The 72,089-nt window shown below is 39.7% G+C and overlaps 1 protein-coding gene across 6 annotated transcripts; it reads left to right on the top strand.

Annotated features, from left to right (window-relative positions):
- The first annotated feature begins 12,462 nt into the window (after window positions 1–12,462).
- Window positions 12,463–69,974, top strand: NLRP3 (NLR family pyrin domain containing 3). Of its 6 annotated transcripts, none has more exons than XM_060093740.1 (12): window positions 12,463–12,622; window positions 14,027–14,147; window positions 14,361–14,422; window positions 14,592–14,912; window positions 18,998–19,105; window positions 19,621–21,394; window positions 25,852–26,019; window positions 28,691–28,861; window positions 29,909–30,079; window positions 65,319–65,489; window positions 65,996–66,166; window positions 69,312–69,973. In XM_060093740.1, exons 4-12 carry the CDS (start codon window positions 14,630–14,632, stop codon window positions 69,409–69,411), a joined length of 3,117 nt encoding a protein of 1,038 aa, XP_059949723.1. In that variant the 5' UTR covers window positions 12,463–12,622; window positions 14,027–14,147; window positions 14,361–14,422; window positions 14,592–14,629; the 3' UTR covers window positions 69,412–69,973. The 6 variants fall into 6 exon arrangements, with proteins under 6 accessions (XP_059949723.1, XP_059949721.1, XP_059949725.1 ...); XM_060093739.1 differs by lacking the exon at window positions 12,463–12,622 and adding an exon at window positions 12,642–12,729; XM_060093738.1 differs by lacking the exon at window positions 14,027–14,147.
- The last annotated feature ends 2,115 nt before the right edge of the window (window positions 69,975–72,089 follow it).

The following is a 72,089-nucleotide window of genomic DNA, read 5'->3' as shown; positions in this document are numbered from 1 at the left end:
GTTGAGATGTGTGGGCTTCTCACTGCGGTGGCTTCTCTCGTTGCAAAGCACGGGCTCTAGGTGCGTGGTCTTCAGGAGTTGTGGCACATGGGCTCAGTAGTTGTGGCTTGTGGACTCTTGAGCGCAGGCTCAGTAGCTGTGGCACACGGGCTTAGTTGCTCGGTGGCATGTGGGATCTTCCAGGGCCAGGGCTTAAACCCGTGTCCCTTGCATTGGCAGGCAGATTCTTAACTACTGCACCACCAGGGAAGCCCTGGAAAAGATACTTTAAAAGTTCTTATCTGTTTAAAAATGTTACTCTTGGGACTTCCCTGGCCTTCCAATGTTTAAGACTTCACCTTCCAATGCAGGGGGTGTGGGTTTGATCCCTGATCGGGGAGCTAAGATCCCACATGTCTTGTAGCCAAAAAGCCAAAACGTAAAACAGAAGCAATATTGTAACAAATTCAACAAAGACTTTAAAAATGGTCCACGTCAGGGCTTCCCTGGTGGCACAGTGGTTAAGAATCCGCCTTCCAGCCACATAGCACAGGGAGATCAGCTCGGTGCTTTGTGACCACCTAGAGGTGTGGGATAGGGAGGGTGGGAGAGAGACACAAGAGGGAGGAGATATGGGGATACATGTATATGTATAGCTGATTCACTTTGTTATAAAGCAGAAATTAACACACCATTGCAAAGCAATTATACTCTAATAAAGGTGTTTAAAAAATGGAAAAAAAAAAAAAGAATCCGCCTACCAATGCAGGGGACACGGGGTCGAGCCCTGGTCCGGGAAGGTTCTACATACCGCAGAGCAACTAAGCCCGTACACTGCAACTACTGAGCCTGCACTCTAGAGCCCACTGTACCACAATTACTGAGCCTGCGTGCCACAACTACTGACGCCTGTGAGCCTAGAGCCCATGCTCAGCAACAAGAGAAGCCACCGCAATGAGAAGCCCGTGCACTTCAATGAACAGTAGCCCCCACTCAATGCAACTAAAGAAAGCCCACACACAGCAACAAAGACCCATTGCAGCCAAAAATAAATAAATAAATAAGTTTATAAAAAACCAAAAAAAATGGTCCATGTCAAAAAAATCTTTAAAAAATATGTTTCTCTTTATTATTTGCTTAAAAGAATGTTGGTGCTATATACAATTCTTAAGCCAAACTTTGCTTTAAGATTTTGATGAAACATTGCTGAGATTTTGATCAAAAGTTTGTGGGCAGCTTAATTGCTATTCTTAATAAATGCTTTTACCTGCTTATTTTTGTCCATAGGATTATTTTTTCAGTCTTTGAAAGGTATGCCCAAATGTTGCACATTCTAAATCAGTTTTCCCTGTGACACACTGTGCCTTTTCAATTAGTAAATTCAAGCATTTCTTTATTTTAGGAAGTTTTCTTTAAGTCTTTGATATTTTTTCCTATTTCATTTGCTCTTATCTTCAGGGACAAAATTTATGTATATGTTGGATCTCCTTTGTCTTATATACCGTTCCTTTGGCTTTAAAATTCTCTTAAACACTTTGTCCTTTCTTCTTTCTTTTTCTCAATTTCTCAAGCATGTTCTCCATGCTTGAATGATTTAGCAGATTCTATCTTTCTTTTCTGCTGCTATGGTGATCTTCATTTCTGCGAGGCTTTCCCCTTTCCATTTGACCTGAGTTTGTCGGCTCATCATTTTATCTCCCTTTCTTCATGTTGTCCAACGCTTTATGCCTGTTCTTCAGACCCTTATGTGTAATAGATACTGTTTTTGATAAATTAAATGATTTCATGGAGAACTAGGGGCTCTTGTTTTTTTAAAAAATTATTGAATTATAGTTGATTTACAATATTGTGTTAGTTTCAGGTGTACAGCAAAGTGATTCATTTATACATATATGTATATTCTTTTTCAGATTCTTTTTTTATTATAGGTTATTACAAGATATTGGATATAAGTCCCTGTGCTATGCAATAAATCCTTGTTGTTTATCTATTTTATACATAGTTGTGTGTATCTGTTAATCCCAAACTCTTAATTTATCCCTCTCCCCACTTTCCCCTTTGGTAACCATAATTTTGTTTTCTATGCCTATGAGTCCGTTTCTGTTATGTAAATAACTTTATTTATATTATTTTTTAGATTCCACATATAAATGATATCATATATTTGTCTTTTCTGTCTGGCTTACTTCACTTAGTATGATAATCTCTAGGTCCATCCATGTTGCTACAAATGGCATTATTTCATTTTATTTTATGGCTAATTTTCCATTGTATATATGTACCACATCTTTATCCACTCATCTGTTCATGGACACTTAGGTTGCTTCCATGCCTTGACTGTTATAAGTAGTACTGCTGTGAACATTGAGGTGCATGTATATTTTCGATTTAGAGTTTTCATTTTTTCTAAATATATGCCCAGGAGTAGGATTGCTGCTTCATATGCTAACTCTATTTTTATTTGTTTATTTATTTATTTGGCTGTGTTAGGTTTTCGTTGCTGCGTGTGGACTTTCTCTAGCTGTGGCGAGCAGGGGCTACTCTTCATTGTGGTGCTCAGGCTTCTCATTGTGGTGGCTTCTCTTGTTGCAGAGCATGGGCTATAGGTGTGTGGGCTTCAGTAGTTGCAGCGTGCAGCCTCAGTAGTTGCGGCACGTGGGCCCTAGAGTGCAGGCTCAGTAGCTGTAGCTCATGGGCTTAGTTGCTCTGCGGTATGTGGGATCTTCCTGCACCAGGGCTCGAACCCATGTCCCCTGCATTGGCAGGTGGATTCTTAACCAATGTACCACCAGGGAAGTCCTAGTTTTTTTTAAATTAATTTTTATTGGAGTATAGTTGCTTTACAATGTTGTGTTAGTTTCTACTGTACAGCAAAATGATTCAGCTATACATACACATATATTCCCTCTTTTTTGGATTTCCTTCCCATTTAGGTCACCACAGTGCATTAAGTAGAGCTGCCTGTGCTATACAATATGTTCTCATTACTTGTCTATTTTATACGTAGTATCAATAATGTATATGTGTCAATCCCAATTTCCCAGTTCCTCCCCCCACCCTTTCCCCCTTGGTATCCATACATTTGTTCTTTATGTCTGTGTCTCTATTTCTGTTTCACAAATAAGATCATCTATACCATTTTTCTAGATTCCATGTATATGCATTAATATACGATATTTGGTTTTCTCTTTCTGACTTGCTTCACTCTGTATGACACTCTCTAGGTCCATCCACGTCTCTACAAATGACCCAATTTTGTTCCTTTTAATGGCTGAGTAATATTCCATTGTATATATGTACCACATCTTTATCCATTCATCTGTTGATGGACATTTAGGTTGCTTCCATGTCCTGGCTATTATAAATAGTACTGCTATGAACATTGGGGTGCATATATATTTTCGATTTAGAGTTTTCATTGTTTCCAAATATATGCCCAGGAGTAGGATTACTGGTTCATATGGTAACTCTATATTTAGTTTTTTAAGGAACATCCATACTGTTCTCCAAAGTGGCTGCATCAATTTAAATTTCCACCAACAGTGTAGGAGGGTTCCCTTTTCTCTACACCCATTCTAGCATTTATTATTTCTAGATTTTTGATGATGGCCATTCTGACTGGCATGAGGTGATACCTCATTGTAGTTTTGATTTCCATTTCTCTAATAATTAGCCATGTTGAACATTTTTTTCATGTGCTTGTTGGCCATCTATTGTCTTTTTTGGAGAAAAGTCTATTTAGGCCTTCTGACCATTTTTTGATTATTTTTTTGTTGTTGTTGTTATTGAGTTGTGTGAGTTGTTTGTATATTTTGGAATTTAATCCCTTGTCAGTTGCATCATTTGCAAATGTTTTCTCTGTAGGTTGTCTTTTCATTTTGTTTATGGTTTCCTTTGCTGTGCAAAAGTTTATAATTTTGATTAGGTCCCATGTGTTTATTTTTGCTTTTATTTCTTTTTCCTTGGGAGATTGACCTAAGAAAATATTGCTATGATGTATGTCAGAGAATGTTTTGCCTATGTTCTTTTCTAGGAGTTTTATGGTGTCATGTCTTATATTTAAGTCTTTAAGCCATTTTGAGTTTATTTTTGTGCATGGTGTGAGGGTGTGTTCTAACTTCATTGATTTACATGCAGCTGTCCAACTTTCCCGGCACAGTTTGCTGAAGAAACTGTCTGTTTCCCATTTTATATTCTTGCCTCCTTTGTCGAAGATTAATTGACCACAGGTGTGTGGGTTTATTTCTGGACTCTCTATTCTGGGAGGACTAGGGCTTCTTAATTGTATTAGTTTTCCATGGGTGCCATAACAGATTGCCACAGACTTATTGGTTTGAAACAATAAAAAATGATTAACTTTTACTTCTGCAGGTCTGAAGTCAAATATGGGTCTCAGGGTGTTAAAATTATGGTGTCGGCAAGGCTGCATTCCATTCTGGAGGCTCTAGGGGAGACCCTGTTTCTTTGCCTTTTCCAGCTTCTAGAGGTATCTTTTCCTTGAGTCCTCACATCAAATCACTCTGAACTCTTCTACCTCCCTCTTCCACTTATAAGGACCCTTGTGATTATATCAGTCACACCTGGATGATCCAGGATACTCTCCCCAGTTTTGTCACCTCATTAGCAAACTTGATTCATGTGCTCCCTTAATTCCCTTTTGTCATATAAGTTTATATATTCGTGGTTTGTGGGGACTAGCATGTAGACATGCTGGGGGGTGCACTATTGTGCCTGCCCCACTAACTTCCACCTGCTTTGGAATGCTACTAACTTCCACCATGCTACTGTATTTAAGTGTTTTCCATTATCTTTTATTTGCCAGATGCCTTTTCTTCTTTTGTTTTTCCCACCTGCATTATCTTTACATAGTTTCCATGATAGTTCCTTTAAAAAATTTATCACTTTTCTTTGAAGTAATGGTGTTTTTCCTGTACAGCTCTTTCTGAAAAAGTAGTTGGAGGAAGAGGTAGCATATATCCCCAAGGCTTCTGTGGATATAATTCAGGGGGTCTGTTAACTTGGATGGGAAAATTTTTAATCTTGATTTTCTCTAATGAAGGCAGGCAACACAGCCCAGTAGTATACATAGATCCTATACATTTGTCACCAGTAGATATTAAAGATATTTTCTTTTTAAAAAAATAAATTTATTTATTTATTTACTTACTTACTGGCTGCATTGGGTCTTCGTTGCTGTGCACGGGCTTTCTCTAGTTGCAGCGAGCAGGAGTTACTCTTCGTTGTGGTGTGCAGGCTTCTCTTGTTGTGGAGTATGGGCTCTAGGAGCCTGGGCTTCAGTAGTTGTGGCACGTGGGCTCAGTAGTTGTGGCTCGTGGGCTTAGTTGCTCTGCGGCATGTGGGATCTTCGCAGACCAGGGCTTGAACCTGTGTCCCCTGCATTGGCAGGTGGATTTTTAACCACTGCGCTGCCAGGGTAGTCCCTAAAGATATTTTGATATCACTTTACAGATATACTGAAATACCAGTTACCCTCATCATTTCTTCCAGATTATAACAGTTATTAGGCCCACTGCTAGATCTCATTAATTGAGGCATAAATATCACAAACTTAAAAAAATATTTTGGTACCTGTATTTCAATATGTATCCCTTTGTAATCTTCTGTGCTTTATTTTATGCATTTGAAAATATTATTCTGAGAGGGACCCATGCACGTCAGCAGGTTGCAGTGTGGGTCCAGCCTTCCTGCCTTTTGCCCTGTTCTTGCTGTTCCTCTCTGCTGGGTGTGGTCCCCTTCCGAAAAACAGGAAGTCTCCTTGACTCATGTCAAAACCCTGCATGTCACAGTTTTTGGGTGATTTAGCTTGGACTTCTCCTTAGCTATCCAGTGTCAGAAAGGATCAGGCTCCTAGTGGTTCACTCACAGTTTCTCCCCACACTGGTAACAGTTAACCACCCACTCTCGAAAACGTATGTCCCTGTTTCATCCCAACATCCTTCCACTACTGTGGTCCACAGGGTTCAAAGATGTTTGGTGATTTGCCCATATACCCAGACCTTGCAATTCAAAGGAGGGTGAGGCTGGGATTGCTGTTTCCCACTAGTGTGTGTTCCCTACTCTGGAAAACCTTGGATTCTCTTTATTTGCCTGCAGACGGTCTCTCTCATTGTGTCCCTTCTCACTCCAGTCCCAGGCCCTAAGAGCATAGGGGCCCTCTCATGATTGGTGACTTCATAGAAGTGGAAGTTCTTCTTTTGCTTCTCTTTGTTGTTCTGGGTTGATTTCAGAGAAGACACAAGAGTTAGAGGTTTCTCTTCTGCTATCTTTAATAGGAAATCTTTTTAGCTTCTTTCTATAACTTTTAAAAAGTTGCCGAAATTCATTATAATAGAGACAATACAGAATTGCATGTAGTGGAAATGTCTCCTTCTTACCACATAGTGACCTCTTTTAGGGATGATATCAGAAGCAAAAATGTGATGTGTGTCTATTTTCCAGTCTTTTCTATATATTTATATAAACATTTAAAGTATCCAATCCATCCACAATTTATATAGATGTAGCTGGTAAAGTGAAATATAATTGCTTACTTTTAACTGAGTGCTAGGAGTAGCACTTGTACTACAGTTTTTCTTTACTCTCTTCTGGGTTAAATGAGAGAGAGGGAAAATCAGGGGTGGAAATGTATAAAACAACTGATTTTCTTCTTTTTTACTGTAGAAAATATATATAACATGCAATTTACCATTTTAATAATTTCTAAGTGTACCGTACAGCAGTGTAATGTACATTCACATTGCTGTGCACCATCCATCTCCAGAACTCTTCTTCTATTTGTTTGTTTTTGGTCATGCTGTGTGGCTTGCAGGATCTTAGTTCCCTGACCAGGGATCAAACCCATGCCCCCTGCAGTGGAAGCACAGAGTCCTAACCACTGGACCACCAGGGAATCCCAAGAACTCTTCATCTGGCAAAACTGAAACTTTGTACCCATCAAACAATGAGTCCCCATTTCCCCCTCCCCTGGGTCCCTGCCAACCACCATTCTTTCTGTTTCTGTGAATGTGACTATTCTGAGAATCTTACATAAGTGGAACAGTATTTGTTCTTTTGTGACTGGCTTATTTCACTTAGCATAATGTCATCATGGTCATGTTGTAGTATACTGAGGAATTGCTGATAAGGAGGGGGGACTCTAATTTATAGGCAAATTTTCAACTGTGCAGAAGGTCAGCATCCCTTAACCCCTGCCAGTTGTTTAAGGGTCAACTGTACTTCTGAGTAGTAGTTTATCTATTTTCCTCTCAAAACGTTTATCTGTTTTCCTTCTGGTTTTGAGTTTGCAGTAAAAGCTCCTAGATTTGCTTCAACTTGGAATGTGTCTTCCAGAAACACAATAGGGAGCACTGACGGGTGGGGGGGATCATTTAAAAGTAGATGAGGCAGTAAGCCATAGTTGGAACCCCATGACAAGGGTCTCTGACCCTAATGCTGTTTATAAAAAGTAATTCTAGAGAAAAGCTTATGAACACAGAAAAAGGGAAAGCTAAATGGGAACAAAGATACTGATTTCAAATATGATTCATGGGATGTTTGTGTGGAGGACTTGTCTCTTAAAAAGCAGGACTTGACAACTTTTTTCACAATTGTCAGCCAAATCTTCTTTAATCCATTACTCAGAAGGTATAGAGGTCCAAGAATTGGGGGTCTTTGAAACACTTGGGCTCATAAGCCCATGGAAACCCATCTCAACTGGGGATGGTGACTGCCAGGACAAGGGTGTGTTCCCAGCATTCTGAGCCCCAGGGAAATACACCTTGTGGGAAAGAGGGAAGAGCACAGTTGCAACATAAAGTGATTATGCCAGGCTTCTCCCTACAAAAGATCCCGAAGACTCAGTAATGCTAAATTGTAACTTTATTTTCAAAAATTGAATTTGTCTTTGTGAAAATTCAAATTGTGCATCACTGCCCCTTCCTGCCACATAATGTTTCCTGCCATGTGATTTGCCCAACAGTCACTTTCAGTTTAAAATGCAGTCTCTTTCTAAGAAAGCTCAGCTGCCTTGGGACTCTCTACCTCCTGTCTCTTCTCTTCTCCCTAGTAGGGGAAGGGTGTCTGGCTGCTGGGCTGATCTCTGTCCTTTCTGGGCCCCTCTGAAATCTCCCCTGGGTACCAGCGTCCTTCCCAGCTGCTTCTGGCACCACATCCTCATCCTAGTCTTAGGTGCCTTGGAATTTCTGGTTGTCCTAGAATGCATGCTCCCTCCTTGGGTCTGGGCCAGGTAGGGTTTTGTGAATATGTCATGGCCTGCCCACCTGGCATCTCAGGCACCATTTCCTTGTTTTAGAAGATAGACTTCTCTGGGAGGTGTGTACTCTCTCTGGGCTACATCTGGGACAGTGAGGCATGTTTTCCTCTATTCTCAGATCCCCTGCATCCACTAGTAGTTTCTGTAACTCCTCATCCTGGGGCTTGGGCTGCAGGTATGCTGTTGGGCTTTTGGTCCTTACCCAGGGACTGTGTTAGTCAGGGTTCTCCAGAGAAACAGATGTGTGTGTGTGTGTGTGTGTGTGTGTGTGTGTGTGTGTGTGTATAATATACTGAATGTTTGTGTCCCTTCAAAATCCATATGTTGAGACCTAATCCCCAGTGTGATTATTATTTAGAGGTGGGGCCCTTGGGAGGTGATTATGTCTGAGGGGGGAACCCTTATGAATGCAATTAGTGCTCTTCTTATAAAAGATCCCAGAGAGGTCCCTCACTCCTCCTGCAAAGTGAGGACAGAGTAAAAAGATGACCTTCGATGAATCAGGAAGCAGCCCTCATCACTCATTGAATCTGCTGGCACCTTGATCTTGAACTTCCCAGCCTTCATAACTATGAGAAATAAATATTTGTTGTTGAAGTCACCCATTTTTTTAGTATGGTATTTTTGTTATAGTAGCCTGAACACACTCAGACAATATATATGTACATATATATATATTGTGTGTATATGTATCACATTTATATATATGTAACTATGTCTATATTTATATCAACATCTATATCTATCTATCTATCTATCTATCTTGAGGGATTTTAAGTATTTGGCTCATGTGATTGTGCAGGCTGGCAAGTCTGAAATTTGCAGGGCAGGCTGGAGACTCAGGGGAGAAGTTGATGTTGCATTGTTGAGTCTGAAGGCAAATTGCAGGCAGAATTCCTTCTTTCTTGGGGGATCTCAGTCTTTTCTCTTAATACCTTCAACTGATTACGTGAGGCCTAACCACATTATGGTGGGTAACCTGTTTTACTCAAAATCTACTGATTTAAAAGTTAATCTCATCTAAAAAATACCTTCACAACAGCATCCAGACTGGTGTTTGGACAAATGTCTGGGTACCATGGCCTGGCCAAATTGACACATTAAATTAACCATTGCAGGGACTCTCCAGTCTCCTGTTGAAATGTTCATGTTCTTTGAAATTGTTCTCGTATCACCTTACAATCTTCCCTGTGCTATAGTTTATGAGATAAAATTTATTTTATGAATTCATGAATGCTCATGCTATTTGGAGCTCAACGAAGATTTTCTCTCTCAAAAAGCCTACATTCTTTCATAAAAGCCTTCCATTCAAGACCATTGTTCTACCTTGAAATTCAGAGCTGGCTGATAACTCCTTATTTTGTGGCCATGCTGCCACAGGGAAAAACTATGATGAGCAAATGGTGAGGAAATGGTAGCGGCTGACAGCTAGGGTCTTTTGTAGAACTATTTAACAATCCTCAGGACACTGATGCCCACCCGTTAGCCCAGGCACAAGTCGATAGCCATGCTACACCTGTACTGGTGAGTATTAGCTCAGTGTTGACCTCAGGGAAATCAAAACTCACAGAGAAGAATAGTCAATCATACCTCACCTCAACAATGGCATCTATGTATAAGTTGCCTTTGGATTTAAGGAACAGAGAAACCATATTAATTGGCTTAAACACCCGAGCATTTCATTCTTGGGCTGGTTGCTTCAGTGGACATGTTTCTTCCATCTCTGGCTCTGCCATCCTTAGAGTCTTTTATGTTCCCTTATAGTCATTAAATGGCCACAGCAGTTCCAGGCATCATAACCTGATGTGACCACATCTATTGGCAGTAAAGGACCAAACCTTATGGAAAGTCTTTCTTCAGAGCACAGACTGTTTTATATGAAGTCCTGGTCTTATAACCAGAACTTACTCACCAGCCCACTCCTTAAACAATCATTATTAGGAGAGCAGGATCCAATTATTGCATTATATAAACCCCCCTTAATTTGGAGAAAAGAATTAACTTTTCCCGAGTCCTGTAAGGAAAAAGTGAAATCTTGCACAAAATTGGGGTCCTTTTAGCAAGGAAGAAGGCAGAATAACAAGCAAAGCATGGTGATTTTTTCCCCTGATTAGTTATTATACATGATTAGAGTATATTTTCAAAATTCTGGAATGACATTTGAACATAGAGTATATTTTCAAAATTCTGGAATGACATTTGAACACTGCTTTCTACCTTACATTTCCCTCTCAGGTATTGTTTGATTGATCTGCTGTCTCTCTCTCTGGCCTCAGCATCTGGATTCCTCACTGCTCCTGCATGCAGCCTGGCCCTTAACAACATGCAGAGCTTTAGACTCAGGTCTTGCTATCCTGCCCTTACTTCAGTGGGAGTAGGTGCCTCTCTTTCATCTCTTGGAGCATTTTGCACATAATTCTGTAAAAATGGTAGTAACAGGAGCTACCCATGGATGCCAGCTTCTTTGATTCAGGCAGTGTTCCAACGGCCTCACATCTACCCATTTGCTCTGTCCTTATGACAACCATCTCCTACTGGTGCTATTGTCACCCCTATTTCACAGATGAGGAAACTGAGGCATGAAGTAGCATACCAGTGTCCCTCTGTTAGAATTGGATGCTTTTCCTTCTTGCTCCAAGTTTCCTGCACTCTCCTGGGGGTGCTGAGTGCTTCTCACTCACCATGCTCTATGGAACTCATGCCGCTGTTGGACTGTGGTCCTGCAGCCATACTGAGAGCTAGAAAAGCAGGTCTGGGTGTCTCTCTCTCCTCCAGCTCCTCTTAGGTAAGGCAAGGTGCTTTTCAGCTTTGTGTTCATGCCTGACACACACTAGGTACTCCATAAGTGTTAGTTGAACAAGTAAGTCAGTGAGTCAGAGAGCAGAGTTTGTGCCCATCCAAAGGAATTTAAATCAGGATCTTGAAGAGATATCTGCTCCCATGTTCATTGCGGCATTATTCACAATAGCCAAGATGTGGAAACAACCTTGTCCATAATAGAAGAATGGATAAAATGTCCATAAATAGAAGAATGGATAAGACAAACAAAGCGTCCATCAATAGATGAATGAATAAAGATGTGGTATATATATACAATGGAATGTTATTCAGGCATGACAAAGAAAGAAATCCTACCATTTGCAACAACATGGATGGATCTTGATGACATTAATAAATAAATGAGACAGGAAAGATAAATACTGAATGAAATCACTCATGTGGAATTTAAAATAGTCATTGAAACAGAGTAGAATGACAGTTGCCAGGGGCTAAGGAGAGGAAGAAAAGGGAAAATATTAGTCAGAGGGTGGGCAGTTTCTATTATGCAAGATGAAAAAGTCCTAGAGATCTGCTGTAGAACATAGAGCCTGTAGCTAATAATACTGCATTGTGGACTTCCCTGGTGGCACAGTGGTTAAGAATCCACCTGCCAATGCAGGGGACATGGGTTCGAGCCCTGGTCCAGGAAGATCCCACATGCCGTGGAGCAACAAAGCCTGTGTCCCACAACAACTGAGCCTGTGCTCTAGAGCCCACGAACCACAACTACTGAAGTCCGCGTGCCTAGAGCCCGTACTCTGCAACAAGAGAAACCACTGCAATGAGAAGCCCGTGCACCACAACGAAGGGTAGCCCACGCCTTGCTGCAACTAGAGAAAGCCTGCGCTCAGCAGTGAAGACCCAACACAGCCAAAGATAAATAAATAACTAAATAAATGTATATAAAAAATACTGTATTCTGTACTTAATATTTGGCAAAAGGGCAGACCTTATATTGTGTTCTCACAACACACAAAAAATCATAATCATAATAGGGTGGGGAGAAACTTTGGGAGGTGATAAATATGTTTATAGCCTTGATGGTGGTGATGGTTTCACAGGTATATACTTACCCTTAATAAAGTGGTCAAAAATATAACAGTCAATTGTTATTGTACTGTCTGCAGACTGCCTCCACGTGACGGCTTGAAAGTGCATGGGATTTGCAGTCTGATGGCCAGGTTACGCTCTCAATTCTGTATTTTCCAGCTCTGGTAGTATTCTCCAACGTACTTCCCTCTCTGTCAACAAAACACTCATGTGGCTGCTGTCAGAGTTACAGGGAACATCCACTGAGTAGCAGTTGAATTTCCTCCCATTCTCTACCCCAGTGGCCACGGAGGAGAGGCTGACATCTCTGGCTACAACCAGTCTCAGCTTTGAGAACTTCAGTTTGGAAAATCCAGTGATGTGAGTAATCGTTAGTCTCTGCCTTTGTCTGTGATGCAAGCCTGTTCACTCCATAGTGAGACCACATCCTTCCTGCTGGGCTGTGACTGCTATAAAATTCATCTAGTTTCCTCTCCGGCTATTCCTGAGGCTGGCATCTGGGTGAGTCCAGCTCTGTGGAGCGGGATGGCTGAAATGGTCTTGGGAAGAATGGGGAGATTGTGTCAAGGGCCAGAACTTGACTAGAGATTTCTTTTGCCAGCCTTCAGGTCTGTCCTTCAACAGTGCTTCTGGAATGTTCTTTTATGTTTATCAGTATTTGGGTGCTATGTGTGCGAGTGCGAGTGTGTGTGTGTGGGGGATGGGGAGTGAGGACAGGAGCAGCAACCACTGCTTACACCCATGACTCCAGCAGATTTGCCAAGCATTCCCCCAGGGAGAGGATAGATGGGATGCATAAAAGCAAATGAGTATTTTAGAAACCAAGGGACAGAGAAGGTAAAGGTCAGAGTGAGGTGCACTAGGGTTAGGGATAGGGGAGCACAGAGGAAAGGCAGAGTCCTGATGTGGATGGAAAGATCAATGGAATGGGACCTGGGAGGGTCTGCAGAGCTGGTGGATCTGTCTGGAGTGCCCCCTCCCCTCCTGCCACCTGCCAGATGCATAGGGAATGTATTTGGCATGGGGTGTATGAGGCCAGGAGTGGAGAGGCAAGAATGAAGATAGAAGGAGAGATGAACATATTTGAGATGTCTTGAACATTAAACTGTGTTCTTTATAAATTCCATTTTGGAGAGTTCCAAAGCTTCGTAGGCCCCCTCCCTTCCTTTAACATCACTTATGTCTTTGGGCTAATGTTGTGCTTTTCCAAATTCAGTAATATGAAGGGATAAATTCCAAACAAAACCAATGTGTTCATCCATCTAAAATCTAGGAGATGTGTATGATCAAAAGATATAGCAGCTTATTTCTAGTCTTTGTGGAGCTCAAACTCTAGTTAGGAAACTGAATTGTTGAACACTATAATGAAAGACTGTGTGATAAAACCTGGGAAAAGGTCTTTGCCTTTTAACCATTTATTTTTATCATCTTCGATAATTTTTCCTCCTATCTGACTGAGATACCTACTTAAGTGGTGGAAGAAACGGTCTCACACTTTTTAAGCTGAGAAAAATGCAACGTTAGGGGCATGACTCAGAAATCAATGACCCTGGTCTAAATCCTGGCTTTGTACCTCCTGGCTGTGAAACCCTGGGCAAGTCACTTAGCCTAAGACTCAGTCTCTACTTCCATACCATGGGACTAGGAATATAATCTTTGGGCTTTGTGCATCAGTGCAGCACCTAGCCCATGAGATGCTCTCAATAAATGTGAGTTCTAATAATTATTTTAATTGTGATTTTTGTAAAGAGACATTAAAGAAATATATGTGTTTATTATTCTCCCTTATCACCCCAAGTTCCATCCCATTTCAGTTTTTATCAATCAGTGGACTGATAAAAGGGCTATTGCAGACCATCCTCTCCTCTACATGCTTTTATGTTCTCTCTCCTTTTCTCTCTCTAGACATATGCTGCTCTGTTATCGCCATAATTACTCATTCCTGGCATCCCTCTTTTGTCCCTTACTCATCTTTCCTTGGTTCAAAACAGAAACAAGAAACCAGAGTCTTTCAGTTGGAAGGAAGGTAAAAAACATATTTTCCACTCTGTCATTTTATAGACGAGGAAACTGAAGTTGAAGAATAGTGAAGAATTTGTCCAAGGTCACACATAGCCAGTGATCAGTGGGACCAAAGTTCTCTTGGTGATACATCAAGGTGGCATCAGGGAGTGGTTTAAGATACACATTGCAATGTTAATGTGACTGTGTTTGTGGGTTTAATTGTTTCTCTCCACAGGGGCACTTTTTTTCCATGGCTCAGGACACACTCCTGGGTCAAGTCAATAGGAAAACTCTCTGGTAAGTATTTGACTCACTTTTCAAAACTAAAGACGGCAACTCGTTAGAGTCTGGTGATTTTTTTTTTTCCTTTCAATCTTCTGGGGTTTTGACAGATTAGTTCTCTCTGAGGGTAGACTTCTTAAAAGACTTCTTATCCATATGCTGTTTTCACCACCCGGTTCCCCAGTGTGGACCTATGCCCAAGGACTCTGACCAGGGCTGCAGATGAGCATGGCAAGCGTCCGCTGCAAGCTGGCTCGTTACCTGGAGGATCTGGAAGATGTAGACTTTAAGAAATTCAAGATGCACTTAGAAGACTATCCTAGTCAGAAGGGCTGCACGTCACTTCCTCGGGGTCAGACAGAGAAAGCAGATCACGTGGATCTAGCCACTCTGATGATTGATTTCAATGGAGAGGAGAAAGCATGGGCCATGGCCAAGTGGATTTTTGCTGCAATCAACAGGAGAGACCTTTACGAGAAAGCTAAGAGGGATGAGCCAGAATGGGGTGAGTGGAAGGAAGACAGTATATTTTTTTAAATTGTGATAAGATACATATAATATAAAACTTACTGTCAACCATTTTAAAGTGTATGATTCATTGGTGTTAAGCACATTCACACTTTTGTGCAATCAATCTCCAGAAATCTTTTCATCTTTTTTTTTTTTTTTTTTTTTGCGGTACGCGGGCCTCTCACTGTTGTGGCCTCTCCCGTTGCGGAGCACAGGCTCCCGACGCGCAGGCTCAGCAGCCATGGCTCACGGGCCCAGCTGCTCCGCGGCATGTGGGATCTTCCCAGACCGGGGCACGAACCCGCGTCCCCTGCATCGGCAGGCGGACTCTCAACCACTGCGCCACCAGGGAAGCCCCATCGTCTTGCAAAACTCTGTATCCATTAAACAACTATTCCTCATTCTACCCTTCCCTCAGCCCCTGGCAACCTCTTTCTGTCTCTATGAATTTGACTATTCCAGTACCTTTTATAAGTGGAATCATACAGTATTTGTCTCTTTGTGTCTGGCTTATTTCACTCAGCATAAACATCCTCAAGCTTCACCCATGTTGTCACATATGGCAGGATTTCATTCCTTTTTAAGGTGGAATAATATTTTGTGGTATGTATATACCACAGTTTGTTCATCCATTCATCCATCAGTGGACTTTCTGGTTGCTTCTAGCTTTTGATTATTGTGAATAATGCTGCTATGAACATGGCTGTACAAATCTCTTTGAGACCTTGATTTCAATTCTTTTGGGTATATGCCCAGAAGTGGAATTACTGGATTACATGGTAATTCTAGTTTAATTTTTTGAGGAATGTTTTCCGTAATGGCTGCATCATTTCACACTCCCACTAGCAGTGTACAATTGTTCTAATTTCTCCACATCCTTACCAACACTTATTTTATATATATACTTATATTTTTTTGATAGTAGCAGTCCTAATGGGTGTGAGATGGTATCTCATTGTGGTTTTGACTTGCGTTTCCCTATTGACGAGTGACATGAGCACCTTCTCATGTGCTTGTTAGTCATTTGTTTATCTTTGGAGAAATGCCTGTTCAAGTCCCTTTCCCATGTTTTAATTGGGTTGTTTGTCTTTTTTGTTGTTGACTTGTAGGAGTTCTTTATATATCCTGGATATTAACCTCTCATCAGATATATGATTTGCAAATGTTTTCTCCCATTCTATGGGTTGCCTTTTCACTCTGTTGATGGTATCCTTTGACAAATCAAAGTTAGTATGTTTGTTTGTTTGTTTTGTTTGTCTGTTTAAATTTATTTTATTTATTTATTTTTTGGCTGTGTTGGGTCTTTGTTGCAGTGCGTGGGCTTCTCACAGCGGTGGCTTCTCTTGTTGCGGAGCACAGGGTCTGGGTGCATTGGCTTCAGTAGTTGTAGCACTTGGGCTCAGTAGTTGTGGCTCGTGGGCTCTAGAGCGGAGGCTCAGTACTTGTAGTGCATGGGCTTAGTTGCTCTGCAGCATGTGGGATCTTCCTGGACCAGGGCTCGAACCCACGACCCCAGCATTAGCAGGCGGATTCTTAACCACTGTGCCACCAGGGAAGCCCAGTATGTTTGTTTTTTAATCACTTGTTTTATTATCTTGGTTTCATCTTCTTTTTTCTTCTCATGATAGTGCTATGAGAAGATGGAGGAAAGCAGTTTACTTTTTTCTAGCTCATTTAAAAACCTAAGTCAGGGCTCACATACCACTAGGAATCTTCTCTGATTAGTTACACTTTATCCAAATCTCCCCTGTGCCTGAAACTTCCTCCAGGTCTCCATCTAGCTCCTCATGTGTCTGCCTGCATAGTCAACAAACTTGAATCTCTGCTTCCCATGGCTCAGGGGGCAATCATCTCTCACCTTATAGAGCTATGTAATTTCTTGGGAAAAGCTTTTCCTATGGGCATTACTTTGGGTGTTGGAATGATCAAAGAAATACTCTTCATCCTTGTGGACATGCTGAGAGTGAGGTTCTTCCTTCTGGCTCTGGCTCTGAGCAAGGGAAGGGTACAGGGATGGGCTCAGAGGAATCTAGAAAATCACAGGATGATGATGTTGAGCTAGCGGAAAGGGGGAATAAAAATGAATCAGCGTTTCTGAAATGGTCAGATAAAAATGGTGGTGTGTATGTAGTATATCCATGTGATTTGAAGACAGTTTTATATATTTAAACTTCTGTTTTCTAATGAATGTTTACCCTGTTTACCCTGTTTTTTCTTCCAACCTGGTACTGTCCATATTGGCATGTCTAAAGTCAATTAAAATGTATTTATACTGGCAAAAAAAAATGAATCATCAGGTCAGAAGCACAGTGAACTGGGGAAGCAATATGGGTCTATTGAGGGAGATAAAAATAATATGGGGACATGAGGGCAAGGGCATACACCAGTGGGATGTTATAAACAAATTGCATATAATAACACAGTTATAAATGTGTCAGTACTTACATACTCAGTAACCTTTTTTTTTTTTTTTTTTTTTCTTTTCTTTTTGCGGTATGTGGGCCTCTCACTGTCGTGGCCCCTCCCGTTGCGGAGCACAGGCTCCGGATGCACAGGCCCAGCGGCCATGGCTCACGGGCCCAGCCGCTCCGCGGCATATGGGATCCTCCCAGACCGGGGCACGAACCCGCATCCCCTGCATCGGCAGGCGGACTCTTAACCACTGCGCCACCAGGGAGGCCCCTCAGTAACCTTTTTAAAGTATAATAATCATAGTGGCAGAAGTAGTTCACTAAGCAGTTTTTGTGGATTTTATTCATTCTTCACAAGAACCCCGGGAAGCCTGTGCTTTTTCAAATGAACTTTCAGTTTTATTATACTGAGTGAAATAAGCCAGTCACAACCCCTGGTGGTTGCCAGGGGCTGCAGGGAATAGGGAATGAGAATTGTTGTTAAATGGGTATAGAGTTTCATTTTTACAAGATGAAAAATAATTCTGGAGATTGGTTGCACAACCATGTGAAGTAAGCCTGGAAAAGGTTTTGGTTGTCCATGACTCTGTTCTAATCAGAGCAAAGACTGGGATTCAATGCCAAGTGTGTCTTTGGTGGAAGCCTGGCTCTTAACCACTGTGCCATTTGGCTTCTACATCTGGGTTTTGGGGTGGAGGAATTATAACTAGGGTTAGAAGTTTTTTGTTTTTATGGGGGGTGCTGGCTAGTGTTAGGTTTTAGGTAAGAATTAATTTTAGTCTTGGTTTGAGTTAATGTTTAGATTTTGTTTTGTGGTTTTGTGTGTGTTGGATTAACAGCATTGCCATTCAGAATAAGTAGACACCTATCAGGAATCCTTTATGTAGCTCTTCGGTTCCTGCCCACCTAGAGTTTTCTGTCCCATGTGTTTCCCTTGGTGCCTAGCTCTTGTTCTACTGTGTCTAATTTCTCCTATAAGATGCTTCTTTGGAATATGGTTTTCACTGATTGTTTAGATCTGTGATTCTCAACTGTGGATGCATGTTGGAGCTTTTAAAATATAGTGGTGCCTGGGCTCCACCTCAGAGAATTGACAAAGGATCACTGGGGGTGGAGTCCTGGAATCAGTGTTTTTAAAGCTTTCTAGGTGAATCTAAAGTCAGCCAGGATTCTGAATACTGAAATAGAGAAATAGACATAAGCCAGATTGGTTATTCTTACTCTTGAAGACTCAGGATATGGGTAAGATGAATTTCAGGTGTTTGGAGTCAAGGAAGGATGATATTGCTGGCCTTTAGCCATCTTGAGGATATTGGAAAGTGTGTGGGATGGCCTTAAAACCAGAGCACCAGGGAGGGAGTCTGCCAAAGACAAATGAGGATAAGAAACCTTGATGCCTCACATGTTTACTGTTTGATTTCCAGGCTTGGGAGACAGATTCCAAGACTGGATGCAGTGTGGACATAATTCTGGGTGGTATCCATTGCTTTGAAATTAGGAGTACAGGAATGCCCCCAACTGGACGTTCAACTGAGCTGTATTCTGGTTTAGGAGATGTTCAGGGCAGGTGCCTTTGACCTGTGCCAGGTGTTAGATATTGGATCTCAATGACCACTTTAATCAGGAGTCCTGGGTTTTGACACTGAATTTTTCTTCCTTTTACTCTCAGACAATGCAAATGTTTCTGTGATGAGCCAGGAGGAAAGCCTTGAAGAGGAGTGGATGGGTTTACTGGGGTACCTTTCCAGAATCTCTATTTGTAAAAAAAAAAAGAAAGGTAAGCAATGGGGGTGGCACTTCTAGTTGGGTTTGGAGACCTGGTTCTGTAGGTACTTGAAGCTAGGAAGGTGGATAACTTGGTGATCCTAACATGTTCCTGCCCCTTGGGGTGAAAAGTCCTGTCTCAGGAAATCCACTTCAGCTTAAGAAATAGATTCATGTTTGCATGGCTCCTTGGAGTCCCAGAACCAAGGGGAGGCAATTGAGTGTTTCAGGTTTTATCAGGCATGAGCTGTAGACTACCTAAAGGAGTAAGATTGAATAAAAAGGATCTTCTGGCCAGGGCCAGTTCATATGGTGCTTTGCTGTTCTTTTGTTTAACCGTGTCTAGGAAGATTTTGACACCCTAGATTTTCTGGGGCTGTTCATACCCAGGCAGTGGAGAGAAACTGCAACTCCCATTCCTCAATTCCAGTTACCATTCCTTATAGACCATCGGCCCTTGTTGATAGCTCATCTCTGGTGGATGTGCTCAGGCTTCTTCCAAAATCTAACTTTCTGTCTCTGCCACAGATTACTGTAAGAAGTACAGAAAATATGTGAAAAGTAGATTCCAGTGTATCAAAGACAGGAATGCCCGTCTGGGTGAGAGCGTGAACCTCAACAAACGCTTCACCAGGCTGCGTCTCATCAAGGAACACCAGAGCCAGCAGGAGAGAGAGCACGAGCTCCTGGCCATTGGTAGGACCTCAGCCAAGATGCGGGATGGCCCCGTGAGTTCCATGAACTTGGAATTGCTTTTTGATCCTGAGGACCCACACTCTGAGCCTGTGCACACGGTGGTATTCCAGGGAGCAGCGGGCATTGGGAAAACAATACTGGCCAGGAAGATCATGTTGGACTGGGCGTCAGAGGAACTTTACCAGGACAAATTTGACTATTTGTTTTACATTCACTGTCGGGAGGTGAGCCTTGGGATGCAGAGGAGCCTGGGGGACCTGATCGCCAGCTGCTGCCCTGGTCCAAACCCACCCATAGGCAAGATTGTGAGCAAGCCTTCCAGGATCCTCTTCCTTATGGATGGTTTTGATGAGCTTCAAGGTGCCTTTGATGAGCACACAGAAACACTCTGCACGAACTGGCAGAAGGTGGAGCGGGGAGACATTCTCCTGAGCAGCCTCATCAGAAAAAGTCTGCTTCCCGAGGCCTCTCTGATCATCACCACAAGACCTGTGGCCCTAGAGAAACTTCAGCACTTGCTGGGCCGGGCTCGTCATGTGGAGATCCTGGGTTTCTCAGAGGTCAAAAAGAAGGAATATTTCTTTAAGTATTTCTCGGATGAGCAGCAAGCAAGGGAAGCCTTCAGGCTGATTCAGGAGAATGAGATCCTCTTCACCATGTGCTTTATTCCCCTGGTCTGCTGGATTGTGTGCACTGGGCTGAAACAGCAGATGGACAGTGGCAAGAGTCTTGCTCGGACATCCAAGACCACCACTGCAGTGTATATATTCTTCCTCTCCAGTTTGTTGCAATCCCAAGGAGGGAGCCAGGGCCACCACAACTCTGCCACCCTCTGGGGTCTCTGTTCATTGGCTGCAGATGGAATCTGGAACCAGAAAATCCTGTTTGAGGAGTGTGATCTCAGGAATCATGGCCTGCAGAAGGCAGATGTGTCTGCTTTCTTGAGGATGAACCTATTCCAAAAGGAAGTGGACTGTGAGAAATTCTACAGCTTCATCCACATGACTTTCCAGGAGTTCTTTGCTGCCATGTACTATCTGCTGGAAGAGGAGAATCAGGGGGAGATGAGGAACATGCAGCGGAGTAGTTTGAAGCTTCCCAACCGAGATGTGAGGGTCCTTCTCGAAAACTATGGCAAGTTTGAAAAAGGGTATCTGATTTTTGTTGTCCGTTTTCTCTTTGGCCTTATAAACCAGGAGAGAACCTCCTACTTGGAGAAAAAACTGAGTTGCAAGATCTCTCAGAAAATCAGACTGGAGTTGCTAAAATGGATTGAAACAAAAGCCAAAGGCAAGATGCTACAGATTGAGCCCAGCCAGCTGGAATTGTTCTATTGTTTGTATGAGATGCAGGAGGAGGACTTTGTGCAAAGGGCCATGGTCTATTTCCCCAAAATTGAGATCAAGCTCTCCACCAGAATGGACCATGTGGTTTCTTCTTTTTGTATTGAGAACTGTCGCCACATGGAATCACTTTCCCTGAGATTGCTCCGTAACTCATCCAAGGAGGAGGAGGAGGAAGAGGAGGAGGAGGAAGAGGAGGAAGTTCAACACTCTGATGTGAACCACTGTGTCCTCTCTGATCCTCATGTTGCATATCCTCAGCGGTAAGGAGATTCTGCTTCAGGCAGGTGGTAGTATATGTCTTCTATTTTCTAACCACCTATCTCTTGGCACTTGCTCTCTCTCCTTCCTTCTCAACTGTCTTGCAAATGCAGTTGCCACAGCTACATAATAAGGCCACCACCACTCATTTCTACCAGACCCCTTCATTGGCATATATTGACTAGTAGAGAAAGGGTAGGTGGACAAACACCATGAGAAAAAAGCCAATGAAACAAAAAGCAAATGTTTGGTGGATGCCAATTTAGCACAAGGCATTCTGTGGGGGAAAGAATGGAATAAAAGTGTTCATAAACTCAAATTGCTTGTAAAGTACTTGGGGCTTTAGTGCATAATACCCTATCAGTACCTAAGGGGCAAAACAACCCCTTTGACTCTGCCCAGGAACACAGAGGACAGAGGGCCCTCAGTGTTGGATGCTTGGGGGAGGTTTCTTGGAGGAGTGAAGTTTGAGCCTTCTGTGAAGGACTGATAGGATGTGCGTGAGTGGAAGAGAAGGTAAAGGGATTTGTGCAATGGGTTCTTGTATGAAGAAAGCATGAATATGATCTGAGGAAGAGTACTTATGTTGGAGAAAATGGGGAGGGATATGGTTTCACTGGAAAAACCAATGAGGGGAAATCGAGGGAAATAGGGCTGGAAAGGAGAGAGTGCTCCAAGGCCCCCACCTTGTGTTTGCAGCCAGGCATTCATCAACAGCACCCCCTTCAGGGTCTGTTCACCCACTTGCTAGGGGGTTGGACGCCAGTTGCTGTGTGTGTACAGTGAAGGGATTGAGTTCCTTGACTTCTAAGTCCTTGCACAGAAACTGCCACTGCTACAGTGGCTGTGGGGAGGTGGCTGCTCTGTGAATGCTTGGGTTTAACCGCTATAGAAGACACTTGACATAGGACAAAATTAAGGAGAAAGAGAGCTGACCCTTTCACTGGCAGCAATACATTTTCAGCTCCCTCTCTTTGCCTCAGCACCACTACCAGGATGACTTTTCTATTTACTGTCGGGTCATCAAGGACCACCTGCTGGGGTTTCAGTGGTGGCTAAGACCAAGGTCCTGCTCACAGCGACTTACAGTTGGGTTGTGGGGACAGGCAGAAAACAAGGGCAGTTGGTAGAGAGGATGGGCTTTGGCAAGAGCACTGGTGGAGTGCACCTGAAGCACATGGGTGGAGCCCTTGAATAGCCGGACCCTGAATGATGGGGCATGAGAGAGCCATGAATGTGCAAAGGGCAGCCCAGATTGAGGGAACAGTGGGTTCAAAGGGTGGGAGGTGGGAAAGCAGGGTACATTTTGACAATGGCAAATAGTTCAGAATAGCTAGAAAGAAGATGAGAGAGGGAGAGAAAGAGAGAGGGGGACTAAGAGAAAAGGATCTGCTCTCTAGGGCTCTAAAATTGAAGCTGAGTAAACAAGACATCTGACAAAGATCACACAGCTGTGAGGAAGGCTGGCGGAGACTCAGACTAAAACTCCTGATGAAAAGCCTGATGCCCATCTTGCTAGATGACAGCTACCTTCTTCTGAGGGCAGGAGCTTGCTTTGCGTGTTCTAGAGCCTTCGAAGGGCCAGCAGCATGGGCATCCACCTGGTGCCTGTTAGAAGTGCAGGACTGCAGGCCTAATCCTAGATCCATGGAGTCAGAATCTGCATTTTAACAAGAGCTGAACTTTGAAATCACCTAGAAGTCTTTTTTTTTTAACATTTTTATTGGAGTATAATTGCTGTACAATGGTGTGTTAGTTTCTGCTTTAGCCACTATGGAGAACAGTATGGAGGTTCCTTAAAAAACTACAAATAGAACTACCATATGGTCCAGCAATCCCACTACTGGGCATATACCCTGAGAAAACCATAATTCAAAAAGAGACATGTACCAAAATGTTCATTGCAGCTCTATTTACAGTAGCCAGGAGATGGAAGCAACCTAAGTGTCCATCATCGGATGAATGGATAAAGAAGATGTGGCACATATATACAATGGAATATTACTCAGCCATAAAAAGAAACGAAATTGAGTTATTTGTAGTGAGGTGCCTGGACCTAGAGTCTGTCATACAGAGTGAAGTAAGTCAGAAAGAGAAAGACAAATACCGTATGCTAACACATATATATGGAATCTAAGAAAAAAAATGTCATGAAGCACCTGGAAGTCTTAAAAATATCAATATGCTTGGTACCACCTCAGAGATTCTGACTTTATTCCTATGGCCTGGCCTAGGGATTTTCGAGAGCACTGCTCATGCTATTGTGCAGCCAATGTGAGAACTGGTCTCTGGGTCACTTAGCAGAGTGTCCAGGGCCATGGGCAGGAGAGCCGACTGTTGAGGGAGGAGAAGGATGCCTGAGGGAAGGGCCAGAGGGTATTCACAGTCAGCCAAAGCCACAGGCTCTTTCTTAATTGTTTTTTACTTTTAATTTTGTTATTATTATTTTTTATTGAGGTATAGTTGATGTACAATATTATATAAGTTTCAGGTGTATAGCATAGTGATTCACAATTTTTTTTTTTTTGTGGTACGCGGGCCTCTCACTGTTGTGGCCTCTCCCATTGCGGAGCACAGCCTCCGGACTCACAGGCTCAGCCGCTCCACGGCATGTGGGATCTTCCCGGACCGGGGCACGAACCCGCGTCCCCTGCATCAGCAGGCGGACTCTCAACCACTGCGCCACCAGGGAAGCCCGTGATTCACAATTTTTAAAGGTTACATTCCATTTATAGTTATTATAAAATATTGCCTATATTCCTTGTGTTGTACAATGTATTCTTTTTTTTTACATCTTTATTGGAGTATAATTGCTTTACGATGGTGTATTAGTTTCTGCTTTATAACAAAGTGAATCAGTTATACATATACATCTGTTCCCATATCACTTCCCTCTTGCGTCTCCCTCCCTCCCACCCTCCCTATCCCACCCCTCCAGGCGGTCACAAAGCACCCAGCTGATCTCCCTGTGCTATGCGGCTGCTTCCCACTAGCTATCTATTTTACGTTTGGTAGTGTATATATGTCCATGCCTCTCTCTTGCTTTGTCACAGCTTAACCTTCCCCCTCCCCATATCCTCAAGTCCATTCTCAAGTAGGTCTGTGTCTTTATTCCTGTTTTAGCCCTAGGTTCTTCATGACATTTTTTTCCTTAAATTCCATATATATGTGTTAGCATATGGTATTTGTCTTTCTCTTTCTGACTTACTTCACTCTGTATGACAGACTCTAGGTTTATCCATCTCATTACAAATAGCTCAATTTCATTTCTTTTTATGGCTGAGTAATATTCCATTGTATATATGTGCCACATCTTCTTTATCCATTCATCCGATGATGGACACTTAGGTTGTTTCCATCTCCTGGCTATTGTAAATAGAGCTGCAATGAACATTTTATAGTGTATTTATTTTACACATAGTAGTTTGTACCTCTTAATCCCCTACACCTATCTTGTTCCTCCCCCTTCCTTCTCCCTACTGGTAACCACTAGTTTGTTCTTTATATCTGTGAGTTTGTTTCTTTTCCATTGTACTCACTAGTTTGTTTTATTTTTTAGATTCCACATATAAGTGATATCATACAGTATTTGTCTTTCACTTATTTCACTTAGCATAATACCCTCTAAGCTCATCCATGTTGTTACAACAAAATTTCATTATTTTTAAATTTAATTTAGTTTTTAATTTTTATTTCTTTAATTAAAGTATAGGTAATTTATAGTGTCATGTTAGTTTCAGGTGTACAGTGCAGTGATTCAGATGAATATATATGTGTATATATATATATATATATATATATATATATATTCTTTTTCAGATTCTTTTCCCTTATAGGTTATTACAAAATATTGAATATAGTTCCCTGTGCTATACAGTAGGTCCTTGTTGGTTATCTATTTTATATATAGTAGAGTGTATATGTTAATCCCAACCTCCTAATTTATTCCTACCCCCCACTTTGTTAACCATAACTTTGTTTTCTATGTCTGTGAGTCTCTTTCTGTTTTGTAAATAACTTTATTTGTATTATTTTTTAGATTCCACATATAAGTGATATCATATAGCATTTGTCTTTCACTTATTTCACTTAGCATAATACCCTCAAGTCCATCCATGTTGTTGCAAATGACAAAATTTCATTATTTTTTTATGGCTGAGTAGTATTCCATTGTGGGGTGTGTGTGTGTGTGTGTGTGTGTGTGTGTGTGTGTGTGTATACATCGCATCTTCCTTATCCATTCATCACAGGCTCTTTGAATCATAGGTGTGTAGAACAGTCTTACCAAGGCTCCTCTAGCCTTTTTCATTCCTCAGTGCACAATCTTTGGTTCTGTGACTCATTTCTTAATTCCCAGGAGGCCTTTGAACTGATGTCAGCCACTCCTGGCCCCTAGATTCAGTTTGCTATTCTTAGAGACTGACTTTGTTTTCTGTCCTTCCTTCCTTCCAATTTCTAGATTGGTGAACTATCTCACTTCCAGCATTTGCAGGGGCATCTTCTCAGTCCTGAGCGATAACTGGAACCTCACTGAATTGAACCTCAGTGGCAATACCCTGGGAGACCCAGGGGTGAAGGTATTATGTGAAACACTCCAGCAACCTGGATGTAACATTCGCAGATTGTGGTAAGAACACGTATGTGTGTGTGTGTGTGTGTGTGTGTGTGTGTGTGTGTGTGTGAGAGAGAGAGAGAGAGAGAGAGAGAGAGTAAGGGAGAAGAAGGACCAGATTAGTGATTAGTTTTCTAAGGTTGTCATAACAAAGTACAACAGACTGGGAGGCTTAAACAATAGAAATTAATTTTCTCACAGTCCTGGGGGCTAGAAGTCCAAGACGAAGTTGTCAGAAGGGTTGGTTTCTTCTGCATCTTCTCTCCTTGGCTTGTAGTTGGCTGTCCTCTCCTTGTGTCTTCACATGGTCTCTGTGTGTGTCTGATTTCTTCTTCTTACAAGAACACAAGTCATGTTGGATTAGGGCCTACCCTAATGACCTATTTTAACTTAATTACTTTTTAAACACTGTCTCCAAATATAGTCACATTCTGAGGTCCTAAATGTTGAGACTTCAACATGAAGTATTTGGGGGGACGCAATTCAGCCCATAGCAAGTGGGAAGGCAAAATTGATTGGAGGACAGTTGTTTGGGAAGTTTAAGATGGGGAAGAATAAAGGGGAACTGAAAGTAGGTCATTTGTTGGTGTCATGAAAAGATGTGACTTTCAGTGTCTTCCATTTCTTCATTAGCCATGCTTACAGATGAGATTTGAAGAGTTTCATCAAATACGGCAATGGCTACCTGGGCTGGAACCCATCAAAATATTTTGCATAGATTAAATTGTCACAGGGAATCTCTTGCAGATTTATTAATAAAATGCTTGCTGTGAGCCCACACTGTGAATCAGACTCGCATGCCCTGAGTTGAGCACACAGTTGTATTGGCCATCCCTCCAGCCCTCTTCCATCACACATCTGCATTTCTGATGAGCTACAGCCAGTGTTAAAGCCCACCACTCCAGGACATTTTCATTCCTTCCTCTCTTGCTCATCATAACCACTCCATCACCAGTCTTATTTTACCTATTACACAAACCATTGTCCACTTTTCCTCATCCTCACTTTATTACTGACTAGAGTCCTTAGACTCCTTAATTAACAGAAAGTAACTAGAGGCCAGATGATGAATTCAGGTAAGGCTTTATTGGGGCTCGTGCTACAGCACAAGGGAAAAAAAACAAGTAACACGTGCCCTTGCTCACTCCCTGAGTGGGGGTGAGCTGGTCCCTTAAATGGGGTGAGGGTAGGGGCCAGAGGTGTGGCTTAGGTGGTCTGCCACCCCTTTGGTGGTGCTCTGTGCAGGGATCATGCGCAGTACCCTGCTTTTGCTCCTGGGACCTCAGAAATGGCAGTTGGGTTTTGACCTTTTTGTATCTTATTGTTCATAATTTGCCCCAACTGCACACATGAATGCAGTTATGTTTAGTCCCTTATAGTTTCTTTGTATTCTGTTGCTTGAGCAGATATTTGTCCAGGTGCAAGCACTGCAGTAAAGAGTCCCAGGTCCCAGCCTATCTCAACTCCACCAGCCCAGGTCCAACAACCACCATGATTTGCCTGGATAGTGCAATAGACTCTAAGACCATAAACTTCTCATGACAGGATTCATGTTTGTTCTGCAATTGTCTCTATAATGTCTGGAGACATTGTTCTTACCATGTGTTCATGCTCAAAAATACATATTGAATGAATGTTGGCTGTTTGGTCTCCCTGCATCTACTTTTGCCACTCACCAATCATTCTCTGTACAAAAGACAGAGTGTTATTTAGAAAATTATACTTTGGTCATGGCATTTCTATGCTTAAGTGCTTTTTCTTTGCTCTTTTGACAAATTATAAAATGTTCTTCTTGCCTTCAAGGCTCTGGCTGGTTTTGACATTTAACCTTCCTCTCCACCATCATCCCATGCCACCCTCCCCATCGCCCCTGTGGGTGCCCCTGTGTGATTCCAGAAAGTGAGACACAAATGGGGAGGCATGGGTGAGAATGAGATGTTTTGCAGATAAGATCTATCATCCATTCGCTTCTGGTTGGTGTGGAACTGGAGGCAGAAAAGATGATCCAACAAGCTCCAGGACATTTGAACTATTCGCCTGGAGATGAGCTGGAATATTGTTCTTGCTCCTCTGATAGGGACTAATTGTTGTTGTTGGTGGTGATGGTGGTGACGGAGTGTGTTTGTGTGTGTGTGTGTGTGTGTGTGTGTGTGTGTGTGTGTGTAAAGCAAATCAAGAATCAGAGCTGCTTGCTCCTTCAGTTTAGATGAAGGGCTGGGATTAAATCATCAAACAGTATAGCAGGGACAAGGTTGGCAAAGAGAAAAGGTAGAGGGGTACAACCCTAGAGAGAACAGTATCCATCCAAAGGAGTTTCAGCTGTTAGGAACATGTGGTAAAAAGGTGGAACCCATAGGTTCACCATTGTTTTCATTTACAAAACAGAAACTTGCCATTTACATACTCATATATATGCCCATTATTTATGGAGGGTGTTCACTGGCAGCTGTGGTCTCAGACTGTGAGCCAGTGAGCCCAACAGCTAACTTCCCAATATGTCTTAAGCTGTAGTCAGGAGTTCTGATAAGATGATACTTTCTTTCATAAAAATTTAGTTATAACTTTCTCTTTGTAACGTGAGAACACAGTGCCCCTTCCTGGCGCTAAAAACCAGCCTAGACCAGAAAGCAGTGACAGAAAAGCAGCCCAAGTTCTGATGTTTTCTGTTTCTGTGCTTGGCGTGAAGGTTGGGGCAGTGTTGCCTTTCCCATCAGTGCTGCTTCAACATCTCCTCGGTCTTGAGCAACAATCAGAAGCTGGTGGAACTGGATCTGAGCCACAATGCCCTAGGAGACTTTGGAATCAGACTTTTGTGTGTGGGACTGAGACATCTATTTTGCAATCTGAAGAAGCTCTGGTGAGTCTGAACTAATTTCCCTCAAGAAGTATGAGCTGGGGCTTCAGTGAGTCACGATGGTTAGAATTTTAGTGTGAGAATGGCCTTTGCTGCTCAGAGGAATCCCTCTGTTTATCTCTGGGTGTTTGTCAATAATTAATTCAGTTAGTGTTTGTTGTAGTAAAAGCCATATACTCAGCCCTGGAGGGGAACTTAAAAAATCAGAAATGTCATGCTTGCCTTTAAGGTATTTACAACCTAGCTGAGAAAATAAAACCAATGTACTGCATTGCTATAGAAGAGTTTTGGGACTTGATGACAGGGCCTTGGTCCACACAGAATAGGAAAAACAATACTAAAGCAATGCAAACACTTGACATTCTATGCAGCTCTTCATTAAATGCTTCTGGGAGACTTGAATTTTGAAGAAGACAAAAAAGCACTTGAAAATGGTAGGGCTGATTCACACCCATTAGGGTGGCTATTATAAAAAAGCAAAGCAAAACAAGACTACATATTCAGTAAAATAAGCCAGAAGAAAAAGGGCAAATATTGTATGATTTCACTTATATGAAGTACCTAGAACTGTCAAATTCATAGAGACAAGATGTAGAATGGTGGTTTCCAGGGGCTCAGGGGAGGTGAATTGGGAGTTATTGTTTAATGGGTACAAAATTTCAGCTTGGGAAGATGAAAAGAGTTCTGGAGATAAACAGCGGTAGTGTTGCACAATTATGTGAATGTACTTAAGTGCTACTGAATTGTAGCACTTATAGATGAACACTTATAAATGTTTACAATGGTAAATTTTATGTTATGCATATTTTACCACAATAAAAATACATGTAGAGATCTGGTAAGATGTTGTAACATTGCATGGGCTTGGAAGGTGTTTACATGCTATTATACCAACCAGAAAAAGAAGCAAAAAGTTAATAAAGAGCTTGGATGTACCCTTTCCATGTGTGGACTGGACTATAGGCAAAGGCAGGACAAGTGCTTTCTTGAGTCGCAGCAGAGTGGGGAGTGGGATGAGAGAGGTGTTGTGACATTCTGCCATTTCTGAAGGTTGGTCAGTTGCTGTCTCACATCGGTGTGTTGTGATGATCTCGCATCTGTCCTGAGCACCAACCATTCCCTGACCAGACTCTACTTGGGGGAAAATGCTCTGGGAGACTCAGGAGTTGGAATTTTATGTGAAAAAGCAAAGAATCCACAATGTAACCTGCAGAAACTGGGGTAAGTCTTCATGAGTGTCTCAGCAATAAAGCAACTTATATTTAGGGATACATTGCTTGGAAAATGTGAATGGGGGTTACTCTAAAAAAGATTAATCAGATGGAGTTGAGGTTAAAGAATGGAAGAGACAATATCTGAAGTAGTTTGAAGCACTAGATACTACCCACTGCTAGTAAGTTAGTTATGTCTATGCTACTGAATGCAAGTTCGTGTGCCCAGCACACAGTGAGGAAAACAAACTGAAACATTGCAGTTTGGAGTAGAGAAATGTTTATTGCAGGGCCATGCAAGGAGATGGGCAGCTCATGTACCCCAAAACCCTGCACTCCTTTAGGGGTTTCAGCAAACATTTTTAAAGGCAAGTTGAGGGAAGGGCGTGGGTGGTTTTTGCAGACTTCCTGGTGTCATAATCCTTTGTTCTTGCACTGTCCACGTAGGTCAGGTCACACTGTTCCCATAAACCTCCAGCAAGATAAATGTTACCCTCTGTTCTGCAACTTTTTATCTCCAAATGGATGACTCTTAAAAATCAGAGCCTTGAGAATAGCCTATTCTGGCTACAGGCAACATTCTTATACAAAGGGGCAAAGCATGACTCAGCACAGGCAACAGAGCACAAAGATTAAAGTAAAAGAACCAGATCTAATATGGAGTCAGATTTGTTCTTCTCTATTACATATAGAAGTGGAGATTCTCAGAGTTGAAAGAAAGTTTAGGAATTGTGCAGCCCAGTGAAGCAGCGAAACATTTGCTTCTAAGACGTTCACGTGGGTAGTCACCCGTTTTACGGGTAAAAATTTCTAGGCATGCTACTCATTGCTACACTGCATGCAGTTCTTATTTCTATGCAGCCCCTTCTTTGTTTTTTGTGCGTTGGTCCTTGTTCTGTTCCCCAGGGTCTGCTAAGAGATGCTGATCTCAATTCCTCAGAGACAACAGTCACACTCTAGGTCTTCTCATATTTTGCCTGGATGTCTCTAAACCCTTAACCCTTAACTTGGCTTAGCACCTTCACCTATTTAGTTATGTTGTCCTAGGTGAGGGTTGGTCTGTTAATGTCTCTATTCGAAGTACAATGCCCAGACCTGAACCTGATACTCCTAAAGATGTGTGGTGGATCTTTCACCTCCTGTGGCAGGGCACTATACTGTCACCAGTGAAGCCTGGGATTTCCTTATATTTCTGGCAATCACATTAGATCATGAGTTCTACGGGATGTCTGCAGTCAATAATAATACACATTTTGGGGGCGTTTCTAACACCAGTAACCAATTCTCTGCAGACACCAACTGGGTGTCTTACAAGTCAATTTGATTTTGACGCTAACTACCCAGAGTTATTACAGACCCTTCAGCTAAGGTCTCAGTCCAAAAAGACTGCCTCCACCAACCCCTGCCAACGTCAGACATCAATTTCAAGTAGTGGGTCCCCAGATTACTCACACTTCTTTCTGACTTGGCTACAAATTGAGGATTCACACGACCCCCTACTCAGGTGGGAAAATTTGCTAGAGTGACTCACAGAAATCAGGGAAATACTTTATTTACATTTACATTTTTTATAAAGGTTACAAATAATCAGATGAAGAGACACATAGGGTGAAGTACAGAAGGGTCTGGAGCCCAGGGGCTTCTATCCCCATGGAGTTGGGGTGCTTTACCCTCCTGGCATGTGGATATATTCACCAACCAACCCAGAAGGTCTCCAAATCTCATTGTTCGATAGATTTTATAGAGATTAATCTCCAGCCTTCCTCCCCTCTCCTTCCTGGAAGTTGGTGGATTCGGCTGAAAGTTCCAACTTTCTAATCGCTTGGGCTTTCTGATGATCAGCCCATCTGAGCCTATCTAGGGGCCCGAACTTAAGCTACCTCATTAGCATAAATTCAGGTGTGATCAAAAGGGGCTCCTTTGAATAACAAGAGACACTCTTATTACTCAGGAAATCCCCAGGGTTTTAGGACCTCTGAGCTGGGAATGGGGGACAAAGACCAAATGTATTTCTTGTTTTAAATTTTTTAAACATCTTTATTGGAGTATAATTGCTTTACAATGGCGTGTTAGTTTCTGCTTTATAACAAAGTGAATCAACTATACATATACATATATCCCCATATCTCCTCCCTCTTGCATCTCCGTCCCACCCTCCCTATCCCACCCCTCTAGGTGGTCATAAAGCACCGAGGTGATCTCGCTGTGCTATGCAGCTGCTTCCCACTAGCTATCTATTTTATATTTGGTAGTGTATATATTTCCATGCCACTCTTTCACTTCATCCCAGCTTACCCTTCCCCCTCCCCACGTCCTCAAGTCCATTCTCTATGTCTGCGTCTTTATTCCTGTCCTGCCCCTAGGTTCTTCAGAACATTTTTTTTTTAGATTCCATATATATGTGTTAGCATACAGTATTTGTTTTCCTCTTTCTGACTTACTTCACTGTGCATGACAGACTCTAGGTCCATCCACCTCATTACAAATAACTCAATTTTGTTTCTTTTTATGGCTGAGTAATATTCCATTGTATATATGTGCCTACCACAAAAATAACCACTGATACGTGCACTTTACCGTGTATCACTGCTCTTCCATGTTCTTTACATGGGTTATCTCAGTTGGCCTCACAAAAACTACACTGAGTAGATATCAGTGTCTCCAATTGGAAGATGAGAACGTGAGGCTTAAAGAGCTTAAAGGCAGTGGAACCCAATGCAGATGTAGTCCACTGTAACCCACCACCCACCCCTTAACTCCAGCACAACACTGCCTCATGATGAGTTGCTAGTAGGCTCTCTAGAAGGCTTCTACAATATATCCTGCCCTCTCCAACCTGTGTGGCACCTCACATTTAGGTCTGTTAAATTTCTTCATATCTTTCTTTTGACTCATTTTCTAGGCATTTTTAAAATTTAATTAAAAAATATACAGCAGGTTCTTATTAGTAATCTATTTTATACATATTAGTGTATACATGTCAATCCCAATCTCCCACTTCATCCCACCACCTCCTCCACCCCCCTGCTTTCCCCCCTTGGTGTCCATACATTTGTTCTCTACATCTGTGTCTCTATTTCTGCCTTGCAAACCGGTTCACCTGTATCATTTTTCTAGATTCCACATATATGCGTTAATATACGATATTTGTTTTTCTCTTTCTGAATGACTTCACTCTGTATGACATTCTCTAGGTCCATCCATGTCTTTACAAATGACCCAATTTCATCCCTTCTTTTGGCTCAATAATATTCCATTGTATATATGTACCACATCTTCTTTATCCCTACATCTGTCGATGGGCATTTAGGTTGCTTCCATGACCTAGCTATTGTAAATAGTGCTGCAGTGAACATTAGGGTGCATGTGTCTTTTTGAATTATGGTTTTCTCTGGGTATATGCCCAGTAGTGGGTCATAAGATAATTCTATTTTCAGTTTTTTAAGAAACCTCCATACTGTTCTCCATAGTGGCTGTACCAATTATATTCCCACCAACAGTGCAAGAGGGTTCCCTTTTCTCCACACACTCTCCAGCATTTGTTGTTTGTAGATTTTCTGATGATGCCATTCTAACCAGTGTGAGCTGATACCTCATTGTAGTTTTGATTTGCATTTCTCTAATAATTAGTGATGTTGAGCAACTTTTCATGTGCCTCTTGGCCATCTAGATGTATGTCTTCTTTGGAGAAATGTCTATTTAGGTCTTCTGCCCATTTTTTGATTGGGTTGTTTGTTTTTTTAATATTGAGTTGCACGAGCTGTTTATATATTTTGGAGATTAATCCTTTGTTCATTGACTCGTTTGCAAATATTTTCTCCCATTCTGAGGATTGTCTTTTTTATAGTTTCCTTTGCTATGCAAAAGCTTTTAAGTTTCATTAGGTCCCATTTGTTTATTTTTGTTTTAATTTCCAATACTCTGGGAGGTGGGTCAAAAAATGTGCTGCTGTGATTTATGTCAAAGTGTTTGTTCTTCCTATGTTTTCCTCTAAGAGTTTTATAGTGTCTGGTCTTACATTTAGGTCTTTCATCCATATTGAGTTTATTTTTGTGCATGGTGTTAGGGAGTGTTCTAATTTCATTCTTTTACATGTACTGTCCAGTTTTCCCAGCACCATTTATTGAAGAGACTATCTTTTCTCCATTGTATATCCCTGCCTCCTTTATCGTAGATTAGTTGACCATAGGTGCATGGGTTTATCTCTGGGCTTTCTATCCTGTTCCACTCATCTATATTTCTGTTTTTGTGCCAGTACCATATTGTCTTGATTACTGTAGCTTTGTAGTATAGTCTGAATTCAGGGAGCCTGATTCTTCAAGCTACAGTTTTTCTCCTCAAGATGGCTATGGCTATACGGGGTCTTTTGTGTCTCCATACAAATTTTAAGATTTATTGTTCTAGTTCTGTAAAAAATGCCATTGGTAATTTGATAGGGATTGAATTGAATCTGTAGATTGCTTTGGATAGTATAGTCATTTTCACGGTATCGATTCTTCCAATCCAAGAACATGGTATATCTCTTCATCTGTTTGTGTTATCTTTGATTTCTTTCATCAGTGCCTTGCAGTTTTCTGAGTACAGGTGTTTTACCTCCTTAAGTAGGTTTATTCCTAGGTATTTTATTTTTTTTGTTGCAATGGTGAATGGGATTGTTTCCTTAATTTCTCTTTCTGATCTTTCATCATTAGTGTATAGGAATGCAAAAGATTTCTGTGCATTAATTTTGTATCCTGCGACTTTACCAAATTCATGGATTAGCTCTAGTAGTTTTTTGGTGGCATCTTTAGGATTATCTATGTACAGTATCATATCATCTGCAAACAGTGACAGTTTTACTTCTTCTTTTCCAATTTGTATTCCTTTTATATCTTTTTCTTCTCTGATCGCCGTGGCTAGGACTTCCAAAACTATGTTGAATAATAGTGGCAAGAGTGGACATCCTTGTCTTGTTCCTGATCTTAGAGGAAATGCTTTCAGTTTTTCACCACTGTGAATGATGTTTGCTGTGGGTTTGTCATATAGGGCCTCTATTATGTTGAGGTAGGTTCCCTCTATGCCCACTTTCTGGAGAGTTTTTTTCATAAATGAGTGTTGAATCTTGTGAGAAGCTTTTTTTGCATCTATTGAGATGATCATATGGTTTTTATTCTTCAATTTGTTAATATGGTGTAGCACATTGATTGATTTGCATATATTGAAGAATCCTTGCATCCCTGGAATAAATCTCACTTGACCAAGGTGTATGATCCTTTTAATTTGTTGTTGGATTCTGTTTGCTTGTATTTTGTTGAGGATTTTTGCATCTATATATATCAGTGATGTTGGTCTGTAATTTTCTTTTTTTTGTATTATCTTTGTCTGGTTTTGGTATCAGGGTGATGGTGGCCTCATAGAATGAGTTCAGCAGTGTTCCTCCCTCTGCAATTTTTTGGAAGAGTTTGAGAAGGATGGGTGTTAGCTCTTCTCTAAATGTTTGAAAGAATTCACCCATGAAGCCATCTGGTCCTGGACTTTTCTTTGTTGGAAGATTTTAAATCACAGTTTCAATTTCATTACTTGTGATTGGTCTGTTCATATTTTCTATTTCTTCCTGGTTCAGTCTCAGAAGGTTATACCTTTCTAAGAATTTGTTCATTTTTTCCAGGTTGTCCATTTTATTGGCATAGAGTTGCTTGTAGTAGTCTCTTATGATGCTTTGTATTTCTGTGGTGTCTGTTGTAACTTCTTTTTCATTTCTAATTTTATTGATTTGAGTCCTCTCCCTCTTTTTCTTGATGAGTCTGGCTAATGATTTATCAATTTTGTTTATCCTCCCAAAGAACCAGCTTTTAGTTTTATTGATCATTGCTATTGTTTTCTTTGTTTCTATTTCACTTATTTCTGCTCTGATCTTTATGATTTCGTTCCTTCTGCTAACTTTGGGTTTTGGGTTTTTTTCTCTAGTTCCTTTAGGTGTAAGGTTACATTGTTTATTTGAGATTTTTCTTGTTTCTTGAGTTAGGATTGTATTGCTATAAACTTCCATCTTAGAACTGCTTTTGCTGCAACCCATAGGTTTTGGATTGTCGTGTTTTTGTTGTCATTTTTCTCTAGGTATTTTTCGATTTCCTCTTTGATTTCTTCAATGATCTCTTGGTTATTTAGTAGTGTATTGTTTAGCCTCCATGTTTTTGTGTTTTTAATTTTTTCCCCTGTAATTTATTTCTAATCTCATAGCGTTGTGGTCAGAAAAGATGCTTGATATGATTTCAATTTTCTTAAATTTACTTAGGCTTGATTTGTGACCCATGTGCACTTGAGAAGAATCTGTAATCTGCTGTTTTCAGATGGAATGTCCTATAAATATCAGTTAAATCTACCTGGTCTATTGTGTCATTAATACTTGTGTTTCCTTATTAATTTCCTGTCTGGATGATCTTTCCATCGGTGTAAGTGAGCTGTTAAAGTCCCCCACTATTATTGTGTTACTGTCGATTTCCCCTTTTATAGCTGTTAGTAGTTGCCTTATGTATTGCGGTGTTCCTATGTTGAGTGCATATATATTTATAATTGTTATATCTTCTTCTTGGATTGCTCCCTTGATAATTATGTAGCGTCCTTCCTTGTCTCTTGAAATTTTCTTTATTTTAAAACCTATTTTATCTGATATGAGTATTGCTACTCCAGCTTTCTTCTGATTTCCATTTGCATGGAATATCTTTTTCCATCCCCTTACTTTCAGTCTGTATGTGTCCCTAGGTCTGAGGTGAGTCTCTTGTAGATAGCATATATATGGGTCTTATTTTTGTATCCATTTCAGCGAGCCTGTGTTTTTTGGTTGGAGCATTTAATCCATTCACATTTTACATAATTATCTAGATGCATGTTCCTATTACCATTTTCTAATTGTTTTGGGTTAGTTTTTGTAGGTCCTTTTCTTCTCTTGTGTTTCCCACTTGGAGAAGTTCCTTTAGCATTTATTGTAGAGCTAGTTTGGTGGTGCTGAATCCTCTTAGCTTTTTCTTGTTTGTAAAGCTTTTGATTTCTCAGTCAAATCTGAATGAGTTCCTTGCCAGTAGAGTAATCTTGGTTGTAGATTCTTCCCTTTCATTACTTTAAATATATCATACCACTCCCTTCTGGCTTGTAGAGTTTCTGCTAAGAAATCAGCTCTTAACCTTATGGGATTTCCCTTGTATGTTATTTGTCATTTTTCACTTACTACTTTTAATAACTCTTCTTTGTCTTTAATTTTTGTCAATTTGATTACTATGTGTCTCAGCATGTTTCTCCTTGGGTTTATCCTGCCTGGGACTCTCTACACTTCCTGGACTTGGGTGGCTATTTCCTTTCCCATGTTATGGAAGTTTTTGACTATAATCTCTTCAAATATTTTCTCAGGTCCTCTCTCTCTCTCTTCTCCTTCTGGGACCCCTATAATGTAAATCTTGTTGCATTTAATGTTGTCCCAGAGGTCTCTTAGGCTGTCTTCATTTCTTTTCATTCTGTTTTCTTTATTTTGTTCTGTGGCAGTGAATTCCACCATTCTGTCTTCCAGGTCACTTATCCATCCTTCTGCTTCAGTTGTTCTGCTATTGATTCCTTCTAGTGTGTTTTTCATTTCAATTATTGTATTGTTCATCTCTGTTTGTTTGTTCTTTAATCCTTCTAGGTCATTGTTCTTTAATTCTTCTAGATCTTTGTTAAACATTTCTTGCATCTTCTCGATCTTTGCCTCCGTTCTTTTTCCGACGTCCTGGATCATCTTCACTATCATTATTCTGAATTCTTTTTCTGGAAGGTTGCCTATCTCCACTTCATTTAGTTGTTTTTCTGGGGTTTTACCTTGTTCCTTCATCTGCTACATAGTCCTCTGCCTTTTCATTTTGTCTGTCTTTATGTGAATGTGGTTTTCATTCCACAGGCTGCAGGATTGTAGTTCTTCTTGCTTCTGCTGTCTGCCCTCTGGTGGATGAGGCTATCTAAGATGCTTGTGCAAGCTCTCTGGTGGGAGCAACTGCTGATGGGTAGAGCTGGGTGTTGCTCTGGTGGACAGAGCTCAGTAAAACTTTAATCCATTTGTCTGGTGGTGGGTGGGACTGTGTTCCCTCCCTGTTGGTTTTTTGGCCTGAGGCAACCCAGCACTGGAGGCTACAGGCTCTTTGGTGGGGCTAATGGGGGACTCTTGGAGGGCTCACAACAAGGAGTACTTCCCAGAACTTATGCTGCCAGTGTCCTTGTCCTCGTGGTGAGCCACAGCCACCCCACCCCACCTCTGCAGGAGGCCTTCCAACACTAGCAGGTAGGTCTGGTTCAGTCTCCTATGGGATCACTGCTCCTTCCCCTTGTGTTCTGATGTGCACTACTTTGTGTGTGCCCTCCAAGAGTGGAGTCTCTGTTTCCCCCAGTCCTATCGAAGTCCTGCAATCAAATCCCACTAGCCTTCAAAATCTGATTCCTTGGGAATTCCTCCTCCCGTTTCTGGACCCCCAGGTTGGGAAGCCTTACGTGGGACTCAGAACCTTCACTCCAGTGGGTGGACTTCTGTGGTATAATTGTTCTCCAGTTTGTGAGTCACCCACCCTGTGGTTATGGGATTTGATTTTATTGTGATTGTGCCCCTCCTACCATCTCATTGCGGCTTCTCCTTTGTCTTTGGATGTGGGGTATCTTTTTTGGTGAGTTCCAGTGTCTTCTTGTCCGTAATTGTTCAGCAGTTAGTTGTGATTCCGGTGCTCTCACAAGAGGGAATGAGTGCACGTCTTTCTACTCTGCCATCTTGAAGAAATCTCTGTGCTGGTGTCTGGACTTATTGAGGCTTAGGTTCTTTGTGTCTCAGTGCAGAAGATCTTCAGCGAGAGGCACAGTGATAGGCAAGAAGTAGATTTATTAATGTAGGATGCTTGTAAGAGATGCAAGCGGGCAAGTGAGAGAGCTGTCTAGGCATTTTTGAATCATGATCCTGTCAGTATTACCTAGACATATAACAAGCAAACTGTAAATGTCTTCATTAATGTTACTGACAGAAATACCAACCAGATCAGCACTAAATACAGCAGGAAGGGTCTTTACTGAGGAATAATCTGTTAATCCATAATTGAAACCCATAGATGTTCACAAAGCTCTGTTACCTCCTTGGGCCTGTCCCAGTGACCCATCCTCAGGTATTGCCAGACTCTTTACCAAAAAAAGTCTATATTCAATGCCTTCATTTCCTTCCCTTATATCATTACTCTATCTCAGCAATTTGGCTTCTGCTACTCTTGGTTTGCTCAAAAGATATGATTGAGCCCCTTTATTTTCCAGGTACTCTGGGGGCTCAGTTGTGGGTGTTGATAGTAGCAGTGAGTAAAACAAACCAAGACCCGGGTTTCACAAACATTCTTATAGTGGGTGATAAACTCTAGACAATAGACAAGCAAAACAATGTACAATATATGTAAGTGGTATAATAAAAACTGGAGTGACAATGAGGACTACTTCCTTGCCCAAGTGTTCAGTAAATGCCTCTCATGCAGATGACATGGGATCGGGTACTAAATAAACTGAGAGTGAGAGCCATGAAGAAGCCAGGGGAAAACACTCCACACAAAGCAAAAAGAAGTGAAGAGGCTCAGAGCATAAACTCTTAGTTGACCCTCAGTGATCCTGTTTCTGACTCTTGTAGATTCTCATCAGTCCTAATCCTAGTTAAAATCTGTTGCCTTTAATTCTGTTCATCATCTCCTCCTTGAAACCCTTCTTTCTTGTTTTTAGGGCACTGCTCAGTTTTTCCTGATAATTTTATAGCTTCTGCTTCTCTGGCTTCTGCATTGACTTCTCTTCCTGTGGTCTGGGGATTTCACGATTGGTTTTCTTTTTCACTAAATGTTTCTACACTCTCTGGGAACTCTCATATGCCCCTCAGCTTTGAAAACAACCTGTATACAGGTGGCTCCCCAAACAGATCTTAAACCTAGATGTTGCTCTTGTGCTTTTTTCTCTTTAAATAGACATTTTTTTAGAGAGGAGTTAGATACAGCAAAATTGAGAGGAAGATACAGAGATTTCCCATGTGCCCCCTACCTCACATATGTATAATCTCCCCCATTATCACCATCACCCCCCAGAGTGGTACATTTGTTACAGCTGATGAACCTACACTGACATATCGTAATCACCCAAAGTTCATAGTTTACATTAGGTTCACTCTTCATTTGGTATGCTCTGTGGGTTTGGACAATTGTATAATGATATGTATCTACTATTGTAGTAACATAGAGAGTAGGTTTACTGCCCCCCAAATCCTCCATGCTTGGTCTATTCATCCCACCCTCACTTCTAATCCCTGGTAACCACTGATCTTTTTACTGTCTCCATAATTTTGCCTTAAACAGAATATCATACAGTTGGAATCATAAAATATGTAGCCTTTTCAAATTGGCTTGTTTTATTTAACAATATGTATTTAAGTTTTTGCCATGTCTTTATAGCACTGACTAGTATTCCATTGTCTGGATGTACCAGTTTATTTATCCATTCACCTAATGAAGGATATCTTGTTTGCTTCTGAGTTTTGATAATTATGAATAAAGCTTCCATAAACATTTGTGTACAGGCTTTTGCATGGACATAAGTTTTCAGCTCCTTTGGGTAAATACCAAGGAGTGATATTGCTGGATCATATGGTAACAAATGTTTAGTTTTGTAAGAAACTGAAAAACTGTCTTCCAAAGTGGGTATAAAATTTTGCATTCCCACCACCAATGAATGAGAGTTCCTATTGCTCCATATCATTGCCAGTATTTGGTGTTTTCAGTGTACCAGACTTTGGCTGTTCTGATATGTATGTGGTGGTATCTCATTGTTGTTTTAAGTTGCATTTCATTGATGACATATGATGTGGAGCATATTTTCATAAGTTTATTTGCCATCTGTATATCCTCTTTGCTAAGGTGTCTGTTAAGGCATTTAGCCCATTTTTTTGACTGGATTTTTTCTTTTCTTATTGTTGGGTTTTAAGTGTTCTTTGTATATTTTGGATAATAGTCCTTTATCAGATATATCTTTTGCAAATATTTTCTCCCAGTGTAGCTTGTCTCTTTATTCTCTTGACAGTGTCTTTCCCAGAGAAGAAAATTTTAATTTTGATAAAGTCCAACTTATCAATTATTTATTTCTTGGATCATGAGTTTGGTCATAGCCAAACTAAAGTCATTGCCAAACCCAGAGTCCTCTAGATTTTCTCCTATGTTATCTTCTAGGAGTTTTATAGTTTTGTGTTTTACCTTTAGGTCTGTTTTGAGTTAATTTTTTGTGTTATTTTTGTGAAAGGTATGAGTGTCTGGATTCATGTTTTTGTGTGTGGATGTTTAGTTGTCCAGCACCATTTTTTGAAAGGACTTATCTTTGCCCTTGCTCCTTTGTCAAAGATCAGTTGACTATATTTATGTTCCTCTATTTCTGGGCTCTCTATTCTGTTCCATTGATCAATTTGTCTATTCTTTTGTCCTCATTACTGTTATTTTACAGTAAGTCATTGAGCTGAATAGTGTCAGTCCTCCAAATTTGTTCTTTTACTTCACTATTTTATTAGCATTCTGGGTCTTTTGCTTCTACATATAAACTTTAGAATCATTTCATCAATATCCACACACACAGAAAAACTTGCTGGGAAGTTTATTGGGACTGCATTGAATCTATAGATCACGTTGGGCAGAACTGACATCTTGACAACATTGAGTCTTCCTATCCATGAACATGAAATATTTGTCCATATATGTAGTTCTTTGATTTCTTTTATCAGGCTTTTGTAGTTTTCCTTATGTAGATCTTATACATATTTTGTTAGATTTATACCTAAGTATTGTTGCTGAAATTCAGCCTCTGTTCACCTGCACCGAATAAAAATGTGGACACAGAGTTTTGGATGAAGTAGAAAAGAATAGCTTTATTTCTTTGCCAGGCAAAGGGGGCCACGGTGGGCTAATGCCCTCAGAACTGTGACTCCCACCCTGGAGGGTGTAGTAAGGAGCCTTATAGTGTTCAAGGAGCAGGGTGTGGTCAGCTTGTGGACATTCTTCTGATTGGTTGGTGGTGAGGTAATCAAGAGTCAGCATCATCAACCTTCTGGTTCCAAATGGTCTGGGGTCTATGCACTTGTGGGCAGCATACAGTTAACTTCTTCCACCTGGTGGGGGTTTCAGTTTCTGCAAAACAGCTCAAAGGACATGGCTCAGAATAGTATCTATAGTCCTTGAGGAAGAACTAAAGGTCCTTGACTTTGTTTAATGACTAAAGTATTTTTATTTTGTCTTGCTTGACTGTTTTCCTTTCTTTCTGCATTTTCTCACTTCTCTGATTAAATTTATTCTTTGACTAAAGTTTTTCTTCAGACAAAAGTCAGGTGGAGGACATGGGTGTAGGTCTATTCTGGGAAGGCCTCATAGGGTCCTGCTCGGTTAAAATGTTTCAGTGTTTTGGGTGCTAATATAAATGGTATTGTGTTTTATTTCAAATTCTACTAGCTCGTTGCTAGTATAGGAAAGGGATGGATTTTTTAAAATTAAAATTTTATTTTATATTAGAGTATAGTTAATTTACAATGTTGTGTTAGTTTCAGGTGTTCAGCTAAGTGATTCAGTTATACATATTCATATATCCATTCTTTTTCAGATTCTTTTCTCATATAGGTTATTATAGAATATTGAGTAGAGTTCCCTGTGCTATACAGTAGGTCCTTGTTGATTATCTATTTTGTATATAGTGGTGTGTATATGTTAATCCCCAAATCCTAATTTATCCCTCCCTCCCCACATTTCCCCTTTGTTAACCATGAGTTTGTTTCCCAAATCTGTGCGTCTGTTTCTGTTTTGTGAATAAGTTCATTTGTATCATTTTTTCTTTTGAGTCCACATATAAATGATATCATATGATATTTGTCTTTCTCTGTCTGACTTACTTCACTTAGTATGATAATTTCCATATCCCTCCATGTTGCTGCAAATAGCATTGTTTCATTCTTTTTTTATGGCTGGGTAATATTCCATTGTATATATGTAACACATCATTTTTTAAAATAGTTGATTTACAATGTTGTGTTTATTTCTGCTGCACAGCAAAGTGATTCAGTTATACATATATTTATATATACCTTCTTTTTTCAATATTCTTTTCCATTATGGTTTGTCCCAAGATACTGACCATAGTTCCTTGTGCCATACAGTAAGACCCCATTGTCCATCCATTCCATATATAGCAGTTTGCAACTGCTAATCCAAAACTTCCACTCCATCCCCCCAACCCCCTCCCCCTTGGCAATCACAAGGCTATCCTCTATGTCTGTGAGTCCATTTCTGTTTCATAGATAAGTTCATTTGTGTCATATTTTAGATTCCACATGTAAGTGATATCATATGGTATTTGTCATTCTCTTTCTGAGTTACTTCACTTAGTATGACAATCTCTAGTTCCATCCCTGTTGCTGCAAATGGCATTATTTCATTCTTTATTTTTTTAAGTTTTGGCTGCATTGGGTCTTCATTGCTGCGTGTGGGCTTTCTCTAGTTGCGGCGAGTGGGTCTACTCTTCGATGGGGTGCACGGGCTTCTCATTGCTGTGGCTTCTCTTGTTGTGGAGCACAGGCTCTAGGCACGTGGGCTTCAGTAGTTGTGGCACGTGGGCTCGTAGTTGTGGCCCGTGGGCTCTAGAGTGCAGGCTCAGTAGTTGTGGCCCACAGGCTTAGTTGCTCCATGACAGGTTGGATCTTCCCGGACCAGGGATTGAATCCATGTCCCTGCATTGGCAGGCAGATTCTTAACCATTGCACCACCAGGTCGCTATTTCATTCTATTTTTATGGATGGGTTGTATTTCATTATAAATATATAAATATATATATATATATATAACACATTTTTAACATCTTTATTAGAATATAATTGCTTTACAATGTTGTGTTTCTGCTGTATAACAAAACTGAACCAGCTATATGTATACATGTATCCCCATATCCCCTTTCTCTTGTGCCTCCCTCCCACCCTCCCTATCTCACCCCTCTATGTGGTCACAGGGTTCCAAGCTGATCTCCCTGTGCTATGCAGCTGCTTCCCACTAGCTATCTGTTTTACATTTGGTAGTGTATATGTGTCAGTGCTACTCTCTCACTTTGTTCCAGCTTACCCTTCCCCCTCCCTGTGTCCTCATAACCTTATATCCTGCAACCATGCTGAAATTGCTTTTTCATTCTAGGAGTTCTTTTGTCAGTTCTTTCAGATTTTCTATATGGAAGATCATGTCCTCTGTGAACACAGCTTTATTTTTTCTTCCCAATCTGTACACCTTTTATTATTTTTCCTTTTGCTGTCTTATTGCATTAGCTAGGACTTCTACTATGATGAAGAAAAGGAGTGGTGAGAGGGGACATCCTTGTCTTTTTCCTAATCTTAGTGGGAAAACTTCAAGTTCCTTACCTTTAAGTATGCTGTTACCAGTAGGTTTTTTTGTAGATTTTTTAAAACAAGTCCAGGAAGTTTCCCTAATTCCTAGTTTGCTGAGTACTTTTATCATGAATTGGTGTTGGATTTTGTCAAATGCTTTTTCTGTATCTATTGATATGATCATACATTTTTTTCTGTATTCTGTTGATGTGATGGATTATATTAATTGATTTTCAAATGTCGATTCAGTCTTGAATACCTGGGATAAATTCCATGTGATCATGGTATATAACTTTTTATGCATTGTTGGATTCAATCTGGTAATATTCTGTTGAGGATTTTTGCGCCTTTGCTCATAAGAGATATTTATAATGCTGGCTTCATAGAATGAGTTTGGAAATGTTCCCTTTGCTTCTCTCTTCTGAAAGAAGTTGTAGAGGATTGGTAAAATTTCTTCCTTAAACATTTGTTAGAATTCATCAGTGAAACCATCTGTGTCTAGTATGTTCTCCTTTGGAAGTTTGTTAATTATTGATTCAATTTCTTTAATAGATAAAGTTCTATTCAAACTATTTTTTCTTGTTGAGTTTTGGCAAATTTTGTCCTTAAAGGATTGGTTCATTTCGTCTAGCTTATAAAATTTGTGCACATAGAATTTTTGTAGGATTCCTTTATTATCCTTTTAATATTTTGGGGAACTGTAGAGATTTCCCTTTTTTCATTTCTGATATTAGTAATTTGTGTCCTCTCTCTTTGTTTTTCATTAGCCTGGCTAGAAATTTATCAATTTTTTTGATCTTTTCAGGAGATCAGTTTTTGGATTCATTGATTTTCTTTTTCTTTTCTTTTTTTTTTAAAATTATTTTTGTCTGTGTTGGGTTTTCATTGTTGCATGCAGGCTTTCTTTAGTTGTGGTAAGTGGGGCCTGCTCTTCCTTGTGGTGCGTGGGCTTCTCATTGCGGTGACTCCTCTTGTTGCGGAGCACCAGTTCTAGGTATGTGGGCTTCAGTAGTGGCTCGTGGGCTCTAGAGCACAGGCTCAGTAGTTGTGGCACACGGGCTTAGTTGCTTCGCATCATGTGGGATCTTCACGGACCAGGGCTCGAACCTGTGTCCCCTGCATTGGCAGGTGGATTCTTAACCACTGCAACACAAGGAAAGCCCAAGATTCATTGATTTTCTTTTTTAAAAAATTTATTTATTTATTTATTTATTTATTTTTGGCTGTGTTGTGTCTTTGTTGCTGTGTGTGGGTTTTCTCTAGTTGTGACAAGCGGGGCTTACTCTTTGTTGTGGTGCATGGGCTTCTCATTGCAGTGGCTTCCCTTGTTGCGGAGCATGGGCTCTAGGAGTGTGGGCTTCAGTAGTTGTGGCACGGGGTCAGTCATTGTGGTTTGCGGGCTCCAGAGTGGAGGATCAGTACTTGTGGAGCATGAGCTTATTTGCTCCACGGCACGTGGGATCTTCCTGGGTCAGGACTCAAACCCATGTCCCCTGCATTGGCAGGCAGATTCTTAACTACTGTGCCACCAGGGAAGCCCTCACTGATTTTCTTGATAAGAATTTATTGTTTTCAATTTCATTGATTCCTGCTCTAATTTTTATTGCTTTTCTTCTGCTTACTTTGCATTTAACTTGCTCTTCTTCTTCTAGTTTCCTAAGGTGGAAGCTTAGATGATTGATTTTTATTCTTTATTAATATATGCATCCCTTGCTGTAAATTTCCACCTAAGCACTGCTTTTGCTGCATCCCACAAATTTTAAGTGTGTTTTTGTTTTCATTTAGTTTAAAATATTTTAAAATTTCTTTTGAGATTTCTTCCTTGATCCATGCTTTATTTAGAAGTGTGTTGTTTAGAAAATTGACTGTGTTATGAAATTCCATGCTAAAGGTACTTTGCCTGGGACATTAATATTTATAACTAACCTGTCCTTTGATTTGCATTAATAATGTACCTTGGGATTACACAAAAAATAATTCATAAATATTCTGGTAAAGGGGAAAATGCAATAATTAAAACACAGTAATTAACATGGAAAGAAAAAGAAGTGTCTTGTTTAGTGTCCATGTATTTTGGAATTTTCCAGCTATCTTTCTGTTATTTATTTCTAGTTTCATCTGATTGCAGTCTGATTTGTTTTTTAAACTTGTTAAGATATGTTTTATGACACAGAATTTGGTCTACCTTGGTGAATGTTACATGTGAGCCTGAGAAGAATGTGTATCCCTCTGTTGTTGGATGAAGTAGTCCATAGATGTCAGTTTTTTTTGTTTTTTGTTTTTTTTTTTCTTTTTGCGGTATGCGGGCCTCTCACTGTTGTGGCCTCTCCCGTTGCGGAGCACAGGCTCCGGATGCGCAGGCCCAGCGGCCATGGCTCACGGGCCCAGCCGCTCCACAGCATATGGGATCCTCCCAGACCGGGGCACGAACCCGTATCCCCTGCATCGGCAGGCGGACTCTCAACCACTGCGCCACCAGGGAGGCCCGATGTCAGTTTTTTAAAATTTATTTTTTGAAGTATAGTTGATTTACAGAGTTGTGTTAATTTCTGCTGTATGGCAAAGTGATTCAGATATATACATATATACTCTTTTCCATTATGTTTTATCACAGGATATTGAATATAGTTCCCTGTGCTATACAGTGGGACCTTGTTGTTTATCCATTCTAAATATAATAGTTTGCATCTGCTAATCCAAAACTCCCAATCCCTCCCTCCCCTACTCCCACTTCCCCTTGGCAACCACACGTAGTTGTCAATTATTTTCAGTTCATTGATAGAGTTGCTGAGTTCAACTATGTCCTTACTGATTTTCTGCCTGCTGGATCTGTTAATTTCCAATAGAGGGGTGTTAAAGTCTCCAGCAATGTGTTATAGATACATATTTTTTTTCTCCTTGCAGTTCTATCAGTTTTTGCCTCACATATTTTGACTTTTTTTAGGCACACATATGTTAAGAATTGTTATGTCTTCTTGGAAAATTGACCAATATAAACATCATATAATGTCCCTCTTTATCCCTAATAATTTTCATTGCTCTGCAGCTGCTCTGTCTGAAATTAATATAGATACTCCTGCTTTATTTTTTATTTTTTAAATAAAAAAAATTTTCAAGCTTTATCAACGTATGATTGACCAATAAAAGTCATATATATTTAATATGTACCACATGATGTTTTTATATATGTATACATTGTGAACTAATTTCCACAAACAAGTTAATTAGCATACCCATCACATTGTTACTTTTTTGTCCGTGTGTGGTGAGAGCACTAGAATCTACTCTTAGCAAATATCAAATATACAACATATTAACTTGGTGAATGTACAGTCACCAAGCTGTACATTCAGTCTTCAGAACTTATAACTGAAATTTTATATTCTTTGATCAATATCTCCCCTTTTCCCCCATCCCTCCAACCTCTGGTTACCCCCATTCTACTCTGTTAACTATGAGTTTGGTGGGTTTTTTGGTTTTTTTGATTCCACATATAGGTGAGGTTACATGGTATTTGTCTTCCTCTCTTTGGTTTAAATCACGTAGCATAATGTCCTCTGGGTTCATTCATGTCACAAATAGCAGGATTTCCTTCTTTTTTAAGGATGAATAATATTCCATTGCATATATGTATATCTAACTATCTATCTATCTATTTATCTATCTATCATCATCTATCACCTATGCCACATATCCTCTGCTTTCTTTTGATTAGTGTTAGCATGCTATATCTTTCTCTATCCCTTTACACTTGTTTTTTAAAACATTGTTTCCATTCCTGTAATTTTAATCTGTATGTGTTTATATTTAAAGTGGATTTCTATTTATTTATTTACTTATTTATTTTTGGCTGCCTTGGGTCTTTGTTGCTATGCACAGGCTTTCTCTAGTTGTGGCGAGTGGGGGCTACTCTTTGGTGCAGTGTGCGGGCTTCTCATTGTGGTGGCTTCTCTTGTTGCAGAGCAAGGGCTATAGGTGCACGGGCTTCCATAGCTGTGGCACATGGGCTCAGTAGTTGTGGCTCATGGTCTCTAGAGTTCAGGCTCAGTAGTTGTGGTGCATGGGCTTAGTTGCTCCACAGCATGTGGGATCTTCCCAGACCAGGGCTCGAATCCATGTCCCCTGTATTGGCAGGCGGATTCTTAACCACTGCACCACCAGGGAAGTCCTAAAGTGGATTTCTTGTAGACAGTAAACAGTTGGGTCTTATTTTTTGTTCACTCTCTGATACCTGCCTTTTAATTGATTTATTTAGATCATTGATAAATTAATTATTGCCATTGTTGGATTAATATCTCATATTTGTTCCCATTTTCCATTTATTGCTCTTGTTCTTTTATCTTATTTTTGTCTTCATCTCTTTTTCTGCCTTTTGTGACTTTAAGTGGACCTTTTATATAATTCCATTTTGTCTCTTTTCTTAGCACATCCATCATACTTTATTTTTTTTGGCTGTGCTGCCCGGTTTACAGGATCTTTGTTTTCTGACCAGGGATTGAACTGGGCCCATGGTAGTGAAAGTGCTGAGTCCTAACCACTGGACAGCCAGGATTCCCTCCATTTTACTTTCAAAAAATTTTCTTAGTGGTTGCTCCAGAGTTTGCAATACATATTTACAACTAATCTGTCTACTTTCAAATAACCCTATGTCACTTCACAGTATGAGTACCTTATAATAACAAAGTAATCCTAATTCCTCCTTTCTGTCCCTTGTATAATTGCTGTCATTCATTCAATTTATATATAAGGATATATATACACATAAATATAAATCATTGAATACATTGTTGCTCTTATTTTGAACATGATGTTATCTGTCTGATCAATTAAGAATAAGAAAAATAAAAGTTTTTATTTAATCTTCACTTGTTCCTTCTCTGGTGCTCTTCCTTTCTTTATGCACATCTGACGTATATTATTTTCCTTCTCTCTAAAGAACTTTTTAAAGTAACATTTCATCTCTTGCAAGGTGTTCTGTTGGCGACAAATACCCTCAATTTTTGTTTGTGTGAGAAACAAAGGCTGAATAATATTCATTTTTGATGGCTAATTTCACAGGGTTCAGAATTCTAGGATTTTTTTTCTCTCAACACTAAATATTTCACTCCATTCTTTTCTTGTTTGCATGATTTCTGAGAATAAGTCAGTTGTAATTCTTATCTTTGCTCCTAAACAGAAAAAGTATTTTCCCCCCTCTGGCTTCTTTCAGGATTTTTCCTTTACCTTTGATTTTTTGTGTTCTGAAAATGATATGCCTAGCTATAGTTTTTTTCCCCATTTTTTTTGGTATCTATATTGCTTGGCATTCTCTGGATCTGTGATTTGGCATCTGACATTAACTTAGTGAAAATTTTTGGTCATATTTGTTTCCTGTAATTCTTCTGTTCCATTCTCTTCTCCTTCTGGTATTTCCATTATGTGTGTGTTACACTCATGTGGCAACTTTTATAGTTATTCCACAGTTCTTGGATATTCTGCGTTTTATTTTCCATCTTTTTTTCTGTTTGCTTTCAGTTTTAGAGCTTCCTATTAAGATATCCTCAAGCTCAGAGATTCTTTTCTCAGCAATGCCCAGTCTCCTAACAATCCCATCAAAGGCATTCTTCTTTTCTGTTACAGTGTTATTATTTTTTTGTTTTTTTTGTTGTTGTTTTAATCTTAGCTTTCCTTTTTGGTTCCTTCTTGAAATTTCCATCTCTCTGCTTACTTTTTTTATGGTTTATCATAGGATACTGAATATAGTTCCCTGTGCTATACAGTAGGACCTTGTGGTTTATCCATTCCATATATAATAGCTTACATCTGCTAACCCCAACCTCCCACTCCATCCCTCCCCTAAGCCGCTAGGCTCAGGTTTTTGTTTTTTTTTCTATAGAGCAGGTTTTATTAGTCATCAGTTTTATACTCATCACTGTATACATGTCAATCCCAATTGCCCAATTCATCAAACCACCACCCCCACCACCCCTCAGCTTTCCCCCCTTGGTGTCCACACGTTTGTTCTCTACATCTCTGTCTCAATTTCTGCCCTGAAAACCGGTTCATCTGTACCATTTTTCTAGGTTCAACATATATGCATTAATGTACGATATCTGTTTTTCTCTTTCTGACTTACTTCACTCTGTATAACAGTCTGTAGATCCATCCACTTCTCAACAAATGACCCAATGTCATTCCTTTTTATGGCTGAGTAATATTCCATTGTATATATGTAAAACGTCTCCTCTATCAATTCGTCTGTCAATGGGCATTTAGGTTGCTTCCATGACCTGGCTATTGTAAATAGTGCTGCAATGAACATTGGGGTGCATGTGTCTTTTTAAATTGTGGTTTTCTCTGGGTATATGCCCAGTATTGGGATTGCTGGATCATATGGTAATTCTATTTTCAGTTTTTTAAGGAACCTCCATACTGTTCGCCATAGTGGCTGTATCAGTTTACATTCCAACCAACAGTGCAAGAGGTTTCCCTTTTCTCCACACCCTCTCCAGCATTTATTGTTTGTAGATGTTCTGATGAAGCCCATTCTAACTGGTGTGAGGTGATACCTCATTGTAGTTTTGATTTGCATTTCTCTAATAATTAGTGATGTTGAGCAGTTTTCCATGTGCTTCTTGGCCATCTGTATGTCATCTTTGGAGAAATGTCTATTTAGGTCTTCTGCCCATTTTTGGAATGGGTTGTTTGTTTTTTTAATATTGAGCTGCATGAGCTGTTTATACATTTTGGAGATTAATCCTTCGTCCGTTGATTTGTATGCAAATATTTTCTCCCTTTCTGAGGATTGTCTTTTCATCTTCTTTTTGGTTTCCTTTGCTGTGCAAAGCTTTTAAGCTTCATTAGGTCCCATTTGTTTATTTTTGTTTTTATTTCCATTACTCTAGGAGGTGGATCAAAAAAGATCTTGCTGTAATTTATGTTAAAGAGTGTTCTTCCTATGTTTTCCTTTAAGAGTTTTATAGTGTCCAGTCTTACATTTAGGTCTCTAATCCATTTTGAGTTTATTTTTGTGTATGGTGTTAGGGAGTATTCTAATTTAATTCTTTTACATGTAGCTGTCCAGTTTTCCCAGCACCACTTATTGAAGAGACTGTCTTTTCTCCATTGTATATCCTCGCCTCTTTTGTCAGATTAGTTAACCATAGGTGAATGGGTTTATCTGTGGGCTTTCTATCTTGTTCCATTGATCTATGTTTCTGTTTTTGTGCCAGTACCATATTGTCTTGATTACTGTAGCTTTGTAGTATAGTCTGAAGTCAGGGAGTCTGATTCCTCCAGCTCCGTTTTTTTCCCTCAAGACTGCTTTGGCTATTCGGGAACTTTTGTGTCTCCATACAAATTTTAAGATTTTTTTGTTCTAGTCCTGTAAAAAATGCCATTGGTAATTTGATAGGGATTGCATTGAATCTGTAGATTGCTTTTGGTAGTATAGTCATTTTCACAATATTGATTCTTCCAATCCAAGAACATGGTATATCTCTTGATCTGTTGGTATCATCTTTAATTTCTTTCATCAGTGTCTTATAGTTTTCTGCATACAGGTCTTTTGTCTCCCAGGTAGGTTTAGTCCTAGGTATTTTATTGTCTTTGTTGCACTGGTAATTTGAAGTGTTCCCTTAATTTCTCTTTCAGATATTTCATCATTAGTGTGTAAGAATGCAAGAGAATTCTGTGCATTAATTTTGTATCCTGCAACTTTACCAAATTCATTGATTAACTCTAGTAGTTTTCTGGTGGCATCTTTAGGATTCTCTTCGTATAGTATCATGTCATCTGCAAACAGTGACAGTTTTACTCCTTCTTTTCCAATTTGTATTCGTTTTATTTCTTTTTCTTCTCCGATTGTCAAGGCTAGGACTTCCAAAACTATGTTGAATAAGCAGTGAGAGTGGACATCCTTGTCTTGTTCCTGATCTTAGAGGAAATGCTTTCAGTTTTTCACCATTTAGAATGATGTTGGCTGTGGGTTTGTCGTATATGGCCTTTATTACGTTGAGGTAGGTTCCCTCTATGCCCACTTTCTGGAGAGTTTTTATCATAAATCGGTGTTGAATTTTGTCAAAAGCTTTTTCTGTATCTATTGAGATGATCATATGGTTTTTATTCTTCAATTTGTTAATATGGTGTAGCACATTGATTGATTTGCGTATATTGAAGAATCCATGCATCCCTGGGATATATCCCACTTGATCATGGTGTATGATCCTTTTAATGTGTTGTTGGATTCTGTTTGCTAGTATTGTGTTAAGGATTTTTGCATCTATAATCATCAGTGATATTGGTCTGTAATTTTCTTTTTTTGTAGTATCTTTGTCTGGTTTTGGTATCAGGGAGATGGTGGCCTCATAGAATGAATTTGGGAGCGTTCCTTCCTCCACAAATTTTTGGAAGAGTTTGAGAAGGTTAGGTGTTAGCTCTTCTCTAAGTGTTTCATAGAATTCACCCATGAAGCCATCTGGTCCTGGACTTTTCTTTGTTGGAAGATTTTTAACCACAGTTTCAATTTCATTCCTTGTGATTGGTCTGTTCATATTTTCTATTTCTTCCTGTTTCAGGCTTGGAAGGTTATGCCTTTCTAAGAATTTGTACATTTTTCCTAGGTTGTCCATTTTATTGGCATAGAGTTGCTTGTAATAGTCTCTTAGGATGCTTCATATTTCTGTGGTGTCTGTTGTAACTTCTCCTTTTTCATTTCTAATTTTATTGATTTGAGTCCTCTCCCTCTTTTTCTTGATGAGTCTCGCTAATGGTTTATCAATTTTGTTTATCTTCTCAAAGAACCAGCTTTTAGTTTTATTGATCTTTGTTATTGTTTTCTTTGTTTCTATTTCATTTATTTCTGCTCTGATCTTTATGATTTCTTTCCTTCTGCTAACTTTGGGTTTTGTTTGTTCTTCTTTCTCTAGTTCCTTTAGGTGTAAGGTTAGATTGTTTATTTGCCATTTTTGTTTCTTGAGGTATGCTTGTATAGCTATACACTTCCCTCTTAGAACTGCTTTTGCTGCATCCCATAGGTTTTGGATTGTCATGTTTTCATTGACATTTGTCTCTAGGTATTTTTTGATTTCCTCTTTGATTTCTTCAGTGATCTTTTGGTTATTTAGTAATGTGTTGTTTAGCCTCCATGTGTTTCTGTTTTTTACATTTTTTCCCCTGTAATTTATTTCTAATCTCATAGCATTGTGGTCAGAAAAGCTGCTTGATATGATTCCAATTTTCGTAAATTTACTAAGGCTTGATTTGTGACCCAAGATGTGATCTATCCTGGAGGATGTTCTGTGCGCACTTGAGAAGAAAGTGTAATCTGTTGTTTTTGGATGGAATGTCCTCTAAATATCAATTAAATCTATCTGGTCTATTGTGTCATTTAAAGCTTCTGTTTCCTTATTTATTTTCATTTTGGATGATCTGTCCATTGGTATAAGTGAGGTGTTAAAGTCCCCCACTCTTACTGTGTTACTGTCAATTTCCTCTTTTATAGCTGTTAGCAGTTGCCTTATGTATTGAGGTGCTCCTATGTTGGATGAATATATATTTATAATTGTTATATCTTCTTCTTGGATTGAGCCCTTGATCATTATGTAGTGTCCTTCCTTGTCTCTCTTAACATTCTTTATTTTAAAGTCTATTTTATCTGATATGAGTATAGCTACTCCAGCCTTCTTTTGATTTCCATTTGCATGGAATATCTTTTTCCATCCCCTCACTTTCAGTCTTTATGTGTCCTTAGGTCTCAAGTGGGTCTCTTGTAGACAGCATATATATGGGTCTGATTTTTGTATCCATTCAGCAAGCCTGTGTCTTTTGGTTGGATCATTTAATCCATTCACGTTTAAGGTAATCGATATGTATGTTCCTATGACCATTTTCTTAATTGCTTTGGGTTTGTTTTTGTAGGTCCTTTTCTTCTCTTGTGTTTCCCACTTAGAGAAGTTCCTTTAGCATTTCTTGTAGAGCTGGTTTGGTGGTGCTGAATCCTCTTAGCTTTTTCTTGTCTGTAAAGCTTTTGATTTCTCTATCAAATCTGAATGAGATCCTTGCTGGGTAGAGTAATCTTGGTTGTAGGTTCTTCCCTTTCATCACTTTATGTATATCATGCCACTCCCTTCTGGCTTGTAGAGTTTCTGCTGAGAAGTCAGCTGTTAACCTTATGGGAGTCCCCTTGTATGCTATTTGTCATTTTTCCCTTGCTGCTTTCAACAATTTTTCTTTGCCTTTAATTTTTGCCAATTTGATTAGTATGTGTCTCGATGTGTTTCTCCTTGGGTTATCCTGTATGGACTCGTTGAGCTTCTTGGACTTGGGTGGCTATCTCCTTTCCCATGTTAGGGAAGTTTTCGACTGTAATCTCTTCAAATATGTTCTCAGGTCCTTTCTCTCTCTCTTCTCCTTCTGGGACCCCTATAATGCAAATGTTGTTGCATTTAATGTTGTCCCAGAGGTCTCTTAGGCTGTCTTCATTTCTTTTCATTATTTTTTCTTTATTCTGTTCTGCAGCAGTGAATTCCACCCTTCTGTCTTCCAGGTCACTTATCTGTTCTTCTGCCTCAGTTATTCTGCTATTGATTCCTTATAGTGTAATTTTCATTTCAGTTATTTTATTGTTCATCTCTGTTTGTTTGTTCTTTAATTCATCTAGGTCTCTGTTAAACATTTCTTGTATCTTCTCGATCTTTGCCTCCATTGTTTTTCCGAGGTCCTGGATCATCTTCACTATCATTATTCTGAATTCTTTTTCTGGAAGGTTGCCTGTCTCCACTTCATTTATTTGTTTTTCTGGGGTTTTATCCTGTTTCTTCATCTGGTACATAGCCCTCTGCCTTTTCATCTCGTCTATCTGTCTGTGAATGTGTTTTTTTTTTCCACAGGCTGCAGGATTGTAGTTCTTCTTGCTTCTGCTTTCTGTCCTCTGGTGGATGAGGCTGTCTAAGAGGCTTGTGAAGGTTTCCTGATGGGAGAGACTGGTCCTCTCTCTGCTTACTTTGCCTGTCTGTTCTTCCATGCTGTTTACTTAATCCGTTAGAGTTCTTAGGGTATTAGTTATAATTATTTTAAATGCCTGGTCTGATAATTTCACATTCCTGCCATATCTGACTCTGGTTCTGATGTTTCCTCTGTTTCTTCAACCTTTATTTTTTGTCTTTTAAAATGTTTTGTAACTTCTTCTTGAATCCTGGACATGACGTACTGTGTAGAGGGAAGTACTCTAAATAGAACTTTAGTAATGTGGTAATGAAGTGTGGGAAGAGTTGAAGCATTTTATAATCCTATGATTAGGTTTCAGTCTTTTAGTGAATTTATACCTCTGGACTATGAATTCTCAGTGCTTTTCAACTGCTTCTCAGTGTTTTTCCTCCCTTCTTAGCAGAACAGGATGCCTAGAGTAGGCTGAAGCTGAGTATTTCCCTTCCCTAAGATCAGTTAGACTAATAATATCCCAGCAGGTTAGGCTTTGGGCAACTATTTTCTCCTGAGGATAAGTATTGTTGAAAAGAACAGAGTGCTCTGGTATATAGGCATACATTAATTTATTGATCTTTGCTTTATTGTGCTTTGCAGACATTACAATTTTTACAAATTGAAGGTTTGTGGCAACCCTGTGTTGAGCAAATCTATTCGCACCATTTTCCAATAGCATTTCCTCACTTTGTGTCTCTGTGACACATTTTGGTAATTCTCGCTGTATTTCATACTTTTTGATTATTATTATATTTGTTATGGTGATCCATATGATCAGCAATTTTTGATGGTTCCATTGTAACTGTTTTAGGGGCACCACAGACCACACCCATATAAGTCAGTGAACTTAACTGATAAATGTTGTGTGTGTTCTGACTGCTCCACAGATCAGCTATTCCTGTGTCATCTCTCTTCCTCTCAGTGGGCCTCCTTATTCCCTGAGACACAACAATATTGAAATTAGGCCAATTAATAACCCTACAATTCTTCTAAGTGTTCAAGTGAAGAGTCAATCAATATGGCAAACTTCATGGTTGTCTTTTTTAAAAAAAATTATTGAAGTATAGTTGATTTACAATGTTGTGTTAGTTTCTACTCTACAGCAGAGTGACTCAGTTATACATATGTATACGTTCTTTTTCATATTCATTTCCATTACGGTTTATCACAGAATGTTGAATCTAGTTCGCTGTGCTCTACAGTAGGACCTTGTTGTTCACTGTTGTCTTATTTCAAGACATCGCCACAGCCACCCTAAACCTCAGCAACCACCATTCTGATTGGTCAGCAGACATCAACACTGAGTCAAGACCTTCCACCAGCAAAGATTATGACTCACTGAAGGCTCAGATGATGGTTAGCATTTTTTAGCAATAAAGTATTTTTTAATTAATGTATGCATATTGGGTTTTTTAGACATATTGCTATTGCACAATTAATAGACTACAGTATAGTGTAAACATAACTTTTATATGCACTGGGAAACCAAAAAATTCGTGTGACTAATTTGGTTGCGATATTTGTTTCATTACAGTAGTCTGGAACCGAACTGACAAAATCTCTGACGTATGCTTGTATTTTTTTTTTTTTTCTTTTTGCGGTATGCGAGCCTCTCACTGTTGTGGCCTCTCCCGTTACGGAGCACAGGCTCCGGATGCGCAGGCCCAGCGGCCATGGCTCACGGGCCCAGCCGCTCCGCGGCATATGGGATCCTCCCAGACCGGGGCACGAACCCGTATCCCCTGCATCGGCAGGCGGACTCTTAACCACTGCGCCACCAGGGAGGCCCTGCTTGTATTTTAAAATGGTTCCTTTAATCCTCCCCATACTGAAAGCACAGAGGGATTTTCCCCTGATATTTAATGTGAGAACTTGGTTGAGCTCCTGAAGGTAAAACTCACAAAAGTATGCAGGTCCCCTTATGACGGGGTCCTCTGGTGTTTTTATTGTTCAGACTTGTAATTCGTCAATTACAATTCAGGTTTTCCTCCCTGGGATTCCCACGGAGGTTTAAGCTCATGGGTTTCTGATCCAGGAAGTTATGATTCTTTGTATTTGCCTCTCTGTCTCCCCAATTTGGGGGGCAGCAAATTGTGCTGTGGCCACACTTCTCGTGGATTTAAGAAGTATTGTTGATTTGTCAGCTTGTTCAGCTTTTACCTTGTTGTTAGGACGGAATGGCAACTTCTAAGCTTTCTACATGCTGGCCTGGAAACTGGAAGTCCTACTTGTGTGTTTTTTAATTGCAAAAGTAATACATGCTTAGTGTGAAAATGTTAAATAATACAAATACATGAAGTAAGAATTGAAAGCTCTTTTTCAGCTCACTTCCCGAGAGAACCATTTACAGCAGGCTGATGAGCAAACTTCCAGACATTTTGTTATACATGAACAATCATCCATCCATTTATCTGTCCATCTACCCACCCATCTTAATACACTCTGTGTATTGGTTTTCTAGGGCTACTGTAATAAATTACCACAAAAGGAGTGGCTTAAGCAACATTTATTTTTACTTTTTTTCTTTCAATTTTATTGGCATATAATTGAAGTACAGCACTGTACAAGTTTAAGGTGTGTAGCATAATGACTTGACATACATATATTGCAAAATGATTACCACTGTTAATATCTATCACTTCATATAGTTACAAAAAATGTTTTAGAATTACTGTCTTAACAACTTTCAAATATACCATACAGCAGTGTTATCTATAGTTATTACTTGTCTTTTTGATGATGGCCATTTTAACAGACATGAGGTAGTATCTCATTGTGGTTTTAATTTACATTTCCCTGGTGAATAGTCCTGTTGAGCATCTTTTCACGTACCTGTTGGTTATTCGAATATCTTCTTTGGAAAAATATCTATTCAGGCCCTTTGATCATTTTTAAATTGGATTATTTGCTTTTTTGCTATTGAGTTATATGAGTTCTTTACATTTTGTATATTAACCTTTTATCAGATACATGATTTGCAAATATTGTCTCCCATTCTGTAGTCTGCCTTTTCATTTTGTTATTTCTTTTGCTATGCAGAAGCTTTAGTTTTATGTAGTCCCATTTGTTTATTTTTAATTTTGATGCTAATGCTTTAGGAGTCGTATTAAAAATATATCATTACTAAGACCCATGTCAACAAGCTTTGTTTTCTATATTTTCTTCCAGGAATTTTATGGTTTCAGGTCTTATCTTTAGGTCTTTAATCCTATTCGAGTTGATTTTTGTGAGTGATGTATGAAAGGGGTCTAGTTTCATTCCTTTTCATGTGAATATCTAATTTCCCCAGCACCATTTATGGAAGTCTTCTCCATTGAGTATTCTTGGCTCCTCATCAAATATATGTTGACGGCATATTCATGGGATTATTTCTGGTCCCTGGATCCTGTTCCATTGGTCTATTGTCTGTTTTTATGCCACTATGATACTGTTTTGATTACCATAGCTTTACAATATACTTTGAAATTAAGAGGTATGATGCCTCTAGCTTTGTTTTTCTCTCTCAGGATTACTTTGGCTATTCTGGGACTTTTATGGTTCCATATAAATTTTAGAAGTGCTTTTTCTACTTCCGTGAAAAATTCCAGTGAAGTCTTGATAAGGATTGCATTGAATCAGTAGATGTCTTCAAGTAGTATGGACATTTTGATGATATTAATTCTTCCAATACATGAACAAGGGATATCTTTCCATTTGTTTATGTCTTCTTAAATTTGTGTCTTATAGTTTTCAGTGTATAGATCTTTCACCTCTTTGATTAAATTTATTCCTGAGTATTTTATTGTTTTTTGATGCTACTGTAAATGGGATAGTTTTCTTTATTTCTTTTTTATATAATGTTATTAGTGTATAGAAATGCTACTGGGTTTTGGAAGGCAGCTATGCTCACCACTATGCCACCAATGCTACATGAAATGTTACTGACATTTGTATGTTGATTTTGTATCCTGCAACTTTACTGAATTCATTGATTAGATCTAACAGTTTTTTGGTTGAGTCTTTAGGATTTTCTATATAAAAATCATGTCATCTGTAGAGTCAACTTTACTTCTTCCTTTCCAATTCTGATACATTTATTTCTTTTTCTGGCCTGATTGCTCTTGCTAGGACTTTCAGTACTATGTTGAATAGGAGTGGGGAAGGTGGGCACTTTTGTCATGTTTCTGATTATAGAGAAAAGCTTTCAACATTTCACTGTTGAGTATGATGTTAATTGTGGGCTTGTAATATGTGGCCTTTATTATGATGGGGTATGTTCCTTCTATACCTAATTTGTTAAGAGTTTTTATCATGAACAGATGTTGAATTTTGTCAAATGCGTTTCTGCATCTACTGAGATGGTCATGTGATTTTTTATTTCATTTTATTAATGTGATATATCACATTGATGGATTTGCATATGTTGAACTATCCTTGCATCCCAGAGATAAATTCCACTTGATCATATTGCATGATTCTTTTTTTTTCTTTTCTTTTGGCTGTGCTGGGTCTTCATTGCTGCACATGGGCTTTCTCTAGTTGCAGTGAGCAGGGGCTACTCTTCATTGTGGTGCATGGGCTACTCTTCATTGTGGTGCATGGGCTTCTCATTGTATTAGCTTCTCTTATTGCAGAGCACAGGCTCTAGGCACATGGGCTTCAGTAGTTGTGGTGCATGGTCTCAGTAGCTGCAGCTCGCAGGCTCTAGAGCAGAGGCTCAGTAGTCGTGGTGCACGGGCTTAGTTGCCCTGTGGCATGTGAGATCTTCCTGGACCAGGGATTGAACCCATGTCCCCTGCATTGGCAGGCAGATTCTTAACCACTGGACCAACAGGGAAGTCCTGCATGATTCTTATAATGTGCTGCTGAATTCAGTTTACCAGTATTTTGTTGAGAATTTTTACATCTATATTCATCAAGGAAATTGGTCTCTGGTTTTCTTTTCTTTTTTAAAATTAATTAATTTATTTTTGCTGTGTTGGGTCTTCGTTTCTGTGCGAGGGCTTTCTCTAGTTGTGGTGAGCGGGGGCCACTCTTCATCGCGGTGCGCGGGCCTCTCACTGTCGCGGCCTCTCTTGTTGCGGAGCACAGGCTCCAGATGCGCAGGCTCAGTAGTTGTGGCTCACAGGCCTAATTGCTCCGCGGCATGTGGGATCCTCCCAGACCAGGGCTCGAACCCGTGTCCCCTGCATTAGCAGGCAGATTCTCAACCACTGCGCCACCAGGGAAGCCCTGGTTTTCTTTTCTTATAGTGTCCTATCTGGTATCAAGGTAATGCTGGCCTCATAAAATGAGTTAGGGAGTGTTCTCTCCTTTTTGAGTTTTGGAAAAGTCTGTGGAGAATTGGTGTTAATTCTTCTTTAAATTTTTAATAAAATTCACTAGTGAAGCCATCTGGTCCTGGGCCTTTTTTTGCTGGGAGTTTTTTTTATTTCTGATTCAATCTCCTTACTAGTAATTAATCTGGTTAGATTATCTATTTCTTCCTGATTCAGTCCTGATAGCTTGTATGTTTCTAAGAATTTTTCCATTTCTTCTAGGTTGTCCAGTTTGTTATAGTTGTTTATAGCAGTTCTTATGACCTTTTGTATTTCTGTGATATCAGTTTTAATGTCTCCTCTTTGGGTTATAATTTTATTGATTTGTGTTTTCTTTCTCTCTCTCCTTTTGTTTTGCGGGGGGAGATTTCTTGCTAAAGGTTTGTAAAGTTTGTTTATCTTTTCAAAGGTCCAACTCTTAGTTTGTTATTTTTTTCTATTATTTTTCTACTTTTTATTTTACTTATTTCTGCTGTAATCTTTTATTTCCTTCCTTTTGTTAACTTTGGGCTTTGTTTATTCCTCTTTTTCTAGTTCCTTGAGGTGTAGAGTTAGTTGTTTAATTAAGATCTTTCAATTTTCTTGATGTATGCATTTATGGCTAGAAACTTTCCCATTAGAAATGATTTTCCTGCATCCTATAAGTTTTGGTATGTTGTTTTTAATTTTTTTTGACTCAAGCTATTTTATTTCTCCTATAATTTTTCTTTGACCCATCAGTTGTTCAGAAGAGCATTGTTTAATTTTCATGTATTTTTGAGATTTTCAATTATCCTCCTGTTATTGATTTCTAGTTTCATACCATTGTGGTCTAAGAATGGTATAACTTGGTATAATTTCAATCTTCTTGAATTTGCTAAGACTTGTTTTGTGGCCTAACATATGATCTATCCTAGAAAATGTTTCATGTGCACTTGAGAAGAATGTTCTGCTATTGTTAAAATGTTCCAAACAAAATTTATTTTGTCTTAGTAATGGAGGCTAAAAGTCCAAGATCAAGGTGTTGGCAGGATTTGTTCCTCTGACAGCTGTGAGGAAGAATATGTTCCATACTTCTCTTCCAGCTTCTGGTGGTTTACTGGCAATCTTTGACATTCCTTGGCTTATAGATGTATCACCTCAGTCTTAGCCTTCATCTGCACATGGTGTTCTCACTGTGTTGGTGTGTGTCTATCTTTGAGTTTAAACATCTCCCTTTTATAAGGATATCAGTCATATTGGGTTAGGGCTTACCTTAATGACCTCATTTTAACTAATTACATCTTCAGTGGCCCTATTTCTAAATAAGGCCATATTCTGAAGTACTGGGGGATAAGAATTCAACATATGAAATGTTGGGGGACATGATTCAACCCCAAACACTCTGTCTATCCAAACTGGAATCATTATGACACCATTTTTCCATGATTTACTTTTTTCATTTATTGTGGACACATTGCCATGCTGGTATATACAGATCTACAGATTTTGGCATAATGCTCTATACTATACATTATGGTAATATATTTGGCTGCTCATTGAATAATGAATCTTTGGATGAGTTTCTATTTTTTCACTATTACAAATAACTCTGCAGCAAGCATATTTATATATACAACTTTATGTGTGTGTATTTGTTTTCAGACAGATACCTACAAGTGGAATTAATGAGGCAAAACTTTTAGGCATTTTATATTTTGTTAGGTATAGCCAACATTTCTTTTCTTGAAATTTAGGTCTTTCTCTCTGGCTGCATATTGCCCCTGCCCCTTCCACAATATCACACAAGCATCACACACTAAGCATTTGCAAAATTCTTTATTTCTTGTAACTTTTTTCCCACCCCTCTCCTTTTTCTTGCCCTCTCTATTCTGCCCTCTTGCCCTCTCTATTCTGCCTTGTTGAATAGTGGGACTTTCTAGAGAGCTGACAATTAAACAGAGGCTAATTCTAATCTTGTGTTTACTTTCAATTTCCTCTGCCTCTCTTCTTTCTTTTACGTAACAACAGAGGGAATTTTCTGAAATGCAAATTTGATAATACTGGGCTTTTGCTCAAAAAACCTTCAAACGTTCTTCTTTGAAATCAGGGTAAATTTGATATATCTTAGCTTGGCACACAAGGCTATCCCTGATCAGCCCTAGATTGCTGCTTCTTCCTTCTTGCCTACCACACCCTTCACTCTTTTGAGTCATACTGAAGTTTTAGTTCTAAGAACTTGGCCCACTCTTTCACCCTTCCTCACCCTTGCATACCATTTTCCTTTTGCCTGAAGGTTACCCTTACTCTCCCATTCCTACTGTCCATCTAGAAAGCTCCTTCTTATTCTTCAACTGATTTCTCTGATCCTCAGTTTTTCTATTTAAAAATAGCTATAAAAACAACACGTGCATCTTGGTTTTGTAATAATTCAATGAGATAATCCTATTTAAGTCATCATCACACAGCCAAGCAGTTAGTAGATACTCAATAAATGTTAAATCTTCTTCCTCAATTTTCTTTGAGACATTTTTGTGACATAAGGCATATCATTAGTAAATTTTTAAAAAATCAGTAACAATATAATACATGGAAAGATATCTTTGTTTAGTAAATGTAGATCTGAGTCGAATGGATTGGGTGAAACCAAGATATATGATGTTGGTTACATTCTTCTAATCTAGTGGTTTGGTTGGTAGGGCTTGGTTGTTTGATTTTCTAAACATTTCATTATGTACTCTGTGTACCCATCACTCAGTCTCAGTGGTTACCAACATTTTGATAATCCCAATGTGACTTATTCTTAACAAAACCACCCTATCTACTTGTAATTGCTGCCACTTCACTGTGTACTTCTCCTCAAACATCTGTTGCTAATACTTTTTAGCCCTTTTCTGGAAATAGTAGTAAATCTTACTATTCTGTAACTTTAAAAATATTCTGTCTTTTCCTTTTTGAGGACCATCTCTAGTCTTCTGGAATGGTCTTCATCTTTGCCAGTGTCTTAGTCTATTTGGGCTGCAGTAACAAAAATACCATGGACTGGGTGGCTCAAACAACAAACATTTATTTCTCACAGTTCTGGTGGCTGGAAATCCAAGATCAAGGTACCTGTAGATCACCTGGTTCCTGGTGAGGACTCTATTCTTGGCTTGCATACAGCCACTCTTGCTGTGTTCTCACATGGTGATAGTGGGGAGGCAGCTCACTGGGGTCTCTTTTAAAAAGGCACTAATCCCATCATGAGGATTCTACCCTCAAGATCTAATCACATCTTAAAGCCCCCACATTCTATTGGATTGGCCAAAAAGTTCTTTCGGGTTTTTCTGTAAGATGTTACAGAAAAACCCAAATGAACTTTGTGGCCAACCCAATAATACCATCACATTGAGAATTAAGCTTTCAACATATGAAATTTGGAGGAGAGGGGACTACAAACATTCAGTCTATGACAGCCAGAAATCCTGAAAAATCCCTTCTGCATGTCCACTGAAGATCCTCTGATAAAATTCTCCTTAGCTAGAAAGAAGAACTTACTATAAACCACTCAATTGTTATTGCTCATCCCTCTTGGGCTTCATTTCCCTCTTTGTCTTGCTTACTCAGTCTTTTTTGTTGTAATTCATTCTTGACTGGGAAGATGGAGACTAGTGGATGGATAATTATTTCTGTTTCCTTTTGGTCATCTGTTCATGCTATGCTGCCTGAATCACTTCTTTCTGTATTTTTATTTTTTCTGATTCTAAGACACCTTGTAACTTAAAAACATGTCATTGTTAAGAAAGAAATGTGACCACATGAGATATTCTTAAATCAAAGCTTTGTTGAAGGCCTAGCACATGTGACTTTCTGCATACTGTGTATTACTCTCTGAGCTTCTATGCAGGAGTGACACAGCTCTCTATTTCAGAGCCCTTATGCTCTTGTTGGGTGATAGTATATTCTCAACTTGACCCAAGAGTAGTACATCAAAAATCTTAGTTCCACTGCGTATAATGCAAACCTAGGGCTTTGTACTCTGAGAAGCCATTTAAAAGGCAGAAGTTAGTGTGAAATGGACAGAAGGGCCAATAGAGCAGGGGATGGCTCTAGAAGGTGTAAGTCTGGGTCCCCTCTCTACCAAATATTCTCTCTTTGACCTTAAAAGCAACACATGATTTGATGAGCTTCAGCTTTCTAATCTGTAGAAAATATTCAATAGTTACAGCTGCACTGCCACCTTGCTTGGTTGGTATAAGAATCAAATAAGGTAGGCCTCTGCAGTGTTAATATAATAATAATGAGAATTATTAGTAAGAGACAATCTGGGATGTCTTTCTGGAAGAAGTGGTAGTGAGGAACATGTATGGCCAGAGGGAATATGTGTAAGAAGGAGGAATGTGGAGGGAATGTGGATCAGTTTGCTTTTGCTCTGTCTCTTCTGCTGATCCCAGGAAAGCATCTGCTAAGAAATCATTTGTCTCTTTTATGGGGCCAGAGATAGGGAGTCATGCTCTCCTCAGATTATATCCAAGATGCTGGCCTTTAAGTTGAAGCATGAAGCTTTTCAGATAAAATGAAGTTCCTGTGTTGAGACAGCTGTGCAATGTTCAAGGAAGTCTGGGCATTGAGGATTCTTCTCCCTGTTCCTTCTACAGGTTGGTGAATTCTGGCATTACGTCAGGTGGTTGTCTAGCTCTGTGCTCGGTGCTCAGCACAAACCAGAATCTCACACACCTTTACCTACGGGGCAATGCTCTTGGAGACGTGGGGTTCAAGCTACTCTGTAAGGGACTCTTACATGCCCACTGCAAGCTTCAGGTGTTGGAGTAAGTCTCTGAGCTTATTACAGTGATGGGAATGCATGGTGGCTACAGGGAAGGGGATAGTTGAGGGGAATGTTGATGAGATCATCTATATCTGAGAGCCTTCCTAGGGCTTGGCTTCTTACAGGATTATGGGACTAGGGGGAGCTGTACTTTTAGATGGTGTAAAGGTAAATACTGAAGTTCCTTTCACCATAAATCTCTCTACCACAAAAGAGTGGGGGTGGTATGGCACTAGTGTTTTAGGAAAATCTGGGCGGGGAGACACAGAATTTGGGAAAAATCATTTCATATACTGCTGTTAATCATTTGAACTGCAAAATCCAGTGGACTGGAAAAAATATTCTCATCTGAAGAGGAGAGAATGATAACCCTTGGCACATAAGGCAGTTCCAAGCTTGTTAATCCTGAGCCTTTCCTGCATTTGAAATATTACAGGCTAAGATCTGGGAGACCGGTGGAGGATAATTTAAGGGGACATTTTCTTGAAATCACCTTCTTTCTTGCAGATTAGACAACTGCAGCCTCACCTCACACTGCTGCTGGGGTCTTTCCACACTTCTGACTTCTAACCAGAGCCTGCGAAAGTTGAGCCTAGGCAACAATGACCTGGGTGATCTGGGGGTCATGCTACTCTGTGAAGTGCTGAAACAGCAGGGCTGCCTCCTGAAAAGCCTGAAGTAAGTGTGCTCTGTAGAGATTTGTGTGGCAGGGCTCCTAGTGCTAAGGAAAAGTTGGCCAGTTTCCAAAATCCAGGTTGGCTTCATTTGCACTCTGGGTGAGGTTGGGCCTGGGCCAGTTGCAGATTTATATATGTATACAATAATTGAGTCATGAACTACGTATTCAATTTCATCCAGACATTTAGAATAATCAAGGTTCATTTGGGTGTGAAAAGACCTTTCATCCATATTCCTGAAAGAAACACAAGTCCCAATGAGAAATAGCCAAAGAGAATTGTATTTCTGTGCAAGGTATCATACTTTGTAGAACTAGACCTGTCCATGGGTCATCCTTATTGCAAAGGTCCTTGCATAGTAGGGGTGTTGTTGGTCTTGTTTTGGAGAATTTCTAAATAGAAAGTGCTCCAGAAACATCAAGATTAGAAATTCCATAAACTTTGGCCTGTCTTCAGGGTGTTGGGACTGTTGGCTCCTTTCCATCATCAATGATACCACTGAGGTACACATTACCTTGCTAGTAAAAGCTTCCTAATTAGTTTCATAACTTCTGTCAGCTCTGACGATCACAGTCTCCACTAAAGACATTTCTTTCACTTGGTTTTAGGGTCAACACACTATCCTCTGGATTTTCTCCTACTACATTGGCTGTTTCTGCTCAGTCTCCTCTGGCATCCCTTCATCATTCTGACCTTTACATACTGAATCCCCAGGACTCAATCACTGGGTTAATTTTTCTCCTTTACACTTTCTCCCTTGTTTACATCATCTAGTCTTCTGGTTTTATCATATATGTGCTGTTCCCCTCCCCCCAGTTCATATCTCCATGAATTCCATGTTCAAATGCTTGTCTCACCTTTCTACTTGGATGTCTAATAAGCCTCCCAAATTTCACATGTCCAAATCCAAACCTGTGCTGTTCCCTTCTGTCTAAAATCTGCTTCTTCCCTATCTCAGTCAATGGTAACTCAGTGTGAATTGTTCAGGTCAAAACAATCCTGGTGTCATCTTTGACACATCTTTTTCCTTATGCACATATCCAATCCACTGGCATGTCCTGTTAACTCTGCTTTCACAGCATGCCTACTCATTGACCACTTTTTGCCAGCTTCATGGCTCCTACCCTAGTTCAAACCATTGTCACCTCTTGTCTGGATTGTCCTGGTAGCATTCCACCAGGCTACTCTGCATCTACCATTGCAGATGGAGGATGTAGCTAAAACATCAGTCAGAGCATATCACTCCTACCAACATGCTTCTATCACAAGGTAAGAGCCACAAACTCATGGCAGTGTCTAAGGCCCCATGTGATCTGGCTCCTGCTGTTTTTGCAAAGTCATCTTCTAACGCTAGTTCCTTCTGCTCCACTCACACTGGTTTCCTTGCTATTTCGAAAAACACTGTCACTCCGAAACTATGCACTTGCAGTTCCCTCTGCCTGGAACTTCCACCCTTTGATATCCACATGCCTTATTCCTGTGCATCATTAAATTCTCTGCTCAGGGTTTTCTCTGTGAGTCTGACTGTAACCATCCTACTGAAAATAACAGCCCAGCATGCCTTTCCTCTTCTCTGCTTATTTTCCTCCATAGTGTTGACCATCATAATACATGCTATATCATTTTCTTGTTTATTTATTATCTATATCTTACCCCTAGTTTATAAATTCTATTAGCCCAGAAATTTCTGTCCTTGTCCATGGCCTCAAGGCTGAGAACCAATTGGAATACAGGTTTGAATAAACAGTAGTTCAGATCAGCATTGTATCCTTATGTGGACACAGTGGAACATGTTTCTTGCAATAAAAGCCATTTCCAGAGCTAAGAGAAATAGGAACAAAAGGAATTATTGGTCAGGATGAAGCTGGGGACATTGCTGTATGTGGGCTGATTGACCCAGCCCTGAAGGACACTCTGGAGTTATAAGGGACAGGCTCAAAATAGACTGGGGAACCCATGGATGCAGTCAACCTGTCTTGTGAGCTCAGGTTGCCATAACAAAATAGCATAGACTAGGTGCCTTAAACAAATCATAGACATTTATTTCTCACAGTTCTGGCAGCTGGAACATCCAAGACCATGGCACTGGCTGATTTGGTTTCTGATGAGAGCTCTCTTCTGGGCTTGTTGTGTCCTCACGTGTACACAGAGAGAGAGAGAGAGAGAGAGAGAGAGAGAGAGAGAGAGAGAGAGAGTGTGTGTGCTGTGGTATCTCTTACTATAAGGGCACTAATCCCATCATGAGGACCCACCCCCATGACCTCATCTAACCCTCATTACCTCCCAAAGACCTCATATCCAAATACCATCATATTGAGGGTTAGGGCTTTAACATATGAATTTTGAAGGAACACAAACAGTCCATAACACAACCAAATCAAGATTATTAGAAATGATTCAGGACAAATGGTATGATTTCTTAGTTAAGTTGCAAGGGAAATTTAAAAAAAGAGAAGGAGGAAGAACTGATATCAAAGAAGACTTGAGAGGCATACCAAGCCTGTGGATCTTTTCTTTTTGGCTGCATTGTGCGGCTTGCAGGATCTTAGTTCCCCCACCAGCAACTGAACCTGGGCCATGGCAGTGAAAGCACCAAGTCTTAACCACTGGACTGCCAGGGAATTCCCAATGTGTGGACTTTATATGGCTCCTGATTAAATGAACATAATATAAAAGCTTTATCAGACAATTGAGAAAGTTTAAACACTGATTGGACATATATTGATATTTAGAAATTATTGTTAACTTTTTTGGGTGTGATAATGGCATTGCAGTTATGTTTTAAAAGTCTGCATTTAGTTTCACACATTGAAATATTTATAGATGCATGAACTGCTGTGTTTAAGATAATCCACTGATGTGAGGAGTGGGTGGGTGATAGACGAAACAAGATTGGCCATGAGCTGTTAACTGTCAAACCTGGGTAATGGGATTCATTATACTATTCTCTCTGTATTTGCACATGTTTAAACATTTCCAAACTTGAAGGTTAAAAATATTGAATATCACAGAAACCACACTAGGCATGAAGTGCAGCATTGGAAAGCTTAAAAGTGTGAGGCTGAGGAGATGAGATTTTTAAAGCCAAAAGCTGAAAGTGTTTATTTGAAGAATACAATCCAAAGCTTCTCTATTTGCTTTTACAGGTTGTGTGGAATGTATTTCAATTATGATACAAAACGTGCATTAGAAACACTTCAAGAAGAAAAGCCTGAGTTGACCATTGTCTTTGAGCCTGCTCGGTAGTGGTGGAAGCAGGGCTGCCAGACGCCAAGTTTCTTTGCCTTCCCTGCCATCTAGGTGTGGATAAGTGGTAGTGAGTACTCCTCCATCAGGGTTAAGACCACCACTCTGTGATTCTTCTGGTCCAGTGAGGAAGAGTGGAAGCTTGCTGATGGTGCCTTTGCCTAGAGAATGTGAGCATCTCCTTTACGTCTGGGTTGAAGACACCAGGGCAATAAAATCATCAAACTACGCATTTCTCACCATAGTGCCTCAGTCAGAGGATTTGTTTCTCTTGGTGACCTCATGTAACTAACTCATTCAATAAAGCACTTTTTCTTTTTCTCTTTTTGCTCTAGCTCTCCTTTCCCTCATATCTTCCCCCTCCCTCTTTTTTTGTTTACTTTTGACTGTATCATTCCTCCTGCCATCTTTCTCTTAACTGACCATAACAGAATGAGTTAACTGTATATTATGTTGCAATTTTGTGGCAGCAACTTATTTATTTTTAATCTTTGAACAGTTATATTTTCTAATAAAATAATTCATTTTATTGTATTTTAGCTGGTTTAAAATTTGGAAAATAGAAAAACTTTATTGTATTTATTGAGTTAACTTGTTTCCTTTCCTTAATTTTAAGAGAGGATGCCTAGAAATCTTTTTACTTATTTATCTAAACTACTAAAGATAAATTAAATTGCTTCATGTATTAAAAAATCTCTTTGCCAAATGATTCAATTGTAATGAATAAGGAAAAAAATGTCTTATCCTAACTCTGATGGTTGAAATTTCAGCTCTGGTAGGACAGGAGGTTGAAATCATGCAAAAGAAAGTTTTAAGAGTAGAGGGAGCCTATATTCATAAATAGAAGTATTATGTAGAAAATGCATTTTGCCTTCAGTTATAAGAACTTATCTTGGATTTATCACATTCCAGGAGCATTTCATCTACCACACTTCACATAGCATTAAATCATTAATATATATTGAATGATTGCTTCTCCACACATGGAGCAACTCTTAAACCACATGGAATTTTTCAGGATGGAAATACCACTTCCGTTTTCAAATGAGTCATCTAGACCTCTGCTTGTCAAAGTATAGCCTATGGACTGTTGATGTAAGGAGATTCTGCAAGAATGTAAATCAATCGAATTACTAAGTATGCTTTTTAGATGAGCTGACTTTTTTCATGACAAGACTTTTTCAATAAGGGAAGCAGTATGTGATTTATATTCTGGTGCAAAGTCTTTTTCTAGTCTAGGAGTAGCACTTTTGAGTAACTCTGATCTTGATATTTGCTTTTTTGCATCTTAGTGAAGTGAGATATTGCAGACTGCCTCTCTGCCACAAACACCTTGACATGCAGGATAAAATATAATTACAAAAACACAGCTAAGCTGGAAAGACAGAAGAAAAATTTCTGTTCATTAAGATCTCAAAATTGGATTATGAGTATACCTTTCAGTGGTCAAGAGGAATATCTGAATAGATAAATACCCCACAATATAACTATTAATTTGGAAAATTCCATGAGGTTTTCCACACTAGTAGAACTAAAAAATAAGTAAAGTTGATGGACAGAAAATCAATATAGAAACATCAACACATGCAGTTGGAAAGAAGTCATTCGTTCCAACCATCACAATTAAAATTGGGTGAGGCATGAAGCAGCAATGGGTGGTAAAACCTAATAGGAAATTTAAATGATAAGCAGTATTCTTGTGTAGTCTGAAATTATCTTTTTACAGTTGGCTAATCAGTTGCAAAAGAAAAATAGTAACTATATAAAGAGCAGAAATTGGACAGTACCTGACCATCTAATAAAAAATATCAGCAGATGGATGTCTGCTTTTAGGTGAGATGACTTGAGATGGAACCAATATCACTACTGTGTGTTTCTGGTTGAGAACCCGGAATTTAATCATCAGCAAACACCAGACAAACTCCAAATGAGGAAGTTCTGTTAAAAGGGGGAGGGGACTATAGTCTTCAAGAATGTCAATGTCAGTGTTGACAATGGGTAAATCTTGGGGTGGGAGGGTTATGGAATTATTCTTTAGACTGTTCTTATTCTTGCATCTTTTATGTACATATGACATATTTCCAAATAAAAGGTTTAAATAATCAAAACAGCAGTATTTCTAAGCACTTGCAATTTAAAAATGTAATAAAATCCTATTAATCAAGGGACTTCCTTGCTGGTGCAGTGGTTAAGAATCCACCTGCTAATGCAGGGGACATGGTTTCAAGCCCTCGTCTGGGAAGATCCCACATGCCGCGGAGCAGCTAAGCCCGTGCACCACAACTACTGAAGCCCGTGCACCTAGAGCCCATGCTCTGCAACAAGAGAAGCCACCGCAATGAGAAGCTCACACACTGTAACGAAGAGTAGCCCCCACTCGTCACAGCTAGAGAAAGCCTGTGCACAGCAACGAAGACCCAACGTAGCCAAAAATAAATGAATAAATTTATTTTTAAAAATCCCATTAATCGTAGCAATAAAAGTTATTAAGTATGCAAACAAAAGAAGAGCAAAGAACATTTTTCTCACCATCCAAGTCTACAAAGATTTACCCACTACAGTCACTGACCAACAGTGCACTCTGTGTTTCAGACAGGAAATTAAAGATGACAACAGGATGCTCTGTGCTTTGGACAAACGGGTTCCTTAGATAGTTAGATGTAGCTCAGGAAGAGTTT

Source organism: Mesoplodon densirostris, chromosome 3 (genome assembly GCF_025265405.1).
Source record: "Mesoplodon densirostris isolate mMesDen1 chromosome 3, mMesDen1 primary haplotype, whole genome shotgun sequence".
Taxonomy (NCBI): domain Eukaryota; kingdom Metazoa; phylum Chordata; class Mammalia; order Artiodactyla; family Ziphiidae; genus Mesoplodon; species Mesoplodon densirostris.
This window is presented reverse-complemented; position numbering and strand designations above follow the sequence as displayed.

What these genes read in the sequence shown, in the direction of transcription:
- NLRP3 (XM_060093738.1), top strand. Translation starts at nt 14,630, where the DNA reads ATGAGCATGGCAAGCGTCCGCTGCAAGCTGGCTCGTTACCTGGAGGAT. An exon ending in TGTAACCTGCAGAAACTGGG is followed by an intron (nt 30,080 to 65,318) that starts GTAAGTCTTCAT and finishes TTCCTTCTACAG; the next exon opens with GTTGGTGAATTCTGGCATTA. An exon ending in TGCCTCCTGAAAAGCCTGAA is followed by an intron (nt 66,167 to 69,311) that starts GTAAGTGTGCTC and finishes TTGCTTTTACAG; the next exon opens with GTTGTGTGGAATGTATTTCA.